At 49.5% G+C, this 69,619-nt stretch overlaps 3 protein-coding genes and 2 long non-coding RNA genes across 5 annotated transcripts; all 5 read left to right on the forward strand.

Annotated features, from left to right (window-relative positions):
- The first annotated feature begins 320 nt into the window (after window positions 1-320).
- Window positions 321-2,171, forward strand: LOC149912337 (uncharacterized). The gene is made up of 4 exons (XR_016462087.1): window positions 321-456; window positions 1,005-1,091; window positions 1,436-1,513; window positions 2,053-2,171. It is a non-coding gene; the product is annotated as an uncharacterized LOC149912337 (long non-coding RNA).
- Window positions 2,172-2,355: 184 nt separating this feature from the next.
- LOC149912338 (rho GTPase-activating protein 32-like) lies at window positions 2,356-4,561 on the forward strand. The gene is made up of 7 exons (XM_090131015.1): window positions 2,356-2,434; window positions 2,753-2,834; window positions 3,314-3,457; window positions 3,734-3,836; window positions 3,932-4,064; window positions 4,230-4,312; window positions 4,450-4,561. The coding sequence occupies exons 1-7, from the start codon at window positions 2,384-2,386 to the stop codon at window positions 4,559-4,561; spliced, it is 708 nt and encodes a 235-aa protein (XP_089987141.1). The 5' UTR covers window positions 2,356-2,383.
- A 19,163-nt stretch (window positions 4,562-23,724) lies between these two features.
- Window positions 23,725-25,966, forward strand: LOC149912339 (rho GTPase-activating protein 32-like). The gene is made up of 7 exons (XM_090130771.1): window positions 23,725-23,792; window positions 24,106-24,187; window positions 24,668-24,811; window positions 25,088-25,190; window positions 25,286-25,418; window positions 25,584-25,666; window positions 25,804-25,966. Exons 1-7 carry the CDS (start codon window positions 23,742-23,744, stop codon window positions 25,913-25,915), a joined length of 708 nt encoding a protein of 235 aa, XP_089986897.1. The 5' UTR covers window positions 23,725-23,741; the 3' UTR covers window positions 25,916-25,966.
- Window positions 25,967-63,291: 37,325 nt separating this feature from the next.
- On the forward strand, window positions 63,292-64,482 carry LOC149912340 (uncharacterized). The gene is made up of 3 exons (XR_016461607.1): window positions 63,292-63,347; window positions 63,691-63,768; window positions 64,420-64,482. It is a non-coding gene; the product is annotated as an uncharacterized LOC149912340 (long non-coding RNA).
- Window positions 64,483-67,467: 2,985 nt separating this feature from the next.
- On the forward strand, window positions 67,468-68,339 carry LOC149912341 (rho GTPase-activating protein 32-like). Its single transcript, XM_090131016.1, has 2 exons — window positions 67,468-67,642; window positions 68,131-68,339. Exons 1-2 carry the CDS (start codon window positions 67,468-67,470, stop codon window positions 68,337-68,339), a joined length of 384 nt encoding a protein of 127 aa, XP_089987142.1.
- Window positions 68,340-69,619: the final 1,280 nt, after the last annotated feature.

Below are 69,619 nucleotides of genomic sequence, written 5' to 3' on the forward strand. Positions count from 1 at the left end.
TTTGACATGGGCCCAGCACTGCAAGGTACGCTGCTGGGAGGAAGCGTCCATCTGGCTGAGGGCAGGAAGGCCCTCCAGAGGGATGCACTGAGGCCAGTTGTGCGAGGCTCAACAAGAGCAAGCGCCAGGTCCTGCGCTTTGGTCATGACGACCCCGTGCCAGCTTCTCCAGGATTTGGCTGGGGTAGAATTCCAAGCAGCCCCTGATTCCAGAACATTGGGCTGGGCTGTTGGAATCTTCTGCCCTTGTGACTGGTCTTGCCTCCCCACCCTGTCCGTGTGGTGGAGCAGCCTGGTGGCCCTCAGTGATGTCATAAGGGCTAGAATGAGGGGAGGAGCAGTGCGTGCTGCGTCCCTTCATTGGAGCGCTGGAGCTCTGACTGAGCAGCTCGCTTGTTGCACTTGTGCACCGACTGCGTCCCTTTGTCTTCACACCGTCCTGTGCAGCACCTTGTAGGTAAGCTGAGACAGTGTGGGAGAGACGGGGGGACAGTGAGTGCTGAGAACTGCTGGCTGGCGGAGCTCATAGGATCACATTATCTCCATCAGCAGAGGGGTGGCCATGAGGGACAGGGAGGTGATCGTCCCCCCCTGCTCTGCTCTTGTGAGGCCCCAGCTGCAGTACAGTGTCCAGAAAGACAGGGAGCTGTTGGAGAGGGTCCAGAGGCGAGCCACAGAGATGATCAGGGGACAGGAGCACCTCCCCTACAAAGACAGGCTGAGGGAGCTGGGCTTGTTCAGCCTGGAGAAATGAAGGCTGTGGGGTGACCTCATGGCAGCCTTCAGTACCTAAAGGGAGCCTAAAAAGAGGAGGGGAATCAACTCTTTGAAAGGGTAGATAACAGCAGGACAAGGGGAAATGGTTTTAAGTTGAAAACTTAAGTTTTTAAGTTGAGGGAGGGCAGATTTTGGATTTTCCCTTGTAATCTTTGCTAAACCGTGGAAGCAAACTGACCTGCTCTTTCTCTCTCCTCTCTCCACCCTCTGCCTGCTTCCCTGGTGCAGCTTTTGCTCGTGGAAGATCAGAGCAAAGTGACAAGGAACGGCTGCGGATTTGTGAGATTTCTCTCCCTCGTTCTGATCTCTTGCCAGGTACCTGCCATGGTTTGTCCCCCCACATGCTTTAGCAGCCCGTGACGCCCCGTGTTTAGTAACACAGCCTCATCCAGCTTTGATGGGACGCTGGTCACGTGTGGGTTTTCTCCACGTGCTCTGCAGCTCAGCCCTCAGAAGGATGCTGTCTTGTGGTGCTGTGACCAGCTGGTCCACAGGAAACCAGTTTCTTAGGCAAAGAGTCCCAGCCCCAGCTTGTGCAGAGCTGCACAGCATCACCAGGGACACCAGCAGGCGTGCTTGGGCTGTGTGAGTGTGCCCGACAGCTGTAGGGAGCACAGCAGAGATGTGAACAGAGAAAATAAAAGTGTGTTTCTTTTCAGTTCCAGCTTGTCACACCTACGCTGATGGCTGTGGCGTGCAGCGAGATCAGCTGTGGGCCTGACCTGGCATGGACAGAGGTAGAGTATGAAGCTCTGATTGGTCTTTGTACCAGAGCCATCTCGGCTGTTGTGTTTGTCCTCTACTGACTTTTCCCTTGAAATGGCTGCAGAAACAACAATCATTCTCTGCTCTGTTTGGCCTCGCTGTTGGTTGGACTGCTCAAGAGAGCTGCTTGGTGCTTGCAATGGCACTGTTTGCACCTTGTAACTGCAGCCGTAGCTTTGGTTTCCCTCTTCCTGGTCTCCTAGCATCTTAAACAGTCAGCCTTCCTGCACAAAGAGCGCAGGAAAGGAGGGGGCAAAATGGACAAGGCCACCTGTCTGCGTCAGTGCCATTGCTGATTAGTCTGGGTGGGGAGAGATGCATCTTTGCTGGCGTGTGCCTGCTGCACACCAGGGAGAGAAACAGCCGTTATTAGACTTGCAGTTCCTTCTGAAGTGCCCATGATAAGGACCGAGTGCATTTCCTGCAGCTTTCTCTGCAGATGTGCTCCTCACCTTGAAGTCCTCCTTGTTGGTTCCCAGCTCCTCACTGTGGCCTGTGCTCTCTGTTTCAGGCTGAGAACAAGGGGAAGCCCCTGCTGGACCATGAGGTGGCACCCGTGAATGTTCCAGCTATTGCTGCTGCCCATGCTATTAAGAGATACGTTGCCCAGGCAGCGGATGAACTCTCCTTTGAGGTAAGCAGTTCAAGGCGTTCCTTGTTGCTCAATTTTACAATGGCAAATGCCTTCAGAGCTGCACTGGTGCAAGTGCTCTCATGCTCGGCCATGTTTGGCAGTGCAGAAGAATGCAGTCATTTGAGCTGTGCTTTCCTCCCAGCCGTGCTGAAGCTGGGATTGACGTTGCAATCTCTTGAAGGTGGGAGACATCGTGTGTGTCATCGACATGCCACCAAAGGAGCTGACCCCCTGGTGGAGAGGCAAGCTCGGCTTCCAGGTAGGCACAAGCTTCAGACTGGAGAGTGCAACTTCAGTAAAGGCAGGAATCTCAGCTTAGAGCTGCTCTGCCTGCACAGGATGCCTAAAGGACATAAACAGTTTCCCTGCGTTGGTGTCAGAGGACCTTGCCTTTGGCTGCAAATGTTGAAAAATTATTACCTTTATGCTGTGAACTATGGTCATTTTCTGCTGGATAGTCTTATGGAACATCAGGCAAGCACGTTCCGAGGGAAATGTTACGTGCCTTTTGGTTTAACAATTCAGATCTGAGAAGTGCTGCATGCAATAGTTGGCCTCTCTTTTCTTCTTGTTACAGGTGGGATTTTTCCCAGGGGAGTGTGTGGAACTCATTAATAAGAACATTCCTGAGGCACTCATCAACTCTGTGCCAAAGCCAGGTACGGATGTTACATTTGATGGTGTGGGGAAGCAAAATGAAGTCTTTTTTGGGGTGCGTTCCATGTTTAGTACCTCCTTAATCCATCCCACATTGTCCTCTGGGTTGATGATTCTTCATGCACACCATGGGGCAGAGATTTGGCCCAATCCTCCTGTGTTTATGATTGGACTTGGCAAAACTATAGAATACTCATGGAATGGCTTGGGATGGATGGGACCTCAGGGATCATCATGCTCCAACCCTCCTGCCTCAGGATGGTCTCCCAGCCCCCACATTTAATGTGAGACTAGATCAGGCTGCCCAGGGCCCCATCCAGCCTGGCCTTGTGCTCCTCCAGAGATGGGGAAAATCCCTTTTTGTATGTACTGGTTGGTAATGTTCTTCCCGTTCTGACGTGCTCTGTAGAATGTGCTGTGCTCGGCCTCGTCCAACGGAGCCAGACCTGAAATGACCTGGTTTCTTCCTTTTGTTGTGCAGTGCCCAAGAAACGCAGCAAGATCCTCACCTTCCTTCGTTCCTTGGTGAAGGCCCGCCCAAAGAAACCGACCGAGCGGGAGGTGGAGAAGGAAAGGGTGTTTGGCGGTGACCTGGGAGAGCATCTTCTCCACTCCGGTCGTGATGGTAAGGAGCTGCCCATTCCTGAGATCTTCCTCTGCTGGGCATCTAAAGAAGATGAAAGGGAGCTCATATCTAGCAGGGGGCAGGCTGATAGCCGTGGAGACACGTGTAATGGGAGTTGATGGCTGAAGGATAAAGTGAGGCGGATGCTCCTAAGAGACAAGCACATCTGTATTTGCTTCAGCCAAGCCTGGCTGGGCTTAGTGGATGGGATGTGAAGCACAGCCTGCAGCACGATTGAATCAGGAGCTCCACTGACGGCTGGCACGTGTTCTTCAGTCCCCCAGGTCCTCCAGAGCTGCGCTGAGTTCATTGAGCAGCACGGCGTGGTGCAGGGGATATACCGCCTGTCCGGCGTCGCGTCCAACATCCAGAGGCTGCGGTAAGAGTGCTGCGACTGACACAGCCTGAGTGCATCTGGTGTGGCTTTGGGCTTGCCTTCCTCTCGCTCAACCGGGTTTGCGTCCCTCTCTCCAGGCAGGAATTTGAGTCGGAGCAGATTCCTGAGCTCACCGTCCGTGACATTCACAGCGTGAGCTCCCTCTGCAAGATGTACTTCAGGGAGCTCCCGAACCCTCTGCTCACCCACCAGCTGTACGGCAAGTTCTCGGTAAGCACAAGGCCACGTCTTTCATTTCCCTCTTCCTGGGCCTCTTGGCAGATGGCTGCAGCAGTGCCCCAGCTCGGAGGCCCTTTTGCTGTCAGCCCCACGAGGTTTACTCGCAGTGGTGTACTAGCCTGATTGGTGTCTCGCTCCCTTTCTGCACTACTCCAGGATGCTGTTGGTGCCGCTACAGAGGAGGAGCGGCTGCTCAGAATGCAGGACGTCATCCAGCAGCTGCCCGCTCCTCACTACAGGTCAGTGCTGCCCTCAGCCTGCTGAGCTCAGCCCTGCTGCATTGCAGAGGGCAACGATGCGGTTCCAGCCTTTGTCTTTCCGAATTGCAGCACGGCATGCTTGTTGGTGCTGAACGTTTGCCTCTCTTGTTTTCCAGGACACTGGAGTTCCTGATGAGACACTTGGCGTGTCTGGCTGGGAGCTCCACGATAACAAACATGCATGCCAAGAACCTAGCCATTATGTGGGCTCCAAACCTCTTAAGGTAAACTTCTGCTTCTGTTTCAACACAACGCTTACATCTGTTCTCCATTAAAAAAAAAACCAGTGCTCCCTTTTTCTCCATCAAATGTGCTCTTCTCCTGTAAAATCTGTGGCTGACAGAAGAGCAGGAGCCTGAGCTGTTCTCCATCCCCACGGGCACAATGTCTAGGTGACAATTTCTGCAGTCTTGTTGAGATGGGACTGACGTGTCCTTGATCATCCAGGGGAATTTCTGCAGTGGCATCACTGATTGCCCACTGCGGAAGTCTCCAGAGCCTCAGCTGACAGCTTTTGGCTGCAACAATTCAGACTCGGGGAAACGGTCTTGGAGAAATGACTTCTAAAATCTGCCTTTTCTACAGATCACAGCAGAACGAGTCTGCCTGCGCCAGCGGAAGAGCTGCCTGCATGGAGCTGCAGACGCAGTCGGATGTGGTGGAATTCATCATCAACCACACAGACGTCCTCTTCGGCTCCAAATCCGGAGCAGACATTGCAGATGCAGCAGGTGAGTGTCTTCCTCCATTAGCTTGATCTTGACCTGACACCTTGACCAAATGCAGGCCTTCTCCAGGATGTTTGAGATACTCTTTTACCATCAAGGGGACAGCAGACCTCTGGACTTCCATTAGGGTATGGCATCCTGTTGCTGGATGCTGAGAATGTCCAAGCCCAAACTTCACAAGGAGGAAACCGTCATTATTATGGTTTGCACGCAGGAAAAGCTTGATGCAAGTGTGGCAGCGAAGCTTTCTCAGTTCCCTGCCCCTTTTATCTAGGGGTGAGCTCTCTTAATGATGACCGTGTCCTTTGCCATAAACAGACCTCTGCCCACATGGTTATTTTGGGCTTCTCTTCTTCCAGTGGCTGGGATAAGCAAGCCTGAGAAAAATACAGCACCTCCCCCAGAACTGTGGTGGCTGTGCTGCTGCTTTCTGATCCTCGCTCTTACCTGTGGTTTTCCCTGACAGGGCACAATTCTCTCCCAGGGCCCAAGTCTGTGGGGGTCTCTTCTGCTGCCACAAAGCTGCTCAGCCTGGAGGAGGCACAGGCACAGAGGCGAGGCCACAGCAGCTCTCCTGTTGTGACAGAGAGCAGCAGGGACATGGAAGTGGAAGAAAGCCCTGCAGCTGGGCAGGGCAAATTCCACACAGTCATCGACTTTCCATCTGACAGGTAAAGAGGACTTTCTTTTCCAGCACCTAGCATCATTGTTTGGGTGGGTTTTTGTGTTTTTCTTTCCATGATTTCTAGTGCCAAAACTTGCTGAAACTAGGTTATGCTACTGGTGTGGTTTTCCTATGTCAGGGCCAAGTACCTGAAACCAATTCCAGTTCTCCTCTAAGCAGAGCTGTTGGTCAGACTTGCTGGCACTAGAAATTAAACATGGCAGTGAGATGAGGCCGATGAGGTGCTAATGTAAGAGTCAGAGATGCTTCTGAACTTCCTTTATGGCTGCACGGTTCCTCAGAAAGCAGTTATGCCTGCCAGCTCCATCAAAGCCATCCCTCAGATGCTGTGCTGTACAGCTGTGGAGCCTTTGCTCACATGCTCTGCATCTTGCTTGACAGAGTTGAGGGGAATTTAGCCAGCAAGACTTCAGGGCTGAGCTATAGGAATGGAGCCATCCTCAACTGTTGGAAACAGAGCGAGTTTCTAAGTTGTTTCTGCAGAAACCAGGCAGTGCTAGGAACAAGCAACTGCTGCCAAGAGCTCAGTGCAGCTCTTCCCTCACCCTGCACCACGCACGACTCACAGCATTGGCTGTTTTCTCTCTCCAGGCAAAATCCACTCAGCAAGAATGAGGAATCGCCAGCTAGCAGTTGGTGTTGCTGCTTCAGCCTCAGGAAGCCATCCTCTGGCAGCAAACGCCAACTGCAGCGCAATGCCAGGCAGCCCTCTGAAACAGCAGTGGTAGTCCTGGCAGGTAAGGGTGCAAATGCAGCTTCCAAATCCCTGCTTTTCAGGAACATACAATTCAAGCTTGCTCTGCACATGTATCTCTTTCTAGCGTTCAATCCCGTGCCTAAATCTTCACCCCTGATCAAGTACCACTGTCGTAATTCAGCTTGTGAAAGTTTGACACTAACCCCTGTGTATCCTTTCTAGGTGAATCGAGCCCTTGCCAAGCCATAAGATCCAGGGCAAGTAGTGAGGATGCTCTCTGTGCTTCTATCAGTGGAGAGCTCTTAGGAAGCACAAATTGCTGCAGTTCTAATAGCAGCCTTCCATCTAACAACATTAATGGAGAGAAGGAGCTCATCGAAGTCCATGCTCTCATTACACCTGGCTCTGCTGAAGTTGCTGACCTGGGCCTGCAAGACACCACAGTCACATGTGTGGATTTTATCCCATAGTCTCTGCAGTGCAGCCCATCCCAAGCACAGTGTGAGTGCCCCGATAGCAGCACCTGCATGCAGGAGCAGGTCAGTGTCAGTGAAGAGGAGCAGAGCCTCTTGCAGGAGGACTTTCAATCAGACCTCCAGTCTCAGGCACCGGAGAGCAGCACTGAGAGCTCTGAGCCACTCTCTCCATGACAAGACAGGATGAGTCCCATCTTCACTGTGGACCTCTCACACCCTCCTGTCCTTTATATAATAATAAAAGCACACTCGTGCTCAACCAACGCCTTGACTGCCTCCAGAGTCTTCATTCACACGGACTGGGATGAATGCAGCACACAGCAAGGCACCCCAGCTTGCAATGCTGTGGCTGTGGGGTGCGTGCAGCACAGCTCCGGGTTTGTTCCTGTTTTGTCTGGCTTTGGGATGTCTGCAGGGGGAGCTCTGCTACCATTTGGCATGGTAGCAAATAATCTCTCGCATCCTGGATGCTGCTCATGATCCTCCCAAGCTTCCTGGCTGTGGCTTTGTGATGCTTTTCAGGGCTTTCTGATGGATTTCCATGCCTTGGCCGCTCCTTAACACCTCTCTCCTCCCATCATGTCCTTTCCTGACTCCCAGATACGAGCTGGTCATGCAGATCATCTCCAGACCTGTCATCATCACAGTGTGGGAGGAGAAGCTCCCCCTGGCCAACATCAGGCAGTACTGCTTGGTCTGCAGCTCAGTGGCCATTTCCCTTTTAGGCGGCTCCTGCAGAAGAATCAAGCAGCAGAACCTTTTGCTCACCCTGCAGCACAAAGAAGCTACGAAAGCAGAAACAACCTGGGAATCTCTGGGTCTGCAAGACTGCACGGACACTCACCGACTGTGTCTGATGGCTCCCTCCCATCCTTGATTTCCTTCTCCCCTTCTCCACGTCGGATCCCACTGCTGAGCCATGATCAAGCTGCCCAGTGTGGCAGAGCATCGTGCAGAGCCGTGCTGGCACCTCCTCCCCTTCCTCTCCTGCAGCTCAGCGTGCAACCTGAGCAAGTTTTCCTGAAAAAGTGACCAGCTCTGTTCCATCCCTTTGCCCCTACAAACAGTTGTCCAGAGGATCTCGTCCAAGAATTCCTGGAACAGCCTGCAGCTGGCTCTCCTGAAGTTCAGGCTCCTGCCTTTGCTTCCTGCCAGGCCCGCATTCCTTGAGATCACCAACTCAAGGAGGGCATGGTCACTGCAGCCCTGACCGCCTCCTGTCGTAACCCCTGGTGTGCACCATGTCCAGCAATGCTTCCCTTCTGCTTGCTGTGCCCAATGCCTGCACCACAGAGTGATTCTCACTGCACTCCAGGAGTCTGTCAGATTGCTTGCAGCCAGCCATGCTGATTTCCCAGACTGACTGGAATCCCCCATCAGGATGAGAGTCAGTGAGTGCGATGCTTCTGCTGGCTGCAGGAAGCAGCTCCCACCAACAGGCTCTCTTTCCAGGCGGCTGTAGCAGACCCTCACCTCCAGAAGCCCTGCACTGCTGCAGTTCCTGATTTTACCCACAAGTTCACAACCTGCTCATGGCTCTTCTTAGTTCTTTCCACTCAACTTCTCATCATAGAGGGCAAATTGCCTTCCAGAATTCCATGGTATCAATTGTGTCTGCTTTATGTCAGGATTTTTTTCTTTTTTTTTCCATTTTCTAGGTAGGAAAATTAATTTCTGAGCCAGGAGAAGCAGAAGTGAAACAGTCTTCCTGGCACTGCTCAGGTTGCAGGAGTTGCCAAGTGCTCCTCAGGTAATGTGTGCTGAAGAGCTGACCTTGGTGGCAGGGGCTGTGGCTGCATTTTGTGCCTGTCATGCGGGAATCCAAGAAAGCCTATTCAGAGCAGGAGCTGCAGGGCGAGATAAACATCACGAGAAGGTAAGGCTGAGAAGCAAGGACACCTCCAGAAAGAAGAGAAAAACTGAGTCAAGTGAGCTGCGTGACGGCCGTGTGATGCTGACCAGGATTGGAGGAAGAGCGCATGGCTGGGAATGACTGATGGCTCTGGTTGGATGGGTGCCTGTGTGCACAGAGTTAAGGAGTGTTTGTGGGATGTTTTGCTGGCATCTAACGGCTGTAAGGGGAAGTCGAGAGAGAAAACTTGTGAATGCATAGAAGGGATGTTAAAATCTGGAACAGACTGTATGGATCATTCACAGCTGAGTCCAGATTGCCACACTGTCAGAACCTGGGGCCTAGGATTTTCCTTTAAGAGTGCCAACTGCTTATTTTAAATGATAAAAAGTAACATTGAAAAAAGCTTCCCTCCTTGCATTAGAATAAGGCATTGATATTTGATGTTTCTGTCTTTCCATTCCTTTAGCAGCCTGGGTGTTGATGCAGCTGCATGCATCTGCTGCCCTCCCCTTCTGTTTTGTGTAAAAGAACAGTAAAATATGCAATCAGTGTGAGATCTTTCTGAAGTATTTTACTTTATTTGCCCCTAGGCTGCAATGGCTGGGAAATGGCAGTGTCACCCAGGAGCCCACATGGCGACCTGATGTCTCATTGTTGGGGTCTATTGGAAACCACCACGATGACAAAAGAATGCCTGGGATTCCTCCGGCCCAAATGCCAAACCTTGCACTTGGCTGTGCTGAACCTCATGAGGTTCACCCAGGCCCACCTCTCAAGTCTGCTGAGCTCAAACAGATGTCATTTTTCTCCTGTCCTTCCATTCCGAGTCCATCTGTTCCCCAAAGCAAAAGAATTTGGAGGGAACCACCGACAGTTATGTGAGCGATTTCGGCGTCTATTTCTGATCATAGCAACAACTTCAGAGGTCACACTTAATTTACGGTGCCCGTTGTAATTCTGACCAAGGCTGCAGTTGCAGCTGACTTCCCAAGGCTGCAAGACGTGGTGGTGACACAGCCTTGTGCTTCTGCATTGGTGCTCATCCCACGTTTCCTTTCTCTGTCTCGCAGGTCAGCTCCTGCTGGAAGCAGATGGTATCCCAGTGTGAATGAAGGTCAGTGCAGGAGCAGCTGCTGATGGGAGGAAGGAAGTCCATGCTGAAGAGCTCTGAAGCATCTGCAGGTATGGTTCTGGAGGAGGCAGCAGTGATGCCGGAGGGCTCCCCAGCAGGAAGCTGTCTCATCCAAATGCTTGCTGAGTGGTTGGAAGGGAGCTTTCTGCATGACAGCAGCACCAGTTGCTTCCTTCAAATGCTGCAAAGACAAGGATTAGCACGATTTCCAGTATCTACAGTATCATCACGAATCACGATAGGATTACAATGTGTCCTCATACAAACGCAGCCATTTCTCTCTGAGTCCAAAGGCTGTCCGGAAAGCATCTTTGAGGTCTCTCACACCAAACCACTGATGTCCATGTGGGATCTGACTCATTAGGGTATAGGGGTTAGGAACCACAGGCTGTCTTTTGAGAACGGGTTCAGTCATTTCCTTACATCTTGCACCAGCCGATACGTGCCGTCTGCCTTCCGTGCCGACAGGATTGGGGTGTTATAAGGCCACAGACAAGGTTCCAGAAGACCATCCTTAACCAGTGTCTGTGTTACAGCTTTTAGACCCACTCTCCCTTCTAAGGCTATGGGATATTGTTGCTGTTTCACAGCTCCACTCCCTCCTTGGGCAGTTCTTTGTAAGGGAAAATTGTGAGTCCACCCCGATTTCCTTCCCCTGCCCACACCTTTGGATTCATTTCTTCTTCATCAGAGCTGTTAACACATTCATTGACACCTGACATCTGTTTCACAGACTTGCAGCTGTAATCCTCATTTAACTGTTAAATCTCTCCCCCATAAATCGGTCCCTGCTTCAGGCACAGAGAACAATTGCCCTGCAACTATTTTATCTTTCCATTTTAGTTCTGCGGTCTCCAAGAGTGGAGCTGTCATTTCTGATCCCTCAGCCCCAGTTATGCACAACAGCCACATCCAGATACACGCCTGGTACCTCTGAACTAGCTAATGCTGTAGGATGGAATGTTGTTTCTGCACTGGCTATCAAATGTGGGATTGGTCAGAAGCAGTACAGCACCATGTGTTTTGTAATTTGCCCTTAGAAACAGTTTGAAAAAGTAGAAAGACTTTATTAGTATTAGTAAAAATAAGTTATTTCATAACATATTTTAGAAATACAGTTGTTCAATCATGTGATCAATTCTCACTTACGGAACTGTAATAGATACAAATTGCATGGGTTTAGTATTAAGGACCAGAAAGCATGTTGTAAGGCCATTCTGTTTGGATAGGAGAAGCTCAGCAAAAGAAAAACAGACTCCAAAGAAGCCAGGGCCTCCACACAAGGCCGAATTGACTCACGCTGTGGGCAGGTTGGGATGCAACAGGCAGGCATCAAGAGACTCCCCTCTGTCCTCCTTCCAAAATTCTCTCTCTTAAGGGATGAGAAGGTGTCCAGAAATAGTGCCCAAGTGTTGATAAGCAGCTGTCAGATGTTCAATAATTAGCAGTATACCTGCTGAGCTAGCAACAATGGGTGTTGAGCCAGTCACACACACACACACAGAGGGCCCGGGTTGGAAGGGACCTCAAACATCAGGAATCGCCAACTTCCTGCCACAGGCAGGGCCACCAACCTCTGTACCACTGCACATATGCACATTGCTGGATAGAAACAGCAGTGTGGGAAAAACTGTATGCTGTGGTGAATCAGAATGGCTTAACAGCTGTCCCACAAGGAAAAGCAATCCCTTACCTGCTGTGCCATGCTCATGGCAGCAGCAATGCAGATGCCAGCAGCTGATGCCCACAAGGACAGCCAGCCTGGACTTATTTTCATTACATATCTTTGTCCTGATGTCCTTCTAGAAGCTGGAACATTTCACCATCTCAGCAGAAGAGGGCAGGAGGGGTTCCAAGTTGCAGGCACACTCTCCTCTTTTGCTGGCACACAAAGAGAAGATGAAAACCAGATGTGTTTCCCAGCCCATGGCAAACACCAGCCTTTCCATCCTTACAGTCCTTCCTGCCATCAGCACTAATTGAAACAACATCCCACTCACCTTTGCCATGTCTGGCAGAGGTTGCAGCTCTTTCTATTGCAGAACTCTAGCTTTCAACTCAAGAGCTCCTGTGTCACACAAGGAAAAGCAATCTTTTACCTGCTTTGCCATGCTCATGGCAGCAGCAATGCAGATGCCAGCAGCTGATGCCCACAAGGACAGCCAGCTTGGACTTATTTTCATTACATATCTTTGTCCTAATGTCCTTCTAGAAGCTGGAACATTTCTCCATCTCAGCAGAAGAGGGCAGGAGGGGTCCAAGGTGAGGGCACACTCTCCCCTGTTTATCTGGCACTCAAAGATAAGGAGAAAATGAAAACCAGATGTGTTTCCCTGCGCATGGCAAACACCAGCCTTTCCATCCTTACAGTCCTTCCTGACATCAGCACTAATTGAAACAACATCCCACTCACCTTTGCCATGTCTGGCAGAGGTTGCAGCTCTCTCTATTGCATCCCTCTAGCTTTCAAGTCAAGAGCTCCTGTGTCACACATGGAAAAGCAATCTTTTACCTGCTGTGCCATGCTCATGGCAGCAGCAATGCAGATGCCAGCAGCTGATGCCCACAAGGACAGCCAGCCTGGACTTATTTTCATTACATATCTTTGTCCTGATGTCCTTCTAGAAGCGTGGACATTTCTCCCTCTGAGCAGCAGAGTGCAGGAGAGTTCCAAGGTGAGGGCACACTCTCCCCTGTTTATCTGGCACTCAAAGAGAAGGAGAAAATGAAAACCAGATGTGTTTCCCTGCCCATGGCAAACACCAGCCTTTCCATCCTTACAGTCCTTCCTGACATCAGCAGCAATGGAAACAACATCCCACTCACCCTTGCCATGTCTGGCAGAGGTTGCAGCTCTTTCTATTGCAGCCCTCTTTCTTTCAAGTCAACAGAGGCTGTGTCACACAAGGAAAAGCAATCTATTACTTGCTGTGCCATGCTCATGGCAGCAGCAATGCAGATGTCTGCAGCTGATGCCCACAAGGACAGCCAGCCTGGACTTATTTTCATTACATATCTTTGTCCTGATGTCCTTCTAGAAGCTGGCACATTTCTCCATCTCAGCAGAGAAGGGCAGGAGGGGTCCAAGTTGAGGGCACACTCTCCTCTATTTCTGGCACACAAAGAGAAGATGAAAACCAGATGTGTTTCCCTGCCCCTGGCAAACACCAGCCTTTCCATCCTTACAGTCCTTCATGCCATCAGCACTAATTGAAACAACATCCCACTCACCTTTGCCTAATCTGGCAGGGAGGTGATGCTCTTTCTTATATACCCGTCTGGCTTTGAATTCACCAGTGCTTGTGTCTCACAAGGAAATGCAACATTCCAGCTGTTCTGCCATTCCCATAGCAACAACTATGCAGATGTCAGCAGCTGATGCCCACAAGGACAGCCAACCTGGACTTATTTTCATTACATAACTTTGTCCTGAAGTCCTTCTAGAAGGTTGAACACTTCTCCATCTCTGCTGCAATGGTCAAAAAGGGTCCAAGTTTAGGGCACACTCTCCTCATGGCCTCTTGCACTCAAAGACAAAGGGAACATGAAAACCAGAAGTGTTTCTTTGCCCATGGCAGACACTAGCCTTTCCATCCTGACAGTCCTTCCTACAATTACCTGGAATTGAAACAACATCCCCCACATCTCTTTTTTGAACTTAATCATGCATGAATAATGAGAATTTTTCTGTAAATCTTATTTCTGCATGGAAACGATCAGATAACCGGAGCTTTTTTCTCTAAAACAATCCTGCAAATTTGCATTGCTTATCTATGTACGCAAAATGTTTTTGCCATTCATCTCAAATATCAATTCATCTAGCAAAATAATATAGAAAAAGTATTTACAGACATTTTTGGACATAGATTACTTCTTCTCAAGTGGGAATTAATCCCTAAGCTGCAATCATGAAATTCTTTTATCACTTTCTCTGATTTAGCCAGTGTTACTAAAAGGGAAATAAGACACAGGCTTTTGATAGCAGCTGCCAATTTAAGAATGATAATAACTTTTATTATTCTTGGCTAAGATCAAAGTCCCGCATTTCAGGATTATCTCCAGCTCATCAAGTATAATTAACAGTTTTGGATTGCCACATTATTGTATAGCAATATTGTCTTCCTGCAAGGAATTTCATTGTTTTGACACGTGCCACAGGTTGTTAATAGATTGCCTGATTACCATTTATTTTTTTTTTTGGCTTATGATGACCACAGAAAATTATACAGCAGCACCATAAAAACTTTAAATCCTATCCCATGTATCTGCATTCATACGAAAATAATATTGGAAAGCACTGGTGAAACTAAGATTACAAATAAAGCAGAGGACAATTTCAGTGAAAGCCTGCAGGTTTCTCAGCTCTGCTTATTTCAAACCCCTGAAGACATCCACGGGTTTCCTGCTGTGGGACACAGGCACTCACCTGCAGCTCAGCACTGCCTGCTCATGCCTGCGCACACCTTCAGGCTGGAACCAAGGAAATCCTCAGCAAAGACATCAGTACACTTTTGTTATGATGACTTTCCTAAAGAAGCATCAAATATTTCTTCACGAGAAATACTGCAAGTCCCTTTGACACTAGCCCTTATTTTAAATGTTTAGATTTGTGCTTCATTCAGGCGTGCTGTCACTCCCAAAAAGATTTTTATTCTTTTGCTTTTCATTCTGAGGAACACAGTGATTTCTGCCTTGTTTACTGACTGTAGGCACAGCAATTCTCCTGCACCTTCAGGGAAACAGCAAATCCATCTCTTTCACACCCTGATTCTATCAAGCTCATTCACCTTACAAGGTATTTATTGCAAGCAGCTCTTCCAAAAATGGAGACTAACAGAACCTGCAACCCAGGACACCTCAGTAAGCCAGTACTTTTCATCTCCTGAAGGTGTAGGTAGACACAGAGCTGGAACATCTTTTCCAGAGCTGTGTGATGCTGTCTCATCTATGTTCCTTTACTTTTGACTCAGTTTCACTTCTTATCTAACCTGGTTGCATCACAGGATTTCTGGTGCCAAAAATAAACTGACAGCTTTCATCACTAGTTAAAAGGAAACTGCAATAGGAAAAGCAATTTTTCTGATTTCTCTGTTGATCAGAGATGCTTCCTGCAAGCCTGATGCGGTAGAAACAATATCAGCTTTAGAATGACAGTCATTAGAGCAGAATCCTTTCACTGATGAAATCCCACAGTCCTGATTCATACAACACTGACACTGGAGGACACAGTAGTTTAGATGAGAGCGCATTAAAAATGACTAAGTTAAGGTCTCAGCAAAGAGTGACAAGTATGAAAAAAAGAGGTTGCAGAAACTGCTTCAGTTTGGCACTCTGGCATAAAGTATGACAACACACAACCTGCCTGTGCAGTTCCAGAAGCAGAAGAAAGCCGTCAACCAAGACTTGTTCTCATCTGCTCTGAAAGTCCACTGGGACAAGGCCACTTTTCTCTGACGTGCTTCCAGAAGTATCACTTCTGAGCACTGTGCCAGGGAGTTACAAGATACTGTTTGTGTGTACAGAGGAGAAAAAGACGTCTGTCTGGAAACAGACATTGACTTGAAGGAGAAGCAGCATTTTCCAGAGTACTTCAGAAAGAACTGAGCACTGCCCCAAGAGCTTCAGAGCGGCAGGCTGTCACAGTGTGCCAACCAGCTCAGCTGTGAGTTGGCACTGAAGCTGCACCACAGGGAGAACAAAGCCCCCTGTGCACCCTTGGAGAGCCAAGGGTTGGAGATTCATGAACCTTGAGCTCCTTTCCAACCCGGGCCATGCTGTGATTCTGGGATTCTCACCTTTGCCTCATCTGGCAGAGGGAGGCAGCTCTTTCTCTTGTCTCCCTATGGCTGTCAGGTCACCAGGGCCAGTGTCACACAGGGAACTGCAAACACTGTGTGTGCTGTGCCCTGCCCATGGCAGCACAGAGGCAGCTGCCAGCAGCTGATGCCCACAAGGACAGCCAGCCTGGACTTCCTTTGATTCCTTCCCTTTGGATCAGCGTCCTTCAGGAAGGCGGAACATCTCTCCAGCTGAGCAGCAGAGGACAGCAGGGCTTCGTTGTCTGGGCATGTTCTCTTCTGGCCCTCTGGCCCTCACAGACACAGGAGGAGGACACAGAGGCTGCTGTAACACAGCCAGCCCTGCCTCTCAGGTCAGCTCTCAGGCCATCCTCTCTCCCCTCAGCAGCAGCTCACTGTTCTGCACTCCTCTGGCCTGGGCTGGCAGAGGTGTGCAGCAGTTCTGCTGATCTCCCAGTGCTGGCCATGTCTGCAGTGCCTGTGTGAAAGACACAGGAAGCTGCCAGCATTGCACTGCTCTGCTGTGCCCCTGCCATCACCGAGTTTGCTGTCAGCAGCTGCTGCTACACGTCCATTCAGGCACAGGCCTTTCCTTCCTGGCCCTCTTTCCCCCCTCTCTCCTCTGCTCTCTCTCGTGCTCCCCTTTGGCCTGGGCTGGCTGAGCAGTGCAGGCCTTGTTGTTGCTCCCTGGGCCAACTACGTCACGGTTCCCCGTGACTCTGCCAGCTGCTCTGACACAGCGACTGCGTCCTCAGTGTGGATTCCAGAATGCGACAGACGTCCAGAGAAGACTTCCAGGGCTGATTGGAACATGCTGCCATCAAGAACTGCCATGGCTCAGGCCCCCTGGGAATCTGCTCACAGCGAAAGCTGCTGTCACTCTGTGTGGGCACAGCCTTGTCTGTGTAGGCCTGCTCACACTGCAGCCCCTGTCTGCACCAGAACCGTGCCGATCCACCTTCTCTTGGCCTCCTTGCCTGCATGGAAAAGGGCAGCTTGGGCTGAAGTCCCTCAACTTTCAGATGGCTGAGTGAAGTCTCTGAGCCCTGGTGACCCACGCAGCTCTTCAGCCTGCTGACCTGCTCTGCTGGGGCTGTCTTAACAGGCAGAGGGCACGTTATCCTAATGTCCCCACATCCATCCCTCTTAGCATACTGTAGGCCAGTTCCTAAAAGGACACCTGCACAATCTCTCTGAATGTTAATCAACATGCTGTTGGTCTGTGCACTGCAGAAATTGCATCTAGGTTTTCAGTGGTGATTAGCTATGTGTTTAGTCAGAGGTGCAATGGTTCTAATGGTGAGAGAAAGACATTCCCAGTTGTCATCAGGTGGAACACACTTCAGACTGGAAAGAAACCAAAATGTCTCTGCTGATGGCAGGAAGGACTGTAAGGATGGAAAGGCTGGGGTTTGCCATGGGCAGGGAAACACGTCTGGTTTTCTTGTTCCCTTTGTCTTTGAGTGCCAGAAAAACAGAGGAGAGTGTGCCCTCACCTTGGACCCCTCCTGCCCTCTGCTGCTGAGATGGAGAAATGTCCCAGCTCCTACAAGGACATCAGGACAAAGGTAAGTATTGGAAATATTTCCAGGCTGGCTGTACTTGTGGACATCTGTTGCTGGAAAATTTAATGGCAGTAAACTGCCTAGATAATGACAGAATGAGGGTGACAATAGAATGGTATGTAATCACAGTAGAATGAAAAAAGGATGCAGGGTGCAGGAAGGGAGGTGTGGACATTCTGAGTTGCAACTCTTTATTTGCTCCAGAAAGCTCAATCAGAATGGAAGACTGAAGGAAATACTTTGAGTGTTTTTTTAATGTGACTGGATAAAAGATCCATGTGGCAAATTGAATAACTGAGTGGTAAAGGGACATAGATACCTCACTGTTTCATGGAACCTTTCAATTAAGCACCTGAGCACTGCGTACAGGACTTGGGAATATAAGTATTAGAGGATCATGGAATATCTGTATTTGGAAGGGACCTCGAGGATCATGTATTCCACCTCCTGGTTCCACACCGGACCTCCTATGGGTCAAGCCCTGTGTCTGAGAGCATTGTGCAAATGCTCTTTGGCCTTTGTCAGCTCAGTGCCAAACCACTGCCCTGGGGAGCCAGTGCCACATTCCATGTATCTAGTTCATCCTACAGAATGATGCCAAGAACAGTTATAGAGATCGACTTACAAACAAAATTCTTGTCTTGAATTAATGGTACACTCACCATTTAAAAAAAAAAAAAAAAGGAAAAAAAAATCAAAGCCACATTCTTACGCTGGCATTTTACAGTATTGTCAGATTTTTGAAATTCTGTTCTGTCATATAAGATTCTCTCATCATGAAATAATGACCAAGTTCTCATTTCAGATGTAAACATACAAATGTTAAAGGCAGCAGTGCTGTTCAAGAGTACATTACCAGCTCAAACACTGCTTTGGCTGTAAAACTGAAGGTAGTGAGGAATTTTATCAAGGACTTAGAAGAAAACATGTAAGTGTAGATTTAAAAGCAACCTGTATTGTTACTTAGAGTTTGATATAGTGTAATCCAATGCACAGTACTTGTAACGTGTGTTTTACAAAATGCTTTGCAATGTAGGCATCTATTAAGATAAATGCTGCAAGTTCTAATATGTCCATGACCTTTTCAAGCTGTTCCTTACTCCTACACATCACTACGAGTAGTTCTTCTGTCAGGAAGGATCACCTGAGTAATTAACCTGTGACCTTAAGTTTGGAATTAACTGCATACAGTGGAAGGAAGAGCTGTGGGTTATTTTGCTCTTTCAGTGTTGAACAGCCGAGGTGTTTTGTTTTGGAGGGTGGATGGTGATGGGACAAGTGGGGAATGGCTTTAAACTGAGATGGGGGGTGTTGAGGTTTAGGTTGGATGTGAGGAGGAAGTTTTTCAGGGTGGTGAGGCACTGGAACAGGTTTCCCAAGGATGCTGTGGATGCCCCATCCCTGCAGGCATCCAAGGCCAGGCTGGATGTGGCTCTGGGCAGCCTGGGCTGCTGGTTGGCAGGCTAGAAAGCCCACAGGACTTTATTGCAGCCCTGGGTGCAGGGGGATCACTGCTCCTAGCATGCACACAGAAGAGCTGGAGCACACAGGTGATGTACATTCCACTTGTGAGCATTCCTGCAATTGCAGAGAGCGTGCGCCTGTTCCAATCACTGCTGCACAGATTAAAAACTGATTGCAGATGAGCTGTTTTGGTATGGGGTTCTTGCCAACGGTCTGCAGTGGCTGTGTGATTCCTCGGGGAGTTGCTCTCCAGCCCAAAGGTCATGTCCTAAGTCGACCAGATCCCGTTTGTGTCCAGAAATGGCTGACAACAGATCAGCTGCTGGTCAAGTTTCTAACAGCACACTGGCCTTGCTCCAGTGTCTGTGTCATCAGCCCCAGCACATACGGTGCACCTCTTCAAGGCTTTGCAACACTGAGACTCTGCACTTGGGCTCCAGACATCCTGCTGCACCAAGAGGTTATTCTAGCTTTGGTATCTTGCAACTTTGTATATAACTACATCACTGTAATCATAAATGTCTAGGAGCATGGAGATGGAGAAATTAATCTTCCTGTAATTCTCTGTACTGCAGCCCCGTGGTTGTCAACACCTAATGCAATATTGAAATTTCAGTTGAGAAATTGAAAGCTGTCCCTAACAAAAAAACATCTGCATTTGTAATTGAAATCACACTAAGGATCAAGAAATCCAAATGCTTCTAGCATAACCACGATTATAGGCAGTGTTTAGACAAGCTCTTACAGGAAAACCATGAACACAAGGCTAAAGAGAGACTAAGTGATGCACTCTGCAGGAATACTCATGGAAGTCTTCACAATGCAGGAGTCTGATCTGATTACAGATGCTGTGCTTTAAGTACCCCTTATCGTATCTTTTTTTGTCACTATTCTTAGGAAAATATCCTGAACTCGGGGTATCAGATACCACTAAGAAAGAACTCTTACATCATTCTTATACGTCTAAAGATCTCAAATGTTTGGAGGGTTGTTGTTCGGAGATTTCTGTGACCTCCCTCCCAACAGGTGTCCTATTTTCCTTCTTTGTAAGAGCAGGAACTTCTTCACGGTGAGCATGGAACAGGCTGCCCAGGGAGGCTGTGGGTTCTCCTTCTCTGGAGATGTTCCAGAGCCGCCTGGACACCCAGCTGTGCAGCCTGCTGTAGGGAGCCCGTTGTGCAGGGGTTGGACTCAGTGATCTCTGGAGGTCCCTTCCAAGCCCAGTTCTTGATTTTGTGGTTTAATCCTTGCTTCTTGCAGCAGTGCAGTGTTTAAAAGAGAGAAAAAGTAAGCTGGATTTCTGTGGTTGGTAAAGCTGTGCTGAGAACTGGGCTGACTGCTGCACCTGGAAATGTGTGCAAAGTCTGCAGACACAGAGGAATCACTTTTCCCTGCAGGCTGAGGTGTCTAAGGTAGCTCCTTGCTTGGTGAGCTTGTGCTTTAAAGGATCAAGCTGCATAAGTAAGGTAGTTTAAAAAGCAAGTCTGCCAGTTCTTTTTTAACTAAGTGATTTTTTTTTTAGCAAGGAAAGGTTTGAGATGCTGTTTTTGATGGAAGATGGAAGATGGAGAGAGGAAAAGCAAGTCCAAGGCATGCTGTGCATAGCCACCACATGGCATCTGCACCATTTCCCCCTACACAAAGGAGGAGCAGCTGACAAGCTTGGCCTGGGCCAGGGAAGGGAGCAGACAAACATCTGGACCGACCCCAAACGAGCTGGTTCTGCAGGTTGGGTGTCTTCTGCTGCTTGTCTCACATCCTGCTGCTCAGCGGTAGATTTGTTCCTGCTCAGTGCTAACAGGAAACTCACACAGCATTTCTGTTTCAGCTGTGCCAACGCTTTGATCCCTTGCTGCTTGGATGGGGCGTTTGAAGAAGGATGCCTGTGCTGATGTCCAGCCAGACTTTGGGGATGAGTCTCCACACCAGGGTCCGTCTGACAGGACTGAGGGTTGGGGATCCAGCCAGATCGAGTCCAGTGCGCTTTGCTCTTGTTCTTAGTGCTTGTTTTTGCTCAGGAGGGCAGGAGGTGAACCTCGTGAACCAATGCCTGCAGACGGGGTTTGCAGAGAAAGAGGTCCTGCAGGCCTTGTGTGACAGCCACGGAGCTGCAGCGAGGCTGCATCAGTGTAAAACACCAGAGATCCACGGAGGTGTGAAGGGGAGCTGTGGGCTGCAGTCACGCAGGAAGGGATGTGCATGCTCGGGGTTTGGTTGTTGTGTGTGTGTTAAGTGACTGTGATACCACTGCTGGGTCAGTGTGAGTGTACGGAACAAGTGTGACAGCCTTTTTGATGGAGCCCTGTGAAAGGAGTCCTATGGACTTGAGATCCAACTATCAGCCTGTGGGCATCATCCAGGAGTTCCGGTAGGGGATGAGGCAAGGGAAGTTGTTGTAAGAAGGTGATAAAGCAGTCTGGCAGCAGTTCTGTGTTTCTCCCATCTCCTCTTTATTTCCTTCCAGGTGAAATAGATGGGTGCTGCAACATGCCCTTGAATGTAACAAAACCCACTCTAGTGTGGATTTGACATGGGCCCAGCACTGCAAGGTACGCTGCTGGGAGGAAGCGTCCATCTGGCTGAGGGCAGGAAGGCCCTCCAGAGGGATGCACTGAGGCCAGTTGTGCGAGGCTCAACAAGAGCAAGCGCCAGGTCCTGCGCTTTGGTCATGACGACCCCGTGCCAGCTTCTCCAGGATTTGGCTGGGGTAGAATTCCAAGCAGCCCCTGATTCCAGAACGTTGGGCTGGGCTGTTGGAATCTTCTGCCCTTGTGACTGGTCTTGCCTCCCCACCCTGTCCGTCGTGGTGGAGCAGCCTGGTGGCCCTCAGTGATGTCATAAGGGCTAGAATGAGGGGAGGAGCAGTGCGTGCTGCGTCCCTTCATTGGAGCGCTGGAGCTCTGACTGAGCAGCTCGCTTGTTGCACTTGTGCACCGACTGCGTCCCTTTGTCTTCACACCGTGCTGTGCAGCACCTTGTAGGTAAGCTGAGACAGTGTGGGAGAGACGGGGGGACAGTGAGTGCTGAGAACTGCTGGCTGGCGGAGCTCATAGGATCACATTATCTCCATCAGCAGAGGGGTGGCCATGAGGGACAGGGAGGTGATCGTCCCCCCCTGCTCTGCTCTTGTGAGGCCCCAGCTGCAGTACAGTGTCCAGAAAGACAGGGAGCTGTTGGAGAGGGTCCAGAGGCGAGCCACAGAGATGATCAGGGGACAGGAGCACCTCCCCTGCCAAGACAGGCTGAGGGAGCTGGGCTTGTTCAGCCTGGAGAAATGAAGCCTGTGGGGTGACCTCATGGCAGCCTTCAGTACCTAAAGGGAGCCTAAAAAGAGGAGGGGAATCAACTCTTTGAAAGGGTAGATAACAGCAGAACAAGGGGAAATGGTTTTAAGTTGAAAACTTAAGTTTTTAAGTTGAGGGAGGGCAGATTTTGGTTTTTCCCTCGTAGTCTTTGCTAAACCGTGGAAGCAAACTGACCTGCTCTTTCTCCTCTCTCCACCCTCTGCCTACTACCCTGGTGCAGCTTTTGCTCGTGGAAGATCAGAGCAAAGTGACAAGGAACGGCTGCGGATTCGTGAGATTTGTCTCCCTCGTTCTGATCTCTTGCCAGGTACCTGCCATGCTTTGTCCCCCACATGCTTTAGCAGCCTGTGACGCCCCGTGTTTAGTAACACAGCCTCATCCAGCTTTGATGGGACGCTGGTCACGTGTGGGTTTTCTCCACGTGCTCTGCAGCTCAGCCCTCAGAAGGATGCTGTCTGTGGTGCTGTGACCAGCTGGTTTTATGGAAAGCAATCCCTTAGGCAAAGAGTCCCAGCCCCAGCTTGTGCAGAGCTGCCCAGCATCACCAGGGACACCAGCAGGCGTGCTTGGGCTGTGTGAGTGTGCCCGACAGCTGTAGGGAGCACAGCAGAGATGTGAACAGAGAAAATAAAAGTGTGTTTCTTTTCAGTTCCAGCTTGTCACACCTACGCTGATGGCTGTGGCGTGCAGCGAGATCAGCTGTGGGCCTGACCTGGCATGGACAGAGGTAGAGTATGAAGCTCTGATTGGTCTTTGTTCCCTGACTGCAGCCAGCAGAGTGAGCCGCAGATGTGCTCTCCTGCTTTCCAAGAGAGCTCCTCTGTGGCAAGACAGTAGTGCAAGAGTGGCAAGTTTATAAAAGTACCAGAGCCATCTCGGCTGTTGTGTTTGTCCTCTACTGACTTTTCCCTTCAAATGGCTGCAGAAACAACAATCATTCTCTGCTCTGTTTGGCCTCGCTGTTGGTTGGACTGCTCAAGAGAGCTGCTTGGTGCTTGCAGTGGCACTGTTTGCACCTTGTAACTGCAGCCGTAGCTTTGGTTTCCCTCTTCACGGTCTCCTAGCATCTTAAACAGTCAGCCTTCCTGCACAAAGAGCGCAGGAAAGGTGGGGGCAAAATGCACAAGGCCACCTGTCTGCGTCAGTGCCATTGCTGATTAGTCTGGATGGGGAGAGATGCATCTTTGCTGGCGTGTGCCTGCTGCACACCAGGGAGAGAAACAGCCGTTATTAGACTTGCAGTTCCTTCTGAAGTGCCCATGATAAGGACCGAGTGCATTTCCTGCAGCTTTCTCTGCAGATGTGCTCCTCACCTTGAAATCCTCCTTGTTGGTTCCCAGCTCCTCACCGTGGCCTGTGCTCTCTGTTTCAGGCTGAGAACAAGGGGAAGCCCCTGCTAGACCATGAGGTGGCACCTGTGAATGTTCCAGCTATTGCTGCTGCCCATGCTATTAAGAGATACGTTGCCCAGGCAGCGGATGAACTCTCCTTTGAGGTAAGCAGTTCAAGGCGTTCCTTGTTGCTCAATTTTACAATGGCAAATGTCTTCAGAGCTGCACTGGTGCAAGTGCTTTAATGCTCGGCGATGTTTGGCAGTGCAGAAGAATGCAGACATTTGAGCTGAGCTTTCCTCCCAGCTGTGCTGAAGCTGGGATTGACGTTGCAATCTCTTGCAGGTGGGAGACATCGTGTGTGTCATCGACATGCCACCAAAGGAGCTGACCCCCTGGTGGAGAGGCAAGCTCGGCTTCCAGGTAGGCACAAGCTTCAGACTGGAGAGTGCAACTTCAGTAAAGGCAGGAATCTCAGCTTAGAGCTGCTCTGCCTGCACAGGATGCCTAGTGGACATAAACAGTTTCCCTGTGTCGGTGTCAGGGGACCTTGCCGTTGGCTGCAAATGTTGAAAAATTATTACCTTTATGCTTTGAACTATGGCCATTTTCTGCTGGATAGTCTTATGGAACGTCAGGCAAGCACGTTCCGAGGGAAATGTTATGTGGCTTTTGGTTTAACAGTTCAGACCTGAGAAGTGCTGCATGCAATAGTTGGCTTCTCTTCTTGTTACAGGTTGGATTTTTCCCAGGGGAGTGTGTGGAACTCATTAATAAGAACATTCCTGAGGCACTCATCAACTCAGTGCCAAAGCCAGGTAGGGATGTTACATTTGATGGTGTGGGGAAGCAAAATGAAGTCTTTTTGGGGGTGCGTTCCATGTTTAGTACCTCCTTTATCCATCCCACATTGTCTTCTGGGTTGATGATTCTTCATGCACACCATGGGGCAGAGATTTGGCCCAATCCTCCTGTGTTTATGATTGGACTTGGCAAAACTATAGAATCTTCATAGAATGGCTTGGGATGGAAAGGAACCTCAGGGATCATCATGCTCCAACCTTCCTGCCTCAGGATGGTCTCCCAGCCCCCACATTTAATGTGAGACTAGATCAGGCTGCCGAGGGCCCCATCCAACCCGGCCTTGGGCTCCTCCAGAGATGGGGAAAATCCCTTTTTGTATGTACTGGTTGGTAATGTTCTTCCCGTTCTGACGTGCTCTGTAGAATGTGCTGTGCTCGGCCTCGTCCAACGGAGCCAGACCTGAAATGACCTGGTTTCTTCCTTTTGTTGTGCAGTGCCCAAGAAACGCAGCAAGATCCTCACCTTCCTTCGTTCCTTGGTGAAGGCCCGCCCAAAGAAACCGACCGAGCGGGAGGTGGAGAAGGAAAGGGTGTTTGGCGGTGACCTGGGAGACCATCTTCTCCACTCTGGTCGTGATGGTAAGGAGCAGCCCATTCCTGAGATCTTCCTCTGCTGGGCATCTAAAGAAGATGAAAGGGAGCTCATATCTAGCAGGGGGCAGGCTGATAGCAGTGGAGACACGTGTAATGGGAGTTGATGGCTGAAGGATAAAGTGAGGCGGATGCTCGTAAGAGACAAGAACATCTGTATTTGCTTCAGCCAAGCCTGGCTGGGCTTAGTGGATGGGATGTGAAGCACAGCCTGCAGCACGATTGAATCAGGAGCTCCACTGACGGCTGGCACGTGTTCTTCAGTCCCCCAGGTCCTCCAGAGCTGCGCTGAGTTCATTGAGCAGCACGGCGTGGTGCAGGGGATATACCGCCTGTCCGGCGTCGCGTCCAACATCCAGAGGCTGCGGTAAGAGTGCTGCGACTGACACAGCCTGAGTGCATCTGGTGTGGCTTTGGGCTTGCCTTCCTCTCGCTCAACCGGGTTTGCGTCCCTCTCTCCAGGCAGGCATTTGAGTCGGAGCAGATTCCTGAGCTCACCGTCCGGGACATTCACAGCGTGAGCTCCCTCTGCAAGATGTACTTCAGGGAGCTCCCGAACCCTCTGCTCACCCACCAGCTGTACGGCAAGTTCTCGGTAAGCACAAGGCCACGTCTTTCATTTCCCTCTTCCTGGGCCTCTTGGCAGATGGCTGCAGCAGTGCCCCAGCTCGGAGGCCCTTTTGCTGTCAGCCCCACGAGGTTTACTCGCAGTGGTGTACTAGCCTGATTGGTGTCTCGCTCCCTTTCTGCACTACTCCAGGATGCTGTTGGTGCCGCTACAGAGGAGGAGCGGCTGCTCAGAATGCAGGACGTCATCCAGCAGCTGCCCGCTCCTCACTACAGGTCAGTGCTGCCCTCAGCCTGCTGAGCTCAGCCCTGCTGCATTGCAGAGGGCAACGATGCGGTTCCAGCCTTTGTGTTTCTGAATTGCAGCACGGCATGCTCGTTGGTGCTGAACGTTTGCCTCTCTTGTTTTCCAGGACTCTGGAGTATCTGATGAGACACTTGGCGTGTCTGGCTGGGAGCTCCAGTATAACAAACATGCATGCCAAGAACCTAGCCATTGTGTGGGCTCCAAACCTCTTAAGGTAAACTTCTGGTTCTGTTTCAACACAACGCTTACATCTGTTCTCCATTAAAAAAAAAAAAACAGTCCTCCCTTTTTCTCCATCAAATGTGCTCTTCTCCTGTAAAATCTGTGGCTGACAGAAGAGCAGGAGCCTGAGCTGTCCTCCATCCGCACGGGCACAATGTCTAGGTGACAATTTCTGCAGTCTTGTTGAGATGGGACTGACGTGTCCTTGATCATCCAGGGGAATTTCTGCAGTGGCATCACTGATTGCCCACTGCGGAAGTCTCCAGAGCCTCAGCTGACAGCTTTTGGCTGCAACAATTCAGACTCGGGGAAACGGTCTTGGAGAAATGACTTCTAAAATCTGCCTTTTCTACAGATCACAGCAGAACGAGTCTGCCTGCGCCAGCGGAAGAGCTGCCTGCATGGAGCTGCAGACGCAGTCGGATGTGGTGGAATTCATCATCAACCACACAGACGTCCTCTTCGGCTCCAAATCCGGAGCAGACATTGCAGATGCAGCAGGTGAGTGTCTTTCTCCATTAGCTTGATCTTGACCTGACACCTTGACCAAATGCAGGTCTTCTCCAGGATGTTTGAGATACTCTTTTACCATCAAGGGGACAGCAGACCTCTTGGCTTCCATTAGGGTATGGCATCCTGTTGCTGGATGCTGAGAATGTCCAAGCCCAAATTTCACAAGGAGGAAACCGTCATTATTATGGTTTGCACGCAGGAAAAGCTTGATGCAAGCGTGGCAGCGAAGCTTTCTCAGTTCCCTGCCCCTTTTATCTAGGGGTGAGCTCTCTTAATGATGACCGTGTCCTTTGCCATAAACAGACTTCTGCCCACATGGTTATTTTGAGCTCCTCTTCTTCCAGTGGCTCGGATAAGCAAGCCTGAGAAAAATACAGCACCTCCCCCAGAACTGTGGTGGCTGTGCTGCTGCTTTCTGATCCTCGCTCTTAGCTGTGGTTTTCCCTGACAGGGCACAATTCTCTCCCAGGGCCCAAGTCTGTGGGGGTCTCTTCTGCTGCCACAAAGCTGCTCAGCCTGGAGGAGGCACAGGCACAGAGGCGAGGCCACAGCACCTCTTCTGTGGTAACAGAGAGCAGCAGGGACATTGAAGTGGAAGAAAGCCCTGCAGCTGGGCAGGGCAAATTCCACACCGTCGTTGACTTTCCATCTGACAGGTAAAGAGGACTTTCTTTTCCAGCACCCAGCATCATTGTTTGGGTGGGTTTTTGTGTTTTCCTGCAGAAACCAGGCAGTGCTAGGAACAAGCAACTGCTGCCAAGAGCTCAGTGCTGCTCTTCCCTCACCCTGCACCACGCACGACTCACAGCATTGGCTGTTTTCTCTCTCCAGACAAAATCCACCCAGCAAGAAGGAGGAATCACCAGCTAGCAGTTGGTGTTGCTGCTTCAGCCTCAGGAAGCCATCCTCTGGCAGCAAACGCCAACTGCAGCGCAATGCCAGGCAGCCCTCAGAAACAGCAGTGGTAGTCCTGGCAGGTAAGGGTGCAAATGCAGCTTCCAAATCCCTGCTTTTCAGGAACATACAATTCAAGCTTGCTCTGCACATGTATCTCTTTCTAGCGTTCAATCCCGTGCCTAAATCTTCACCCCTGATCAAGTACCACTGTCGTAATTCAGCTTGTGAAAGTTTGACACTAACCCCTGTGTATCCTTTCTAGGTGAATCGAGCCCTTGCCAAGCCATAAGATCCAGGGCAAGTAGCAAGGATGCTCTCTGTGCTTCCATCAGTGGAGAGCTCATAGGAAGCACAAATTGCTGCAGTTCTAATAGCAGCCTTCCATCTAACAACATTAATGGAGAGAAGGAGCTCATCGAAGTCCATGCTCTCATTACACCTGGCTCTGCTGAAGTTGCTGACCTGAGCCTCCCAGACACCACAGTCACAAGTGTGGATTTTAACCCAGAGTCTCTGCAGTGCAGCCCATCTGAAGCACAGTGTGAGTGCCCCGACAGCAGCACCTCCATGCAGGAGCAGGTCAGCATCAGTGAAGAGGAGCAGAGCCTCTTGCAGGGGGACTTTCAATCAGGCCTCCAGTCCCAGGCACCGGACAGCAGCACTGAGAGCTCTGAGCCACTCTCTCCATGACAAGACAGGATGAGTCCCATCTTCACCGTGGACCTCTCACACCCTCCTGTCCTTTATATAATAATAAAAGCACACTCGTGCTCAATCAACGCCTTGACTGCCTCCAGAGTCTTCATTCACACGGACTGGGATGAATGCAGCACACAGCAAGGCACCCCAGCTTGCAATGCTGTGGCCGTGGGGTGCGTGCAGCACAGCTCCGGGTTTGTTCCTGTTTTGTCTGGCTTTGGGATGTCTGCAGGGGGAGCTCTGCTACCATTTGGCATGGTAGCAAATAATCTCTCGCATCCTGGATGCTGCTCATGATACTCCCAAGCTTCCTGGCTGTGGCTTTGTGATGCTTTTCAGGGCCTTCTGATGCATTTTGATGCCTTGGATGTTGCTTAACACCTCCCTCCTCCCATCGTGTCCTTTCCTGGCTCCCACCTACGAGCTGGCCGTGCAGATCATCTCCAGACCTGTCATCAGCACACTGCGGCAGGAGAAGCTCCCCCTGGCCAACATCAGGCAGTACTGCTTGGTCTGCAGCTCAGTGGCCATTTCCCTTTCAATCGGCTCCTGCAGAAGAATCAAGCAGCAGAAACTTTTGCTCACCCTGCAGCACACAAATGCTACGAAAGCAGAAACAACCTGGGAATCTCTGGTTTGCAAGACTTCACAGACACTTATTGACTGTGTCTGATGGTTCCCTCCCATCCTTGATTTCCTTCTCCCCTTCTCCTCGTCTGATCCCACTGCTGAGCCATGATCAAGCTGCCCAGTGTGGCAGAGCATCGTGCAGAGCCGTGCTGGCACCTCCTCCCCTTCCTCTCCTGCAGCTCAGCGTGCAACCTGAGCAAGTTTTCCTGAAAAAGTGACCAGCTCTGTTCCATCCCTTTGCCCCTACAAACAGTTGTCCAGAGGATCTCGTCCAAGAATTCCTGGAACAGCCTGCAGCTGGCTCTCCTGAAGTTCAGGCTCCTGCCTTTGCTTCCTGCCAGGCCCGCATTCCTTGAGATCACCAACTCAAGGAGGGCATGGTCACTGCAGCCCTGACCGCCTCCTGTCGTAACCCCTGGTGTGCACCATGTCCAGCAATGCTTCCCTTCTGCTTGCTGTGCCCAATGCCTGCACCACAGAGTGATTCTCACTGCACTCCAGGAGTCTGTCAGATTGCTTGCAGCCAGCCATGCTGATTTCCCAGACTGACTGGAATCCCCCATCAGGATGAGAGTCAGTGAGTGTGATGCTTCTGCTGGCTGCAGTAAGCAGCTCCCACCAACAGGCTCTCTTTCCAGGCGGCTGTAGCAGACCCTCACCTCCAGAAGCCCTGCACTGCTGCACTTCCTAATTTTACCCACAAGTTCACAACCTGCTCATGGCTCTTCTGAGTTCTTTGCAGTCAACTTCTCATCACAGAGGGCAAATCCCTTGCCTTCCAGAATTCCATAGTATCAATTGTGTCTGCTTTATGTCAGGATTTTTTTTCTTTCCTTTCTTTTTCCATTTTCTAGGTAGGAAAATGAATTTCTGAGCCAGGAGAAGCAGAAGTGAAACAGTCTTCCTGGCACTGCTCAGGTTGCAGGAGTTGCCAAGTGCTCCTCAGGTAATGTGTGCTGAAGAGCTGACCTTGGTGGCAGGGGCTGTGGCTGCATTTTGTGCCTGTCATGCGGGAATCCAAGAAAGCCTATTCAGAGCAGGAGCTGCAGAGCGAGATAAACATCACGAGAAGGTAAGGCTGAGAAGCAAGGCCACCTCCAGAAAGAAGAGAAAAACTGAGTCAAGTGAGCTGCGTGACGGCCGTGTGATGCTGACCATGATTGGAGGAAGAGCGCATGGCTGGGAATGACTGATGGCTCTGGTTGGATGGGTGCCTGTGTGCACAGAGGTAAGGAGTGTTTGTGGGATGTTTTGCTGGCATCTAACGGCTGTAAGGGGAAGTCAAGAGAGAAAACTTGTGAATGCATAGAAGGGATGTTAAAATCTGGAACAGACTGTTTGGATCAGTCACAGCTGAGTCCGTGCCAGATTGCCACACTGCCAGAACCTGGGGCCTAGGATTTTCCTTTAAGAGTGCCAACTGCTTATTTTAAATGATAAAAAGTAACATTGAAAAAAGCTTCCCTCCTTGCATTAGAATAAGGCATTGATATTTGATGTTTCTGTCTTTCCATTCCTTTAGCAGCCTGGGTGTTGATGCAGCTGCATGCATCTGCTTGCCCTCCCCTTCTGTTTTGTGTAAAAGAACAGTAAAATATGCAATCAGTGTGAGATCTTTCTGAAGTATTTTACTTTATTTGCCCCTAGGCTGCAATGGCTGGGAAATGGCAGTGTCACCCAGGAGCCCACACGGCGACCTGATGTCTCATTGTTGGGGTCTATTGGAAACCACCACGATGACAAAAGAATGCCTGGGATTCCTCCGGCCCAAATGCCAAACCTTGCACTTGGCTGTGCTGAACCTCATGAGGTTCACCCAGGCCCACCTCTCAAGTCTGCTGAGCTCAAACAGATGTCTTTTTTCTCGTGTCCTTCCATTCCGAGTCCATCTGTTCCCCAAAGCAAAAGAATTTGGAGGGAACCACCGACAGTTATGTGAGCGATTTCAGCGTCTATTTCTGATCATGGCAACAACTTCAGAGGTCACACTTAATTTACGGTGCCCGTTGTAATTCTGACCAAGGCTGCAGTTGCAGCTGACTTCCCAAGGCTGCAAGACGTGGTGGTGACACAGCCTTGTGCTTCTGCATTGGTGCTCATCCCACGTTTCCTTTCTCTGTCTCGCAGGTCAGCTCCTGCTGGAAGCAGATGGTATCCCAGTGTGAATGAAGGTCAGTGCAGGAGCAGCTGCTGATGGGAGGAAGGAAGTCCATGCTGAAGAGCTCTGAAGCATCTGCAGGTATGGTTCTGGAGGAGGCAGCAGTGATGTCGGAGGGCTCCCCAGCAGGAAGCTGTCTCATCCAAATGCTTGCTGAGTGGTTGGAAGGGAGCTTTCTGCATGACAGCAGCACCAGCTGCTTGCTTCAAATGCTGCAAAGACAAAGATTAGCACGAGTTCCAGTATCTACAGTATCATCACGAATCACGATAGGATTACAATGTGTCCTCATACAAACGCAGCCATTTCTCTCTGAGTCCAGAGGCTGTCCGGAAAGCATCTTTGAGGTCTCTCACACCAAACCACTGCTGTCCGTGTGGGATCTGACTCATTAGGGTATAGGGGTTAGGAACCACAGGCTGTCTTTTGAGAACGGGTTCAGTCATTTCCTTACATCTTGCACCAGCCGATACGTGCCGTCTGCCTTCCGTGCCGACAGGATTGGGGTGTTATAAGGCCACAGACAAGGTTCCAGAAGACCATCCTTAACCAGTGTCTGTGTTACAGCTTTTAGACCCACTCTCCCTTCTAAGGCTATGGGATATTGTTGCTGTTTCACAGCTCCACTCCCTCCTTGGGCAGTTCTTTGTAAGGGAAAATTGTGAGTCCACCCCGATTTCCTTCCCCTGCCCACACCTTTGGATTCATTTCTTCTTCATCACAGCTGTTAACACATTCATTGACCCCTGATATCTGTTTCACAGACTTACAGCAGTAATACTCATTTAACTGTTAAATCTCTCCCCCATAAATCGGTCCCTGCTTCAGGCACAGAGAACAATTGCCCTGCAACTATTTTATCTTTCCATTTTAGTTCTGTGGTCTCCAAGAGTGGAGCTGTCACTTCTGATCCCTCAGCCCCAGTTATGCACAACAGCCACATCCAGATACACGTCTGGTACCTCTGAAGTAGCTAATGCTGTAGGATGGAATGTTGTTTCTGCACTGGCTATCAAATGTGGGATTGCTCTGAAGCAGTACAGCATGATGTGTTTTGTAATTTGCCCTTAGAAACAGTTTGAAAAAGTAGAAAGACTTTATTAGTATTAGTATTAGTAAAAAGAAGTTATTTCATAACATATTTTAGAAATACAGTTGTTCAATCATGTGATCAATTCTCACTTACAGAACTGTAATAGTTACAAATTGCATGGGTTTAGTATTAAGGACCAGAAAGCATGTTGTAAGGCCATTCTGTTTGGATAGGAGAAGCTCAGCAAAAGAAAAACAGACTCCAAAGAAGCCAGGGCCTCCACACAAGGCCGAAGTGACTCACTCTGTGGGCAGGTTCGGATGCAACAGGCAGGCATCAAGAGACTCCCCTCTGTCCTCCTTCAATAATTTTCTCTCTCTTCAGGGATGAGCAGGTGTCCAGAAATAGTGGCCAAGTGTTGATAAGCAGCTGTCAGACGTTCAATAATTAGCAGTATACCTGCTGAGCTAGCAACAATTGGTGTTTAGCCAGTCACACACACACAGAATGGCCCGGGTTGGAAGGGACCTCAAGGATCAGGAATCTCCAACCCCCTGCCACAGGCAGGACCACCAACATCTGTAGCACTGCACATATGCATACTGCTGGATAGAAACAGCAGTGTGGGAAAAAACTGTATGCTGTGGATGCAAAGGGTGAATCAGAATGGCTTAACAGCTGTCCCACAAGGAAAAGCAATCCCTTACCTGCTGTGACATGCTCATGGCAACACCCATGCAGAAGCCAGCAGCTGATGCCCACAAGGACAGCCAGCCTGGACTTATTTTCACTACATATCTTTGTCCTGATGTCCTTGTAGAACCTGGGACATTTCTCCATCTCAGCAGAAGAGGGCAAGAGGGGTAGAAAGCACGCACACTCTCCTCTATTTTTCTGGCACTCAAAGAGAAAGAGAAGATGAAAACCAGCATTGTTTCCCTGCCCATGGCAAACACCAGCCTTTCCATCCTTACAGTCCTTCCTGACATCAGCACTAATTGAAACAACATCCCACTCACTCACCTTTGTCATGTCTGGCAAATGTTGCAGCTCTTTCTATTACATCCCTCTAGCTGTCAAGTCAAGAGCTCCTGTGTCACACAAGGAAAAGCAATCCTTTACCTGCTGTGCCATGCTCATGGCAGCAGCAATGCAGATGCCAGCAACTGATGCCCACAAGGACAGCCAGCCTGGACTTATTTTCATTACATATCTTTGTCCTGATGTCCTTCTACAGGCTGGAACATTTCTCCATCTCAGCAGCAGAGGGCAGGAGGGGTCCAAGCTGAGGGCACACTCTCCTCTTTTTCTGGCACACAAAGAAAAAGAGAAGATAAAAACCAGATGTGTTTCTCTGTCCATGGCAAACAACAGCCTTTCCATCCTTACAGTCCTTCCTGACATCAGCAGCAACTGAAACAACATCCCACTCACCTTTGCCATGGCTGGCAGAGGTTGCAGCTCTTTCTATTGCATCCTTCTTGCTTTCAAGTCAACAGAGTCTATGTCACTCAAGGAAAAGCAATCTTTTACCTGCTGTGCAATGCTCATGGCAGCAGCAATGCAGATGCCAGCAGCTGATGCCCACAAGGACAGCCAGCCTGGACTTATTTTCAATACATATCTTTGTCCTGATGTCCTTCTACAAGCTGGAACATTTCTCCATCTCAGCAGAAGAGGGCAGGAGGGGTCCAAGATGAGGGCACACTCTCCTATTTTTCTGGCAAAAAAAGACAAAGAGAAGATGAAAACCAGATGTCTTTCCCTGCCCATGGCAAACAACAGCCTTTCCATCCTTACAGTCCTTCCTGACATCTGCACTAATTGAAACAACATCCCACTCACCTTTGCCATGTCTGGCAGAGGTTGCAGCTCTGTCTATTGCATCCCTCTAGCTTTCAAGTCAAGAGCTCCTGTGTCACACAAGGAAAAGCAATCTGTTACCTGCTGTGTCATGCTCATGGCAGCAGCAATGCAGATGCCAGCAGCTGATGCCCACAAGGACAGCCAGCCTGGACTTATTTTCATTACATATCTTTCTCCTGATGTCCTTCTAGAAGCTGGCACATTTCTCCATCTCAGCAGAAGAGGGCAGGAGGGGTCCAAGGTTAGGGCACACTCTCCACTTTTTCTGGCACACAAAGACAAAGAGAAGATGAAATCCAGATGTGTTTCCCTGCCCGATGGCAAACACCAGACTTTCCATTCTTACAGTCCTTCCTGACATCAGCACTAATTGAAACAACATCCCACTCACTTTTGCCATGTCTGGCAGAGGTTGCAGCTCTTTCTATTACATCCCTCTAGCTTTCAAGTCAAGAGCTCCTGTGTCAGTCAAGGAAAAGCAATCTTTTACCTGTTTTGCCATGCTCATAGCAACACCAATGCAGATGTCAGCAGCTGATGCCCACAAGGACAGCCAGCCTGGACTTATTTTCATTACATATCTTTCTCCTGATGTCCTTCTAGAAGCTGGAACATTTCTTCATCTCAGCAGAATAGGGCAGGAGAGTTCCACGGTGAGGGCACAATCTACCCTGTTTATCTGGCACACAAAGACAAAGAGAAGATGAAATCCAGATGCCACGCCCACAAGGACAGCCAGACTGGACTTATTTTCATTACATATCCTTGTCCTGATGTCCTTCTAGAAGCTGGAACTTTTCTCCATCTCAGCAGAAGAGGGCAGGAGGCGTCCAAGGTTAGGGCACACTCTCCTCTTTTTCTGGCACACAAAGAGAAAGAGAAAGAGAAGATGAAATCCAGATGTATTTCCCTGCACATGGCAAACACCAGCCTTTCCATCCTTACAGTCCTTCCTGACATCAGCACTAATTGAAACAACATCCCACTCACCTTTGCCATGTCTGGCAGAGGTTGCAGCTCTGTCTATTGCATCCCTAGAGCTTTCAACTCAAGAGCTCCTGTGTCACACAAGGAAAAGCAATCCATTACCTGCTTTGCCATGCTAATGGCAGCAGCAATGCAGATGCCAGCAGCTGATGCCCACAAGGACAGCCAGCCTGGACTTATTTTCATTACATATCTTTGTCCTGATGTCCTTCTAGAAGCTGGGACATTTCTCCCTCTCAGCAGAAGAGGGCAGGAGAATTCCAAGTTGCAGGCACTCTCTCCTGTTTTTCTTGCACACAAAGAGAAAATGAAAACCAGATGTGTTTCCCTGCCCATGGCAAACACCAGCCTTTCCATCCTTACAGTCCTTCCTGACATCAGCACTAATTGAAACAACATACCACTCACCTTTGCCATGTCTGGCAGAGGTTGCAGCTCTCTCTATTGCATCCCTCTATCTTTCAACTCAAGAGCTCCTGTGTCACACAAGGAAAAGCAATCTGATACCTGCTGTGCCATGCTCATGTCAGCAGTAATGCAGATGCCAGCAGCTGATGCCCACAAGGACAGCCAGCCTGGACTTATTTTCATTACATACCTTTGTCCTGATGTCCTTCCAGAAGCTGGGACATTTCTCCCTCTCAGCAGCAGAGGGCAGGAGAGTTGCAAGGTGAGGGCACACTCTCCCCTGTTTATCTGGCACTCAAAGAGAAAGAGAAAATGAAAACCAGATGTCTTACCCTGCCCATGGCAAACACCAGCCTTTCCATCCTTACAGTCCTTCCTGACATCAGCACTAATTGAAACAACATCCCACTCACCTTTGCTATGTCTGGCAGAGGTTGCAGCTCCGTCTATTGCATCCCTCTAGCTGTCAAGTCAAGAGCTCCTGTGTCACACAAGGAAAAGCAATCTGTTACCTGCTTTGCCATGCTCATGGCAGCAGCAATGCAGATGCCAGCAGCTGATGCCCACAAGGACAGCCAGCCTGGACTTATTTTCATTACATATCTTTGTCCTGATGTCCTTCTAGAAGCTGGGACATTTCTCCCTCTCAGCAGAAGAGGGCAGGAGAATTGCAAGGTGAGGGCACACTCTTCCCTGTTTATCTGGCACTCAAAGAGAAAGAGAAAATGAAAACCAGATGTGTTTCCCTGCCCATGGCAAACACCAGCCTTTCCATCCTTACAGTCCTTCCTGACATCAGCACTAATTGAAACAACATCCCACTCACCTTTGCCATGTCTGGCAGAGGTTGCAGCTCTGTCTATTGCATCCCTCTAGCTGTCAAGTCAAGAGCTCCTGTGTCACACAAGGAAAAGCAATCTGTTACCTGCTGTGCCATGCTCATGGCAGCAGCAATGCAGATGCCAGCAGCTGATGCCCACAAGGACAGCCAGCCTGGACTTATTTTCATTACATATCTTTGTCCTGATGTCCTTCCAGTAGCTGGGACATTTCTCCCTCTCAGCAGCAGAGGGCAGGAGAGTTGCAAGGTGAGGGCACACTCTCCCCTGTTTATCTGGCACTCAAAGAGAAAGAGAAAATGAAAACCAGATGTGTTTCCCTGCCCATGGCAAACACCAGCCTTTCCATCCTTACAGTCCTTCCTGACATCAGCACTAATTGAAAAAACGTCCCACTCACCTTTGCCATGTCTGGCAGAGGCTGCATCTCTTTCTATTGCATCCCTCTAGCTTTCAAGTCAAGAGCTCCTGTGTCACACAAGGAAAAGCAACCTTTTACCTGCTTTGCCATGCTCATGGCAGCAGCAATGCAGATGCCAGCAGCTGATGCCCACAAGGACTGCCAGCCTGGACTTATTTTCATTACATATCTTTGTCCTGATGTCCTTCCAGAAGCTGGGACATTTCACCATCTCAGCAGAAGAGGGCAGGGGAGTTGCAAGGTGAGGGCACACTCTCCCCTGTTTATCTGGCACTCAAAGAGAAAGAGAAAATGAAAACCAGATGTGTTTCCCTGCCCATGGCAAACACCAGCCTTTCCATCCTTACAGTCCTTCCTGACATCAGCACTAATTGAAACAACATCCCACTCACCTTTGCTATGTCTGGCAGAGGTTGCAGCTCCGTCTATTGCATCCCTCTAGCTGTCAAGTCAAGAGCTCCTGTGTCACACAAGGAAAAGCAATCTGTTACCTGCTTTGCCATGCTCATGGCAGCAGCAATGCAGATGCCAGCAGCTGATGCCCACAAGGACAGCCAGCCTGGACTTATTTTCATTACATATCTTTGTCCTGATGTCCTTCTAGAAGCTGGGACATTTCACCATCTCAGCAGAAGGGGGCAGGGGAGTTAAAAGGTGAGGGCACACTCTCCCCTGTTTATCTGGCACTCAAAGAGAAAGAGAAAATGAAAACCAGATGTGTTTCCCTGCCCATGGCAAACACCAGCCTTTCCATCCTTACAGTCCTTCCTGACATCAGCACTAATTGAAACAACATCCCACTCACCTTTGCCATGTCTGGCAGAGGTTGCAGCTCTGTCTATTGCATCCCTAGAGGTTTCAACTCAAGAGCTCCTGTGTCACACAAGGAAAAGCAATCTGTTACCTGCTGTGCCATGCTCATGTCAGCAGCAATGCAGATGCCAGCAGCTGATGCCCACAAGGACAGCCAGCCTGGACTTATTTTCATTACATACCTTTGTCCTGATGTCCTTCCAGAAGCTGGGACATTTCTCCCTCTCAGCAGCAGAGGGCAGGAGAGTTGCAAGGTGAGGGCACACTCTCACCTGTTTATCTGGCACTCAAAGAGAAAGAGAAAATGAAAACCAGATGTGTTTCCCTGCCCATGGCAAACACCAGCCTTTCCATCCTTACAGTCCTTCCTGACATCAGCACTAATTGAAACAACATCCCACTCACCTTTGCCATGTCTGGCAGAGGTTGCAGCTCTCTCTATTGCATCCCTCTAGCTGTCAAGTCAAGAGCTCCTGTGTCACACAAGGAAAAGCAACCTTTTACCTGCTTTGCCATGCTAATGGCAGCAGCAATGCAGATGCCAGCAGCAGATGCCCACAAGGACTGCCAGCCTGGACTTATTTTCATTACATACCTTTGTCCTGATGTCCTTCTAGAAGCTGGGACATTTCTCCCTCTCAGCAGCAGAGGGCAGGAGAATTGCAAGGTGAGGGCACACTCTTCCCTGTTTATCTGGCACTCAAAGAGAAAGAGAAAATGAAAACCAGATGTGTTTCCCTGCCCATGGCAAACACCAGCCTTTCCATCCTTACAGTCCTTCCTGACATCAGCACTAATTGAAACAACATCCCACTCACCTTTGCCATGTCTGGCAGAGGTTGCAGCTCTGTCTATTGCATCCCTCTAGCTGTCAAGTCAAGAGCTCCTGTGTCACACAAGGAAAAGCAATCTGTTACCTGCTGTGCCATGCTCATGGCAGCAGCAATGCAGATGCCAGCAGCTGATGCCCACAAGGACAGCCAGCCTGGACTTATTTTCATTACATATCTTTGTCCTGATGTCCTTCCAGTAGCTGGGACATTTCTCCCTCTCAGCAGCAGAGGGCAGGAGAGTTGCAAGGTGAGGGCACACTCTCCCCTGTTTATCTGGCACTCAAAGAGAAAGAGAAAATGAAAACCAGATGTGTTTCCCTGCCCATGGCAAACACCAGCCTTTCCATCCTTACAGTCCTTCCTGACATCAGCACTAATTGAAAAAACGTCCCACTCACCTTTGCCATGTCTGGCAGAGGCTGCATCTCTTTCTATTGCATCCCTCTAGCTTTCAAGTCAAGAGCTCCTGTGTCACACAAGGAAAAGCAACCTTTTACCTGCTTTGCCATGCTCATGGCAGCAGCAATGCAGATGCCAGCAGCTGATGCCCACAAGTACTGCCAGCCTGGACTTATTTTCATTACATATCTTTGTCCTGATGTCCTTCCAGAAGCTGGGACATTTCACCATCTCAGCAGAAGAGGGCAGGGGAGTTGCAAGGTGAGGGCACACTCTCCCCTGTTTATCTGGCACTCAAAGAGAAAGAGAAAATGAAAACCAGATGTGTTTCCCTGCCCATGGCAAACACCAGCCTTTCCATCCTTACAGTCCTTCCTGACATCAGCACTAATTGAAACAACATCCCACTCACCTTTGCTATGTCTGGCAGAGGTTGCAGCTCCGTCTATTGCATCCCTCTAGCTGTCAAGTCAAGAGCTCCTGTGTCACACAAGGAAAAGCAATCTGTTACCTGCTTTGCCATGCTCATGGCAGCAGCAATGCAGATGCCAGCAGCTGATGCCCACAAGGACAGCCAGCCTGGACTTATTTTCATTACATATCTTTGTCCTGATGTCCTTCTAGAAGCTGGGACATTTCACCATCTCAGCAGAAGGGGGCAGGGGAGTTAAAAGGTGAGGGCACACTCTCCCCTGTTTATCTGGCACTCAAAGAGAAAGAGAAAATGAAAACCAGATGTGTTTCCCTGCCCATGGCAAACACCAGCCTTTCCATCCTTACAGTCCTTCCTGACATCAGCACTAATTGAAACAACATCCCACTCACCTTTGCCATGTCTGGCAGAGGTTGCAGCTCTGTCTATTGCATCCCTAGAGGTTTCAACTCAAGAGCTCCTGTGTCACACAAGGAAAAGCAATCTGTTACCTGCTGTGCCATGCTCATGTCAGCAGCAATGCAGATGCCAGCAGCTGATGCCCACAAGGACAGCCAGCCTGGACTTATTTTCATTACATACCTTTGTCCTGATGTCCTTCCAGAAGCTGGGACATTTCTCCCTCTCAGCAGCAGAGGGCAGGAGAGTTGCAAGGTGAGGGCACACTCTCACCTGTTTATCTGGCACTCAAAGAGAAAGAGAAAATGAAAACCAGATGTGTTTCCCTGCCCATGGCAAACACCAGCCTTTCCATCCTTACAGTCCTTCCTGACATCAGCACTAATTGAAACAACATCCCACTCACCTTTGCCATGTCTGGCAGAGGTTGCAGCTCTCTCTATTGCATCCCTCTAGCTGTCAAGTCAAGAGCTCCTGTGTCACACAAGGAAAAACAACCTTTTACCTGCTTTGCCATGCTAATGGCAGCAGCAATGCAGATGCCAGCAGCAGATGCCCACAAGGACTGCCAGCCTGGACTTATTTTCATTACATACCTTTGTCCTGATGTCCTTCCAGAAGCTGGGACATTTCTCCCTCTCAGCAGCAGAGGGCAGGAGAGTTGTAAGGTGAGGGCACACTCTCCCCTGTTTATCTGGCACTCAAAGAGAAAGAGAAAATGAAAACCAGATGTGTTTCCCTGCCCATGGCAAACACCAGCCTTTCCATCCTTACAGTCCTTCCTGACATCAGCACTAATTGAAACAACATCCCACTCACCTTTGCTATGTCTGGCAGAGGTTGCAGCTCTTTCTATTGCATCCCTCTAGCTGTCAAGTCAAGAGCTCCTGTGTCACACAAGGAAAAGCAATCTGTTACCTGCTTTGCCATGCTCATGGCAGCAGCAATGCAGATGCCAGCAGCTGATGCCCACAAGGACAGCCAGCCTGGACTTATTTTCATTACATATCTTTGTCCTGATGTCCTTCTAGAAGCTGGGACATTTCACCATCTCAGCAGAAGGGGGCAGGGGAGTTAAAAGGTGAGGGCACACTCTACCCTGTTTATCTGGCACTCAAAGAGAAAGAGAAAATGAAAACCAGATGTGTTTCCCTGCCCATGGCAAACACCAGCCTTTCCATCCTTACAGTCCTTCCTGACATCAGCACTAATTGAAACAACATCCCACTCACCTTTGCCATGTCTGGCAGAGGTTGCAGCTCTGTATATTGCATCCCTCTATCTTTCAACTCAAGAGCTCCTGTGTCACACAAGGAAAAGCAATCTGATACCTGCTGTGCCATGCTCATGTCAGCAGTAATGCAGATGCCAGCAGCTGATGCCCACAAGGACAGCCAGCCTGGACTTATTTTCATTACATACCTTTGTCCTGATGTCCTTCCAGAAGCTGGGACATTTCTCCCTCTCAGCAGCAGAGGGCAGGAGAGTTGCAAGGTGAGGGCACACTCTCCCCTGTTTATCTGGCACTCAAAGAGAAAGAGAAAATGAAAACCAGATGTCTTACCCTGCCCATGGCAAACACCAGCCTTTCCATCCTTACAGTCCTTCCTGACATCAGCACTAATTGAAACAACATCCCACTCACCTTTGCTATGTCTGGCAGAGGTTGCAGCTCCGTCTATTGCATCCCTCTAGCTGTCAAGTCAAGAGCTCCTGTGTCACACAAGGAAAAGCAATCTGTTACCTGCTTTGCCATGCTCATGGCAGCAGCAATGCAGATGCCAGCAGCTGATGCCCACAAGGACAGCCAGCCTGGACTTATTTTCATTACATATCTTTGTCCTGATGTCCTTCTAGAAGCTGGGACATTTCACCATCTCAGCAGAAGGGGGCAGGGGAGTTAAAAGGTGAGGGCACACTCTCCCCTGTTTATCTGGCACTCAAAGAGAAAGAGAAAATGAAAACCAGATGTGTTTCCCTGCCCATGGCAAACACCAGCCTTTCCATCCTTACAGTCCTTCCTGACATCAGCACTAATTGAAACAACATCCCACTCACCTTTGCCATGTCTGGCAGAGGTTGCAGCTCTGTCTATTGCATCCCTAGAGCTTTCAACTCAAGAGCTCCTGTGTCACACAAGGAAAAGCAATCTGTTACCTGCTTTGCCATGCTCATGGCAGCAGCAATGCAGATGCCAGCAGCTGATGCCCACAAGGACAGCCAGCCTGGACTTATTTTCATTACATATCTTTGTCCTGATGTCCTTCCAGAAGCTGGGACATTTCTCCCTCTCAGCAGCAGAGGGCAGGAGAGTTGCAAGGTGAGGGCACACTCTCCCCTGTTTATCTGGCACTCAAAGAGAAAGAGAAAATGAAAACCAGATGTGTTTCCCTGCCCATGGCAAACACCAGCCTTTCCATCCTTACAGTCCTTCCTGACATCAGCACTAATTGAAACAACATCCCACTCACCTTTGCCATGTCTGGCAGAGGTTGCAGCTCTGTATATTGCATCCCTCTATCTTTCAACTCAAGAGCTCCTGTGTCACACAAGGAAAAGCAATCTGATACCTGCTGTGCCATGCTCATGTCAGCAGCAATGCAGATGCCAGCAGCTGATGCCCACAAGGACAGCCAGCCTGGACTTATTTTCATTACATACCTTTGTCCTGATGTCCTTCCAGAAGCTGGGACATTTCTCCCTCTCAGCAGCAGAGGGCAGGAGAGTTGCAAGGTGAGGGCACACTCTCCCCTGTTTATCTGGCACTCAAAGAGAAAGAGAAAATGAAAACCAGATGTGTTTCCCTGCCCATGGCAAACACCAGCCTTTCCATCCTTACAGTCCTTCCTGACATCAGCACTAATTGAAAAAACGTCCCACTCACCTTTGCCATGTCTGGCAGAGGTTGCATCTCTTTCTATTGCATCCCTCTAGCTTTCAAGTCAAGAGCTCCTGTGTCACACAAGGAAAAGCAACCTTTTACCTGCTTTGCCATGCTCATGGCAGCAGCAATGCAGATGCCAGCAGCTGATGCCCACAAGGACTGCCAGCCTGGACTTATTTTCATTACATATCTTTGTCCTGATGTCCTTCCAGAAGCTGGGACATTTCACCATCTCAGCAGAAGAGGGCAGGGGAGTTGCAAGGTGAGGGCACACTCCCCCCGGTTTATCTGGCACTCAAAGAGAAAGAGAAAATGAAAACCAGATGTGTTTCCCTGCCCATGGCAAACACCAGCCTTTCCATCCTTACAGTCCTTCCTGACATCAGCACTAATTGAAACAACATCCCACTCACCTTTGCCATGTCTGGCAGAGGTTGCAACTCTGTCTATTGCATCCCTCTAGCTGTCAAGTCAAGAGCTCCTGTGTCACACAAGGAAAAACCTCCTTTTACCTGCTTTGCCATGCTCATGGCAGCAGCAATGCAGATGCCAGCAGCTGATGCCCACAAGGACTGCCAACCTGGACTTATTTTCATTACATATCTTTGTCCTGATGTCCTTCTAGAAGCTGGGACATTTCACCATCTCAGCAGAAGGGGGCAGGGGAGTTAAAAGGTGAGGGCACACTCTCCCCTGTTTATCTGGCACTCAAAGAGAAAGAGAAAATGAAAACCAGATGTGTTTCCCTGCCCATGGCAAACACCAGCCTTTCCATCCTTACAGTCCTTCCTGACATCAGCACTAATTGAAACAACATCCCACTCACCTTTGCCATGTCTGGCAGAGGTTGCAGCTCTCTCTATTGCATCCCTCTAGCTGTCAAGTCAAGAGCTCCTGTGTCACACAAGGAAAAACAACCTTTTACCTGCTTTGCCATACTAATGGCAGCAGCAATGCAGATGCCAGCAGCAGATGCCCACAAGGACTGCCAGCCTGGACTTATTTTCATTACATACCTTTGTCCTGATGTCCTTCCAGAAGCTGGGACATTTCTCCCTCTCAGCAGCAGAGGGCAGGAGAGTTGCAAGGTGAGGGCACACTCTCCCCTGTTTATCTGGCACTCAAAGAGAAAGAGAAAATGAAAACCAGATGTCTTACCCTGCCCATGGCAAACACCAGCCTTTCCATCCTTACAGTCCTTCCTGACATCAGCACTAATTGAAACAACATCCCACTCACCTTTGCTATGTCTGGCAGAGGTTGCAGCTCCGTCTATTGCATCCCTCTAGCTGTCAAGTCAAGAGCTCCTGTGTCACACAAGGAAAAGCAATCTGTTACCTGCTTTGCCATGCTCATGGCAGCAGCAATGCAGATGCCAGCAGCTGATGCCCACAAGGACAGCCAGCCTGGACTTATTTTCATTACATATCTTTGTCCTGATGTCCTTCTAGAAGCTGGGACATTTCACCATCTCAGCAGAAGGGGGCAGGGGAGTTAAAAGGTGAGGGCACACTCTCCCCTGTTTATCTGGCACTCAAAGAGAAAGAGAAAATGAAAACCAGATGTGTTTCCCTGCCCATGGCAAACACCAGCCTTTCCATCCTTACAGTCCTTCCTGACATCAGCACTAATTGAAACAACATCCCACTCACCTTTGCCATGTCTGGCAGAGGTTGCAGCTCTGTCTATTGCATCCCTAGAGGTTTCAACTCAAGAGCTCCTGTGTCACACAAGGAAAAGCAATCTGTTACCTGCTGTGCCATGCTCATGTCAGCAGCAATGCAGATGCCAGCAGCTGATGCCCACAAGGACAGCCAGCCTGGACTTATTTTCATTACATACCTTTGTCCTGATGTCCTTCCAGAAGCTGGGACATTTCTCCCTCTCAGCAGCAGAGGGCAGGAGAGTTGCAAGGTGAGGGCACACTCTCCCCTGTTTATCTGGCACTCAAAGAGAAAGAGAAAATGAAAACCAGATGTGTTTCCCTGCCCATGGCAAACACCAGCCTTTCCATCCTTACAGTCCTTCCTGACATCAGCACTAATTGAAACAACATCCCACTCACCTTTGCCATGTCTGGCAGAGGTTGCAGCTCTCTCTATTGCATCCCTCTAGCTGTCAAGTCAAGAGCTCCTGTGTCACACAAGGAAAAACAACCTTTTACCTGCTTTGCCATGCTAATGGCAGCAGCAATGCAGATGCCAGCAGCAGATGCCCACAAGGACTGCCAGCCTGGACTTATTTTCATTACATACCTTTGTCCTGATGTCCTTCCAGAAGCTGGGACATTTCTCCCTCTCAGCAGCAGAGGGCAGGAGAGTTGTAAGGTGAGGGCACACTCTCCCCTGTTTATCTGGCACTCAAAGAGAAAGAGAAAATGAAAACCAGATGTGTTTCCCTGCCCATGGCAAACACCAGCCTTTCCATCCTTACAGTCCTTCCTGACATCAGCACTAATTGAAACAACATCCCACTCACCTTTGCCATGTCTGGCAGAGGTTGCAGCTCTGTATATTGCATCCCTCTATCTTTCAACTCAAGAGCTCCTGTGTCACACAAGGAAAAGCAATCTGATACCTGCTGTGCCATGCTCATGTCAGCAGTAATGCAGATGCCAGCAGCTGATGCCCACAAGGACAGCCAGCCTGGACTTATTTTCATTACATACCTTTGTCCTGATGTCCTTCCAGAAGCTGGGACATTTCTCCCTCTCAGCAGCAGAGGGCAGGAGAGTTGCAAGGTGAGGGCACACTCTCCCCTGTTTATCTGGCACTCAAAGAGAAAGAGAAAATGAAAACCAGATGTCTTACCCTGCCCATGGCAAACACCAGCCTTTCCATCCTTACAGTCCTTCCTGACATCAGCACTAATTGAAACAACATCCCACTCACCTTTGCTATGTCTGGCAGAGGTTGCAGCTCTGTCTATTGCATCCCTAGAGCTTTCAACTCAAGAGCTCCTGTGTCACACAAGGAAAAGCAATCTGTTACCTGCTTTGCCATGCTCATGGCAGCAGCAATGCAGATGCCAGCAGCTGATGCCCACAAGGACAGCCAGCCTGGACTTATTTTCATTACATATCTTTGTCCTGATGTCCTTCCAGAAGCTGGGACATTTCTCCCTCTCAGCAGCAGAGGGCAGGAGAGTTGCAAGGTGAGGGCACACTCTCCCCTGTTTATCTGGCACTCAAAGAGAAAGAGAAAATGAAAACCAGATGTGTTTCCCTGCCCATGGCAAACACCAGCCTTTCCATCCTTACAGTCCTTCCTGACATCAGCACTAATTGAAACAACATCCCACTCACCTTTGCCATGTCTGGCAGAGGTTGCAGCTCTGTCTATTGCATCCCTAGAGCTTTCAACTCAAGAGCTCCTGTGTCACACAAGGAAAAGCAATCTGATACCTGCTGTGCCATGCTCATGTCAGCAGCAATGCAGATGCCAGCAGCTGATGCCCACAAGGACAGCCAGCCTGGACTTATTTTCATTACATACCTTTGTCCTGATGTCCTTCCAGAAGCTGGGACATTTCTCCCTCTCAGCAGCAGAGGGCAGGAGAGTTGCAAGGTGAGGGCACACTCTCCCCTGTTTATCTGGCACTCAAAGAGAAAGAGAAAATGAAAACCAGATGTGTTTCCCTGCCCATGGCAAACACCAGCCTTTCCATCCTTACAGTCCTTCCTGACATCAGCACTAATTGAAACAACATCCCACTCACCTTTGCCATGTCTGGCAGAGGTTGCAGCTCCGTCTATTGCATCCCTCTAGCTGTCAAGTCAAGAGCTCCTGTGTCACACAAGGAAAAGCAATCTGTTACCTGCTTTGCCATGCTCATGGCAGCAGCAATGCAGATGCCAGCAGCTGATGCCCACAAGGACAGCCAGCCTGGACTTATTTTCATTACATATCTTTGTCCTGATGTCCTTCTAGAAGCTGGGACATTTCACCATCTCAGCAGAAGAGGGCAGGGGAGTTAAAAGGTGAGGGCACACTCTCCCCTGTTTATCTGGCACTCAAAGAGAAAGAGAAAATGAAAACCAGATGTGTTTCCCTGCCCATGGCAAACACCAGCCTTTCCATCCTTACAGTCCTTCCTGACATCAGCACTAATTGAAACAACATCCCACTCACCTTTGCCATGTCTGGCAGAGGTTGCAGCTCTGTATATTGCATCCCTCTATCTTTCAACTCAAGAGCTCCTGTGTCACACAAGGAAAAGCAATCTGATACCTGCTGTGCCATGCTCATGTCAGCAGTAATGCAGATGCCAGCAGCTGATGCCCACAAGGACAGCCAGCCTGGACTTATTTTCATTACATACCTTTGTCCTGATGTCCTTCCAGAAGCTGGGACATTTCTCCCTCTCAGCAGCAGAGGGCAGGAGAGTTGCAAGGTGAGGGCACACTCTCCCCTGTTTATCTGGCACTCAAAGAGAAAGAGAAAATGAAAACCAGATGTCTTACCCTGCCCATGGCAAACACCAGCCTTTCCATCCTTACAGTCCTTCCTGACATCAGCACTAATTGAAACAACATCCCACTCACCTTTGCTATGTCTGGCAGAGGTTGCAGCTCTGTCTATTGCATCCCTAGAGCTTTCAACTCAAGAGCTCCTGTGTCACACAAGGAAAAGCAATCTGTTACCTGCTTTGCCATGCTCATGGCAGCAGCAATGCAGATGCCAGCAGCTGATGCCCACAAGGACAGCCAGCCTGGACTTATTTTCATTACATATCTTTGTCCTGATGTCCTTCCAGAAGCTGGGACATTTCTCCCTCTCAGCAGCAGAGGGCAGGAGAGTTGCAAGGTGAGGGCACACTCTCCCCTGTTTATCTGGCACTCAAAGAGAAAGAGAAAATGAAAACCAGATGTGTTTCCCTGCCCATGGCAAACACCAGCCTTTCCATCCTTACAGTCCTTCCTGACATCAGCACTAATTGAAACAACATCCCACTCACCTTTGCCATGTCTGGCAGAGGTTGCAGCTCTGTCTATTGCATCCCTAGAGCTTTCAACTCAAGAGCTCCTGTGTCACACAAGGAAAAGCAATCTGATACCTGCTGTGCCATGCTCATGTCAGCAGCAATGCAGATGCCAGCAGCTGATGCCCACAAGGACAGCCAGCCTGGACTTATTTTCATTACATACCTTTGTCCTGATGTCCTTCCAGAAGCTGGGACATTTCTCCCTCTCAGCAGCAGAGGGCAGGAGAGTTGCAAGGTGAGGGCACACTCTCCCCTGTTTATCTGGCACTCAAAGAGAAAGAGAAAATGAAAACCAGATGTGTTTCCCTGCCCATGGCAAACACCAGCCTTTCCATCCTTACAGTCCTTCCTGACATCAGCACTAATTGAAACAACATCCCACTCACCTTTGCCATGTCTGGCAGAGGTTGCAGCTCCGTCTATTGCATCCCTCTAGCTGTCAAGTCAAGAGCTCCTGTGTCACACAAGGAAAAGCAATCTGTTACCTGCTTTGCCATGCTCATGGCAGCAGCAATGCAGATGCCAGCAGCTGATGCCCACAAGGACAGCCAGCCTGGACTTATTTTCATTACATATCTTTGTCCTGATGTCCTTCTAGAAGCTGGGACATTTCACCATCTCAGCAGAAGAGGGCAGGGGAGTTAAAAGGTGAGGGCACACTCTCCCCTGTTTATCTGGCACTCAAAGAGAAAGAGAAAATGAAAACCAGATGTGTTTCCCTGCCCATGGCAAACACCAGCCTTTCCATCCTTACAGTCCTTCCTGACATCAGCACTAATTGAAACAACATCCCACTCACCTTTGCCATGTCTGGCAGAGGTTGCAGCTCTGTCTATTGCATCCCTAGAGCTTTCAACTCAAGAGCTCCTGTGTCACACAAGGAAAAGCAATCTGATACCTGCTGTGCCATGCTCATGTCAGCAGTAATGCAGATGCCAGCAGCTGATGCCCACAAGGACAGCCAGCCTGGACTTATTTTCATTACATACCTTTGTCCTGATGTCCTTCCAGAAGCTGGGACATTTCTCCCTCTCAGCAGCAGAGGGCAGGAGAGTTGCAAGGTGAGGGCACACTCTCCCCTGTTTATCTGGCACTCAAAGAGAAAGAGAAAATGAAAACCAGATGTGTTTCCCTGCCCATGGCAAACACCAGCCTTTCCATCCTTACAGTCCTTCCTGACATCAGCACTAATTGAAACAACATCCCACTCACCTTTGCCATGTCTGGCAGAGGTTGCAGCTCTGTATATTGCATCCCTCTATCTTTCAACTCAAGAGCTCCTGTGTCACACAAGGAAAAGCAATCTGATACCTGCTGTGCCATGCTCATGTCAGCAGTAATGCAGATGCCAGCAGCTGATGCCCACAAGGACAGCCAGCCTGGACTTATTTTCATTACATACCTTTGTCCTGATGTCCTTCCAGAAGCTGGGACATTTCTCCCTCTCAGCAGCAGAGGGCAGGAGAGTTGCAAGGTGAGGGCACACTCTCCCCTGTTTATCTGGCACTCAAAGAGAAAGAGAAAATGAAAACCAGATGTCTTACCCTGCCCATGGCAAACACCAGCCTTTCCATCCTTACAGTCCTTCCTGACATCAGCACTAATTGAAACAACATCCCACTCACCTTTGCTATGTCTGGCAGAGGTTGCAGCTCTGTCTATTGCATCCCTAGAGCTTTCAACTCAAGAGCTCCTGTGTCACACAAGGAAAAGCAATCTGTTACCTGCTTTGCCATGCTCATGGCAGCAGCAATGCAGATGCCAGCAGCTGATGCCCACAAGGACAGCCAGCCTGGACTTATTTTCATTACATATCTTTGTCCTGATGTCCTTCCAGAAGCTGGGACATTTCTCCCTCTCAGCAGCAGAGGGCAGGAGAGTTGCAAGGTGAGGGCACACTCTCCCCTGTTTATCTGGCACTCAAAGAGAAAGAGAAAATGAAAACCAGATGTGTTTCCCTGCCCATGGCAAACACCAGCCTTTCCATCCTTACAGTCCTTCCTGACATCAGCACTAATTGAAACAACATCCCACTCACCTTTGCCATGTCTGGCAGAGGTTGCAGCTCTGTCTATTGCATCCCTAGAGCTTTCAACTCAAGAGCTCCTGTGTCACACAAGGAAAAGCAATCTGATACCTGCTGTGCCATGCTCATGTCAGCAGCAATGCAGATGCCAGCAGCTGATGCCCACAAGGACAGCCAGCCTGGACTTATTTTCATTACATACCTTTGTCCTGATGTCCTTCCAGAAGCTGGGACATTTCTCCCTCTCAGCAGCAGAGGGCAGGAGAGTTGCAAGGTGAGGGCACACTCTCCCCTGTTTATCTGGCACTCAAAGAGAAAGAGAAAATGAAAACCAGATGTGTTTCCCTGCCCATGGCAAACACCAGCCTTTCCATCCTTACAGTCCTTCCTGACATCAGCACTAATTGAAACAACATCCCACTCACCTTTGCCATGTCTGGCAGAGGTTGCAGCTCCGTCTATTGCATCCCTCTAGCTGTCAAGTCAAGAGCTCCTGTGTCACACAAGGAAAAGCAATCTGTTACCTGCTTTGCCATGCTCATGGCAGCAGCAATGCAGATGCCAGCAGCTGATGCCCACAAGGACAGCCAGCCTGGACTTATTTTCATTACATACCTTTGTCCTGATGTCCTTCCAGAAGCTGGGACATTTCTCCCTCTCAGCAGCAGAGGGCAGGAGAGTTGCAAGGTGAGGGCACACTCTCCCCTGTTTATCTGGCACTCAAAGAGAAAGAGAAAATGAAAACCAGATGTCTTACCCTGCCCATGGCAAACACCAGCCTTTCCATCCTTACAGTCCTTCCTGACATCAGCACTAATTGAAACAACATCCCACTCACCTTTGCTATGTCTGGCAGAGGTTGCAGCTCCGTCTATTGCATCCCTCTAGCTGTCAAGTCAAGAGCTCCTGTGTCACACAAGGAAAAGCAATCTGTTACCTGCTTTGCCATGCTCATGGCAGCAGCAATGCAGATGCCAGCAGCTGATGCCCACAAGGACAGCCAGCCTGGACTTATTTTCATTACATATCTTTGTCCTGATGTCCTTCTAGAAGCTGGGACATTTCACCATCTCAGCAGAAGGGGGCAGGGGAGTTAAAAGGTGAGGGCACACTCTCCCCTGTTTATCTGGCACTCAAAGAGAAAGAGAAAATGAAAACCAGATGTGTTTCCCTGCCCATGGCAAACACCAGCCTTTCCATCCTTACAGTCCTTCCTGACATCAGCACTAATTGAAACAACATCCCACTCACCTTTGCCATGTCTGGCAGAGGTTGCAGCTCTGTCTATTGCATCCCTCTAGCTGTCAAGTCAAGAGCTCCTGTGTCACACAAGGAAAAGAAATCTGTTACCTGCTTTGCCATGCTCATGGCAGCAGCAATGCAGATGCCAGCAGCTGATGCCCACAAGGACTGCCAGCCTGGACTTATTTTCATTACATATCTTTGTCCTGATGTCCTTCTAGAAGCTGGGACATTTCACCATCTCAGCAGAAGAGGGCAGGGGAGTTACAAGGTGAGGGCACACTCTCCCCTGTTTATCTGGCACTCAAAGAGAAAGAGAAAATGAAAACCAGATGTGTTTCCCTGCCCATGGCAAACACCAGCCTTTCCATCCTTACAGTCCTTCCTGACATCAGCACTAATTGAAACAACATCCCACTCACCTTTGCTATGTCTGGCAGAGGTTGCAGCTCCGTCTATTGCATCCCTCTAGCTGTCAAGTCAAGAGCTCCTGTGTCACACAAGGAAAAGCAATCTGTTACCTGCTTTGCCATGCTCATGGCAGCAGCAATGCAGATGCCAGCAGCTGATGCCCACAAGGACAGCCAGCCTGGACTTATTTTCATTACATATCTTTGTCCTGATGTCCTTCTAGAAGCTGGGATATTTCTCCCTCTCAGCAGCAGAGGGCAGGAGAGTTGCAAGGTGAGGGCACACTCTCCCCTGTTTATCTGGCACTCAAAGAGAAAGAGAAAATGAAAACCAGATGTGTTTCCCTGCCCATGGCAAACACCAGCCTTTCCATCCTTACAGTCCTTCCTGACATCAGCACTAATTGAAACAACATCCCACTCACCTTTGCCATGTCTGGCAGAGGTTGCAGCTCTGTCTATTGCATCCCTCTAGCTGTCAAGTCAAGAGCTCCTGTGTCACACAAGGAAAAGCAATCTTTTACCTGCTGTGCCATGCTCATGGCAGCAGCAATGCAGATGCCAGCAGCAGATGCCCACAAGGACTGCCAGCCTGGACTTATTTTCATTACATACCTTTGTCCTGATGTCCTTCTAGAAGCTGGGACATTTCACCATCTCAGCAGAAGAGGGCAGGGGAGTTACAAGGTGAGGGCACACTCTCCCCTGTTTATCTGGCACTCAAAGAGAAAGAGAAAATGAAAACCAGATGTGTTTCCCTGCCCATGGCAAACACCAGCCTTTCCATCCTTACAGTCCTTCCTGACATCAGCACTAATTGAAACAACATCCCACTCACCTTTGCCATGTCTGGCAGAGGTTGCAGCTCTGTCTATTGCATCCCTAGAGCTTTCAACTCAAGAGCTCCTGTGTCACACAAGGAAAAGCAATCTGATACCTGCTGTGCCATGCTCATGTCAGCAGCAATGCAGATGCCAGCAGCTGATGCCCACAAGGACAGCCAGCCTGGACTTATTTTCATTACATACCTTTGTCCTGATGTCCTTCCAGAAGCTGGGACATTTCTCCCTCTCAGCAGCAGAGGGCAGGAGAGTTGCAAGGTGAGGGCACACTCTCCCCTGTTTATCCGGCACTCAAAGAGAAAGAGAAAATGAAAACCAGATGTGTTTCCCTGCCCATGGCAAACACCAGCCTTTCCATCCTTACAGTCCTTCCTGACATCAGCAGCACTAATTGAAACAACATCCCACTCACCTTTGCCTAATCTGGCAGGGAGGTGATGCTCTTTCTATTATACCCCTCTGGCTTTGAATTCACCAGTGCTTGTGTCACACAAGGATATGCAAGATTCCACCTGTTCTGCCATTCCCATAGCAACAACTATGCAGATGCGAGCAGCTGATGCCCACAAGGACAGCCAGCCTGGACTTATTTTCATTACATATCTTTGTCCTGATGTCCTTCTAGAAGCTGGGACATTTCACCATCTCAGCAGAAGAGGGCAGGGGAGTTAAAAGGTGAGGGCACACTCTCCCCTGTTTATCTGGCACTCAAAGAGAAAGAGAAAATGAAAACCAGATGTGTTTCCCTGCCCATGGCAAACACCAGCCTTTCCATCCTTACAGTCCTTCCTGACATCAGCACTAATTGAAACAACATCCCACTCACCTTTGCCATGTCTGGCAGAGGTTGCAGCTCCGTCTATTGCATCCCTCTAGCTGTCAAGTCAAGAGCTCCTGTGTCACACAAGGAAAAGCAATCTGTTACCTGCTTTGCCATGCTCATGGCAGCAGCAATGCAGATGCCAGCAGCTGATGCCCACAAGGACAGCCAGCCTGGACTTATTTTCATTACATACCTTTGTCCTGATGTCCTTCCAGAAGCTGGGACATTTCTCCCTCTCAGCAGCAGAGGGCAGGAGAGTTGCAAGGTGAGGGCACACTCTCCCCTGTTTATCTGGCACTCAAAGAGAAAGAGAAAATGAAAACCAGATGTCTTACCCTGCCCATGGCAAACACCAGCCTTTCCATCCTTACAGTCCTTCCTGACATCAGCACTAATTGAAACAACATCCCACTCACCTTTGCTATGTCTGGCAGAGGTTGCAGCTCCGTCTATTGCATCCCTCTAGCTGTCAAGTCAAGAGCTCCTGTGTCACACAAGGAAAAGCAATCTGTTACCTGCTTTGCCATGCTCATGGCAGCAGCAATGCAGATGCCAGCAGCTGATGCCCACAAGGACAGCCAGCCTGGACTTATTTTCATTACATATCTTTGTCCTGATGTCCTTCTAGAAGCTGGGACATTTCACCATCTCAGCAGAAGGGGGCAGGGGAGTTAAAAGGTGAGGGCACACTCTCCCCTGTTTATCTGGCACTCAAAGAGAAAGAGAAAATGAAAACCAGATGTGTTTCCCTGCCCATGGCAAACACCAGCCTTTCCATCCTTACAGTCCTTCCTGACATCAGCACTAATTGAAACAACATCCCACTCACCTTTGCCATGTCTGGCAGAGGTTGCAGCTCTGTCTATTGCATCCCTAGAGCTTTCAACTCAAGAGCTCCTGTGTCACACAAGGAAAAGCAATCTGATACCTGCTGTGCCATGCTCATGTCAGCAGTAATGCAGATGCCAGCAGCTGATGCCCACAAGGACTGCCAGCCTGGACTTATTTTCATTACATACCTTTGTCCTCATGTCCTTCCAGAAGCTGGGACATTTCTCCCTCTCAGCAGCAGAGGGCAGGAGAGTTGCAAGGTGAGGGCACACTCTCCCCTGTTTATCTGGCACTCAAAGAGAAAGAGAAAATGAAAACCAGATGTCTTACCCTGCCCATGGCAAACACCAGCCTTTCCATCCTTACAGTCCTTCCTGACATCAGCACTAATTGAAACAACATCCCACTCACCTTTGCCATGTCTGGCAGAGGTTGCAGCTCTGTCTATTGCATCCCTCTAGCTGTCAAGTCAAGAGCTCCTGTGTCACACAAGGAAAAGCAATCTTTTACCTGCTGTGCCATGCTCATGGCAGCAGCAATGCAGATGCCAGCAGCAGATGCCCACAAGGACTGCCAGCCTGGACTTATTTTCATTACATACCTTTGTCCTGATGTCCTTCTAGATGCTGGGACATTTCACCATCTCAGCAGAAGAGGGCAGGGGAGTTACAAGGTGAGGGCACACTCTCCCCTGTTTATCTGGCACTCAAAGAGAAAGAGAAAATGAAAACCAGATGTGTTTCCCTGCCCATGGCAAACACCAGCCTTTCCATCCTTACAGTCCTTCCTGACATCAGCACTAATTGAAACAACATCCCACTCACCTTTGCCATGTCTGGCAGAGGTTGCAGCTCTGTCTATTGCATCCCTAGAGCTTTCAACTCAAGAGCTCCTGTGTCACACAAGGAAAAGCAATCTGATACCTGCTGTGCCATGCTCATGTCAGCAGCAATGCAGATGCCAGCAGCTGATGCCCACAAGGACAGCCAGCCTGGACTTATTTTCATTACATACCTTTGTCCTGATGTCCTTCCAGAAGCTGGGACATTTCTCCCTCTCAGCAGCAGAGGGCAGGAGAGTTGCAAGGTGAGGGCACACTCTCCCCTGTTTATCCGGCACTCAAAGAGAAAGAGAAAATGAAAACCAGATTTGTTTCCCTGCCCATGGCAAACACCAGCCTTTCCATCCTTACAGTCCTTCCTGACATCAGCAGCACTAATTGAAACAACATCCCACTCACCTTTGCCTAATCTGGCAGGGAGGTGATGCTCTTTCTATTATACCCCTCTGGCTTTGAATTCACCAGTGCTTGTGTCACACAAGGATATGCAAGATTCCACCTGTTCTGCCATTCCCATAGCAACAACTATGCAGATGCGAGCAGCTGATGCCCACAAGGACTGCCAACCTGGACTTATTTTCATTACATATCTTTGTCCTGAAGTCCTTCTAGAAGGTTGAACACTTCTCCATCTCTGCTGCAATGGTCAAAAAGGGTCCAAGTTTAGGGCACACTCTCCTCATGGCCTCTTGCTCTCAAAGACAAAGGGAACATGAAAACCAGAAGTGTTTCTTTGCCCATGCAGACACTAGCCTTTCCATCCTGACAGTCCTTCCTACAATCACCTGGAATTGAAACAACATCCCCCACATCTCTTTTTTGAACTTATTCATGCATGAATAATAATAATGAGAATTTTTCTGTAAATCTTATTTCTGCATGGAAACGATCTGATAACCGGAGCTTTTTTCTCTAAAACAATCCAGCAAATTTGCATTGCTTATCTATGTACGCAAAATGTTTTTGCCATTCATCTCAAATATCAATACATCTGGCAAAATAAGATAGAAAAAGTATTTACAGACATTTTTGGACATTGATTACTTCTGGTCAAGTGGGAAAGAATCCCTAAGCTGCAATCATGAAATTCTTTTATCACTTTCTCTGATTTAGCCAGTGTTACTAAAAGGGAAATAAGACACAGGCTTTTGATAGCAGCTGCCAATTTAAGAATGATAATAACTTTTATTATTCTTGGCTAAGATCAAAGTCCTGCATTTGAGGATTATCTCCAGCTCATCAAGTATAATTAACAGTTTTGGATAGCCACATTATTATATGGCAATATTGTCTTCCTGCAAGGAATTTCATTGTTTTGACACGTGCCACAGGTTGTTAATAGATTGCCTGATTACCATTTATTTTTTTTATTGGCTTATGATGACTACAGAAAATTATACAGCAGCACCATAAAAACTTTAAATCCTATCCCATGTATCTGCACTCATACGAAAATAATATTGGAAAGCACTGGTGAAACTAAGATTACAAAATAAAGCAGAGGACAATTTCAGTGAAAGCCTGCAGGTTTTACAGCTCTGCCCATTTCAAACCCCTGAAGACATCCACGGGTTTCCTGCTGTGGGACACAGGCACTCACCTGCAGCTCAGCACTGCCTGCTCATGCCTGCGCACACCTTCAGGCTGGAACCAAGGAAATCCTCAGCAAAGACATCAGTACACTTTTGTTATGATGACTTTCATAAAGAAGCATCAAATATTTCTTCACGAGAAATACTGCAAGTCCCTTTGACACTAGCCCTTATTTTAAATGTTTAGATTTGTGCTTCATTCAGGCGTGCTGTCACTCACAAAAAGATTTTTATTCGTTTGTTTTTCATTCTGAGGAACACAGTGATTTCTGCCTTGTTTACTGACTGTAGGCACAGCAATACTCCTGCACCTTCAGGGAAACAGCAAATCCATCTCTTTCACACCCTACTTCTATCAAGCTCATTCACCTTACAAGGTATTTATTGCAAGCAGCTCTTCCAGAAATGGAGATTAACAGAGCCTGCAACCCAGGACACCTCAGTAAGCCAGTACTTTTCATCTCCTGAAGGTGTAGGTAGACACAGAGCTGGAACCTCTTTTCCAGAGCTGTGTGATGCTATCTCATCTATGTTCCTTTACTGTTGACTCAGTTTCACTTCTTATCTAACCTGGTTGCATCCCAGGATTTCTGGTGCCAAAAATAAACTGACAGCTTTCATCACTAGTTAAAAGGAAACTGCAATAGGAAAAGCAATTTTTCTGATTTCCCTGTTGATCAGAGATGCTTCCTGCAAGCCTGATGCGGCAGAAACAATATCAGCTTTAGAATGACAGTCATTAGAGCAGAATCCTTTCACTGATGAAATCCCACAGTCCTGATTCATACAACACTGACACTGGAGGACACAGGAGTTTAGATGAGAGCGCATTAAAAATGACTAAGTTAAGGTCTCAGAAATAGCAAAGAGTGACAAGTATGAAAAAAAGAAGTTGCAGAAACTGCTTCAGTTTGGCACTTTGGCATAAAGTATGACAACACACAAGCTGGCTGTGCAGTTCCAGAAGCAGAAGAAAGCCGTCAACCAAGACTTGTTCTCATCTGCTCTGAAAGTCCACTGGGACAAGGCCACTTTTCTCTGACGTGCTTCCAGAAGTATCACTTCTGAGCACTGTGCCAGGGAGTTACAAGATACTGTTTGTGTGTACAGAGGAGAAAAAGACGTCTGTCTGGAAACAGACATTGACTTGAAGGAGAAGCAGCATTTTCCAGAGTACTTCAGAAAGAACTGAGCACTGCCCCAAGAGCTTCAGAGCGGCAGGCTGTCACAGTGTGCCAACCAGCTCAGCTGTGAGTTGGCACTGAAGCTGCACCACAGGGAGAACAAAGCCCCCTGTGCACCCTTGGAGAGCCAAGGGTTGGAGATTCATGAACCTTGAGCTCCTTTCCAACCCGGGCCATGCTGTGATTCTGGGATTCTCACCTTTGCCTCATCTGGCAGAGGGAGGCAGCTCTTTCTCTTGTCTCCCTATGGCTGTCAGGTCACCAGGGCCAGTGTCACACAGGGAACTGCAAACACTGTGTGTGCTGTGCCCTGCCCATGGCAGCACAGAGGCAGCTGCCAGCAGCTGATGCCCACAAGGACAGCCAGCCTGGACTTCCTTTGATTCCTTCCCTTTGGATCAGCGTCCTTCAGGAAGGCGGAACATCTCTCCAGCTGAGCAGCAGAGGACAGCAGGGCTTCGTTGTCTGGGCATGTTCTCTTCTGGCCCTCTGGCCCTCACAGACACAGGAGGAGGACACAGAGGCTGCTGTAACACAGCCAGCCCTGCCTCTCAGGTCAGCTCTCAGGCCATCCTCTCTCCCCTCAGCAGCAGCTCACTGTTCTGCACTCCTCTGGCCTGGGCTGGCAGAGGTGTGCAGCAGTTCTGCTGATCTCCCAGTGCTGGCCATGTCTGCAGTGCCTGTGTGAAAGACACAGGAAGCTGCCAGCATTGCACTGCTCTGCTGTGCCCCTGCCATCACCGAGTTTGCTGTCAGCAGCTGCTGCTACACGTCCATTCAGGCACAGGCCTTTCCTTCCTGGCCCTCTTTCCCCCCCTCTCTCCTCTGCTCTCTCTCGTGCTCCCCTTTGGCCTGGGCTGGCTGAGCAGTGCAGGCCTTGTTGTTGCTCCCTGGGCCAACTACGTCACGGTTCCCCGTGACTCTGCCAGCTGCTCTGACACAGCGACTGCGTCCTCAGTGTGGATTCCAGAATGCGACAGACGTCCAGAGAAGACTTCCAGGGCTGATTGGAACATGCTGCCATCAAGAACTGCCATGGCTCAGGCCCCCTGGGAATCTGCTCACAGCGAAAGCTGCTGTCACTCTGTGTGGGCACAGCCTTGTCTGTGTAGGCCTGCTCACACTGCAGCCCCTGTCTGCACCAGAACCGTGCCGATCCACCTTCTCTTGGCCTCCTTGCCTGCATGGAAAAGGGCAGCTTGGGCTGAAGTCCCTCAACTTTCAGATGGCCGAGTGAAGTCTCTGAGCCCTGGTGACCCACTCAGCTCTTCAGCCTGCTGACCTGCTCTGCTGGGGCTGTCTTAACAGGCAGAGGGCACGTTATCCTCATGTCCCCACATCCATCCCTCTTAGCATACTGTAGGCCAGTTCCTAAAAGGACACCTGCACAATCTCTCTGAATGTTAATCAACACGTAGTTGGTCTGTGCACTGCAGAAATTGCACCTAGGTTTTCAGTGGTGATTAGCTATGTGTTTAGTCAGAGGTGCAATGGTTCTAATGGTGAGAGAAAGACATTCCCAGTTGTCATCAGGTGGAACACACTTCAGACTGGAATCCTCAAGCAGACTGCAGTCAAGCTTTCTTAATTACTCGTTGTTGTTATCAATTCAGACACATCTCTTAATTCCTGCTTGAATGAACATTCTGTAATAATCTGCTGAGACAGTGCAAGGCTTGACAATGAGACTATAGTTTATGAAAGCAGCACTTTTTACTTCCTTTACAAGTTCTTATCTGAATGCTAAATGCAACATCAATTCACTTCTCACTGGGTTGAACGTTTTAAATATTTGGTAAACATAATGGTTCTAATTCTGACATTTAATATGAAAATATTAAAATTCCTTGTAAGTACTTTTTTGTTAGAATGCCAGATGCTAAAGGGATGAAGTGGCACAAGAAAGCAAAATGTCTCTGCTGATGGCAGGAAGGACTGTAAGGATGGAAAGGCTGGTGTTTGCCATGGGCAGGGAAACACATCTGGTTTTCTTGTTCCCTTTGTCTTTGAGTGCCAGAAAAATAGAGGAGAGCGTGCCCTCACCTTGGACCCCTCCTGCCCTCTGCTGCTGAGATGGAGAAACGTCCCACCTCCTACAAGGACATCAGGACAAAGGTAAGTATTGGAAATAAGTCCAGGCTGGCTGTACTTGTGGGCATCTGTTGCTGGAAAATTTAATGGCAGTAAACTGCCTAGATAATGACAGAATGAGGGTGACAATGGAATGGTACGTAATCACAGTGCAGTGAAAAAAGTATGCAGGGTGCAGGAAGGGAGGTGTGGACATTCTGAGTTGCAACTCTGTATTTGCTCCAGAAAGCTCTATCAGAATGGAAGACTGAAGGAAATACTTTGAGTGTTTTTTTAATGTGACTGGACAAAAGATCCATGTGGCAAATTGAATAACTGAGTGGTAAAGGGACATAGATACCTCACTGTTTCATGGAACCCTTCAATTAAGCACCTGAGCACTGTGTACAGGACTTGGGAATAACAGTATTAGAGGATCATGGAATATCTTTATTTGGAAGGGACCTCGAGGATCATGTATTCCACCTCCTGGTTCCACACCGGACCTCCTATGGGTCAAGCCCTGTGTCTGAGAGCATTGTGCAAATGCTCTTTGGCCTTTGTCAGCTCAGTGCCAAACCACTGCCCTGGGGAGCCAGTGCCAAATTCCATGTATCTAGTTCATCCTACAGAATGATGCCAAGAACAGTTGTAGAGATCGACTTACAAACAAAATTCTTGTCTTGAATTAATGGTACACTCAGCATTTAAAAAAAAAAAAAAAAAAAAAAAAAAAAAAAAAAGAAAGAAAAAGAAAAAGAAAAAAGAAGAAAAAAAAAGAAAAAAAAACCAAAGCCACATTCTTACGCTGGCATTTTACAGTATTGTCAGATTTTTGTAATTCTGTTTTGTCATATAAGATTCTCTCATCGTGAAATAATGACCAAGTTCTCTTTTCAGATCTAAACATACAAATGCTGAAGGCAGCAGTGCTGTTCAAGAGTACATTACCAGCTCAAACACTGCTTTGGCTGTAAAACTGAAGGCAGTCAGGAATTTTATCAAGGAGTTAGCATAGTAGTTCTTCTGTCAGGAAGGATCACATGAGTAATTAACCTGTGACCTTAAGTTTGGAATTAAATGCATACAGTGGAAGTAAGAGCTGTGGGTTATTTTGCTCTTTCAGTGTTGAACAGCCGAGGTGTTTTGTTTTGGAGGGTGGACAGTGATGGGACACGTGGGGAATGGCTTTAAACTGAGACGAGGGGTGTTGAGGTTTAGGTTGGATGTGAGGAGGAAGTTTTTCAGCCAGAGGGTGGTGAGGCACTGGAACAGGTTGCCCAGGGAGGCTGTGGATGCCCCATCCCTGCAGGCATCCACGGCCAGGCTGGATGTGGCTCTGGGCAGCCTGGGCTGCTGGTGGGCAGGTTAGAAAGCCCACAGGACCTTATTGCAGCCCTGGGTGCAGGGGGATCAGTGCTCCTAGCATGCACACAGAAGAGCTGGAGCACACAGGTGATGTACATTCCACTTGTGAACATTCCTGCAATTGCAGAGAGCGTGCGCCTGTTCCAATCACTGCTGCACAGATTAAAAACTGATTGCAGATGAGCTGTTTTGGTATGGGGTTCTTGCCAACGGTCTGCAGTGGCTGTGTGATTCCTCGGGGAGTTGCTCTCCAGCCCAAAGGTCATGTCCTAAGTCGACCAGATCCCGTTTGTGTCCAGAAATGGCTGACAACAGATCAGCTGCTGGTCAAGTTTCTAACAGCACACTGGCCTTGCTCCAGTGTCTGTGTCATCAGCCCCAGCACATACGGTGCACCTCTTCAAGGCTTTGCAACACTGAGACTCTGCACTTGGGCTCCAGACATCCTGCTGCACCCAGAGGTTATTCTAGCTTTGGTATCTTGCAACTTTGCATATAACTACATCACTGTAATCATAAATGTCTAGGAGCATGGAGATGGAGAAATTAATCTTCCTGTAATTCTCTGTACTGCAGCCCCGTGGTTGTCAACACCTAATGCAATATTGAAATTTCAGTTGAGAAATTGAAAGCTGTCCCTAACAAAAAAACATCTGGATTTGTTATTGAAATTACACTGAGGATCAAGAAATCCAAATGCTTCTAGCATAACCACGATTACAGGCAGTGTTTAGACAAGCTCTTACAGGAAAACCATGAACACAACGCTTAGGAGAGACTAAGTGATGCACTCTGCAGGAATACTCATGGAAGTCTTCACAGTGCAGGAGTCTGATCTGATTACAGATGCTGTGCTTTAAGTACCCCTTATCATATCTTTTTTTTTCACTGTTGTGCAGGGGTTGGACTCAGTGATCTCTGGAGGCTGGAGATGCTGTTTGCTAATGGCAGATGGAGAGAGGAAAAGCAAGTGCAAGGCATGCTGTGCATAGCCACCACATGGCATCTGCACCATTTCCCCCTGCACAAAGGAGGAGCAGCTCACAAGCTTGGCCTGGGCCAGGGAAGGGAGCAGACAAACATCTGGACCGACCCCAAACGAGCTGGTTCTGCAGGTTGGGTGTCTTCTGCTGCTTGTCTCACATCCTGCTGCTCAGCGGTAGATTTGTTCCTGCTCAGTGCTAACAGGAAACTCACACAGCATTTCTGTTTCAGCTGTGCCAACGCTTTGATCCCTTGCTGCTTGGATGGGGTATTTGAAGAATGATGCCTGTGCTGATGTCCAGCCAGGCTTTGGGGATGAGTCTCCACACCAGGGTCCGTCTGACAGGACTGAGGGTTGGGGATCCAGCCAGGTCGAGTCCAGTGTGCTTTGCTCTTGTTCTTAGTGCTTGTTTTTGCTCAGGAGGGCAGGAGGTGAACCTCGTGAACCAATGCCTGCAGACGGGGTTTGCAGAGAAAGAGGTCCTGCAGGCCTTGTGTGACAGCCACGGAGCTGCAGCGAGGCTGCATCCGTGTAAAACACCAGAGATCCACGGAGGTGTGAAGGGGAGCTGTGGGCTGCAGTCACGCAGGAAGGGATGTGCATGCTCGGGGTTTGGTTGTTGTGTGTGTGTTAAGTGACTGTGATACCACTGCTGGGTCAGTGTGAGTGTACGGAACAAGTGTGACAGCCTTTTTGATGGAGCCCTGTGAATGGAGTCCTATGGACTTGAGATCCAACTATCAGCCCGTGGGCATCATCCAGGAGTTGGGGTAGGGGATGAGGCAAGGGAAGTTGGTGTAAGAAGGTGATAAAGCAGTCTGGCAGTAGTTCTGTGTTTCTCCCATCTCCTGCTTTATTTCCTTCCAGGTGAAATAGATGGGTGCTGCAACATGCCCTTGAATGTAACAAAACCCACTCTAGTGTGGATTTGACATGGGCCCAGCACTGCAAGGTACGCTGCTGGGAGGAAGCGTCCATCTGGCTGAGGGCAGGAAGGCCCTCCAGAGGGATGCACTGAGGCCAGTTGTGCGAGGCTCAACAAGAGCAAGCGCCAGGTCCTGCGCTTTGGTCATGACGACCCCGTGCCAGCTTCTCCAGGATTTGGCTGGGCTAGAATTCCAAGCAGCCCCTGATTCCAGAACGTTGGGCTGGGCTGTTGGAATCTTCTGCCCTTGTGACTGGTCTTGCCTCCCCACCCTGTCCGTCGTGGTGGAGCAGCCTGGTGGCCCTCAGTGATGTCATAAGGGCTAGAATGAGGGGAGGAGCAGTGCGTGCTGCGTCCCTTCATTGGAGCGCTGGAGCTCTGACTGAGCAGCTCGCTTGTTGCACTTGTGCACCGACTGCGTCCCTTTGTCTTCACACCGTCCTGTGCAGCACCTTGTAGGTAAGCTGAGACAGTGTGGGAGAGACGGGGGGACAGTGAGTGCTGAGAACTGCTGGCTGGCGGAGCTCATAGGATCACATTATCTCCATCAGCAGAGGGGTGGCCATGAGGGACAGGGAGGTGATCGTCCCCCCCTGCTCTGCTCTTGTGAGGCCCCAGCTGCAGTACAGTGTCCAGAAAGACAGGGAGCTGTTGGAGAGGGTCCAGAGGCGAGCCACAGAGATGATCAGGGGACAGGAGCACCTCCCCTGCAAAGACAGGCTGAGGGAGCTGGGCTTGTTCAGCCTGGAGAAATGAAGGCTGTGCGGTGACCTCATGGCAGCCTTCAGTACCTAAAGGGAGCCTAAAAAGAGGAGGGGAATCAACTCTTTGAAAGGGTAGATAACAGCAGGACAAGGGGAAATGGTTTTAAGTTGAAAACTTAAGTTTTTAAGTTGAGGGAGGGCAGATTTTGGTTTTTCCCTCGTAGTCTTTGCTAAACCGTGGAAGCAAACTGACCTGCTCTTTCTCTCTCCTCTCTCCACCCTCTGCCTGCTTCCCTGGTGCAGCTTTTGCTCGTGGAAGATCAGAGCATAGTGACAAGGAACGGCTGCGGATTCGTGAGATTTCTCTCCCTCGTTCTGATCTCTTGCCAGGTATCTGCCATGGTTTGTCCCCCCACATGCTTTAGCAGCCCGTGACGCCCCGTGTTTAGTAACACAGCCTCATCCAGCTTTGATGGGACGCTGGTCACGTGTGGGTTTTCTCCACGTGCTCTGCAGCTCAGCCCTCAGAAGGATGCTGTCTGTGGTGCTGTGACCAGCTGGTCTACAGGAAGCCAATCCCTTAGGCAAAGAGTCCCAGCCCCAGCTTGTGCAGAGCTGCACAGCATCACCAGGGACACCAGCAGGCGTGCTTGGGCTGTGTGAGTGTGCCCGACAGCTGTAGGGAGCACAGCAGAGATGTGAACAGAGAAAATAAAAGTGTGTTTCTTTTCAGTTCCAGCTTGTCACACCTACGCTGATGGCTGTGGCGTGCAGCGAGATCAGCTGTGGGCCTGACCTGGCATGGACAGAGGTAGAGTATGAAGCTCTGATTGGTCTTTGTTCCCTGACTGCAGCCAGCAGAGTGAGCCGCAGATGTGCTCTCCTGCTTTCCAAGAGAGCTCTTCTGTGGCAAGACAGCAGTGCAAGTGTGGCAAGTTTATAAAAGTACGAGAGCCATCTCGGCTGTTGTGTTTGTCCTCTACTGACTTTTCCCTTGAAATGGCTGCAGAAACAACAATCATTCTCTGCTCTGTTTGGCCTTGCTGTTGGTTGGACTGCTCAAGAGAGCTGCTTGGTGCTTGCAATGGCACTGTTTGCACCTTGTAACTGCAGCCGTAGCTTTGGTTTCCCTCTTCACGGTCTCCTAGCATCTGAAACAGTCAGCCTTCCTGCACAAAGAGCGCAGGAAAGGAGGGGGCAAAATGGACAAGGCCACCTGTCTGCGTCAGTGCCATTGCTGATTAGTCTGGGTGGGGAGAGATGCATCTTTGCATTGCCTGGCGTGTGCCTGCTGCACACCAGGGAGAGAAACAGCCGTTATTAGACTTGCAGTTCCTTCTGAAGTGGCCATGATAAGGACCGAGTGCATTTCCTGCAGCTTTCTCTGCAGATGTGCTCCTCACCTTGAAGTCCTCCTTGTTGGTTCCCAGCTCCTCACTGTGGCCTGTGCTCTCTGTTTCAGGCTGAGAACAAGGGGAAGCCCCTGCTGGACCATGAGGTGGCACCTGTGAATGTTCCAGCTATTGCTGCTGCCCATGTCGTTAAGAGACACGTTGCCCAGGCAGCGGATGAACTCTCCTTTGAGGTAAGCAGTTCAAGGCGTTCCTTGTTGTTCAATTTTACAGTGGCAAATGCCTTCAGAGCTGCACTGGTGCAAGTGCTCTCAAGCTCGGCGATGTTGGGCAGTGCAGAAGAATGCAGTCATTTGAGCTGTGCTTTCCTCCCAGCCGTGCTGAAGCTGGGACTGACACTGCAATCTCTTGCAGGTGGGAGACATCGTGTGTGTCATCGACATGCCACCAAAGGAGCTGACCCCCTGGTGGAGAGGCAAGCTCGGCTTCCAGGTAGGCACAAGCTTCAGACTGGAGAGTGCAACTGCAGTAAAGGCAGGAATCTCAGCTTAGAGCTGCTCTGCCTGCACAGGATGCCTAGTGGACATAAACAGTTTCCCTGTGTCGGTGTCAGGGGACCTTGTCTTTGGCTGCAAATGTTGAAAAATTGTTACCTTTATGCTGTGAACTATGGCCATTTTCTGCTGGATAGTCTTATGGAACGTCAGGCAAGCACGTTCCGAGGGAAATGTTACGTGGCTTTTGGTTTAACAGTTCAGATCTGAGAATTGCTGCATGCAATAGTTGGCCTCTCTTTTCTTCTTGTTACAGGTTGGATTTTTCCCAGGGGAGTGTGTGGAACTCATTAATAAGAACATTCCTGAGGCACTCATCAATTCTGTGCCAAAGCCAGGTAGGGATGTTACATTTGATGGTGTGGGGAAGCAAAATGAAGTCTTTTTTGGGGTGCGTTCCATGTTTAGTACCTCCTTTATCGATGCCACATTGTCCTCTGGGTTGATGATTCTTCATGCACACCATGGGGCAGAGATTTGGCCCAATCCTCCTGATTTTATGATTGGACTTGGCAAAACTATAGAATCTTCATAGAATGGCTTGGGATGGAAGGGACCTCAGGGATCATCATGCTCCAACCCTCCTGCCTCAGGATGGTCTCCCAGCCCCCACATTTAATGTCAGATTAGACCAGGCTGCCCAGGGCCCCATCCAACCTGGCCTTGGGCTCCTCCAGAGATGGGGAAAATCCCTTTTTGTATGTACTGGTTGGTAATGTTCTTCCCGTTCTGACGTGCTCTGTAGAATGTGCTGTGCTCGGCCTCGTCCAACGGAGCCAGACCTGAAATGACCTGGTTTCTTCCTTTTGTTGTGCAGTGCCCAAGAAACGCAGCAAGATCCTCACCTTCCTTCGTTCCTTGGTGAAGTCCCGCCCAAAGAAACCGACCGAGCGGGAGGTGGAGAAGGAAAGGGTGTTTGGCGGTGACCTGGGAGAGCATCTTCTCCACTCCGGTCGTGATGGTAAGGAGCTGCCCATTCCTGAGATCTTCCTCTGCTGGGCATCTAAAGAAGATGAAAGGGAGCTCGTATCTAGCAGGGGGCAGGCTGACAGCAGTGGAGACACGTGTAATGGGAGTTGATGGCTGAAGGATCAAGTGAGGCGGATGCTCGTAAGAGACAAGCACATCTGTATTTGCTTCAGCCAAGCCTGGCTGGGCTTAGTGGATGGGATGTGAAGCACAGCCTGCAGCACGACTGAATCAGGAGCTCCACTGACGGCTGGCACGTGTTCTTCAGTCCCCCAGGTCCTCCAGAGCTGCGCTGAGTTCATTGAGCAGCACGGCGTGGTGCAGGGGATATACCGCCTGTCCGGCGTCGCGTCCAACATCCAGAGACTGCGGTAAGAGTGCTGCGACTGACACAGCCTGAGTGCATCTGGTGTGGCTTTGGGCTTGCCTTCCTCTCGCTCAACCGGGTTTGCGTCCCTCTCTCCAGGCAGGCATTTGAGTCGGAGCAGATTCCTGAGCTCACCGTCCGTGACATTCACAGCGTGAGCTCCCTCTGCAAGATGTACTTCAGGGAGCTCCCGAACCCTCTGCTCACTCACCAGCTGTACGGCAAGTTCTCGGTAAGCACAAGGCCACGTCTTTCATTTCCCTCTTCCTGGGCCTCTTGGCAGATGGCTGCAGCAGTGCCCCAGCTCGGAGGCCCTTTTGCTGTCAGCCCCACGAGGTTTACTCGCAGTGGTGTACTAGCCTGATTGGTGTCTCGCTCCCTTTCTGCACTACTCCAGGATGCTGTTGGTGCCGCTACAGAGGAGGAGCGGCTGCTCAGAATGCAGGACGTCATCCAGCAGCTGCCCGCTCCTCACTACAGGTCAGTGCTGCCCTCAGCCTGCTGAGCTCAGCCCTGCTGCATTGCAGAGGGCAACGATGCGGTTCCAGGCTCTGTCTCACGCCGGCAACACGATGCCTGTGTATGCTGAAGGGTTGAAGGCTCCATGGGCTTACTTTATGGGGTCAGTTCCTGGGCACGGGGGCACGCTTGGTGCAGCTGATGGCTGCGGCTGTGCTGTGCTGGGGCTTGGTGCTGCAGCGTGGCAAGTTGGATCTACTTCATCTTCGGTGACAGTAGCAATCACAAGAAGTAGCATGAATGGAGGTTTGCTTTCTGAATTGCAGCACGGCATGCTCGTTGGTGCTGAACATTTGCCTCTCTTGTTTTCCAGGACACTGGAGTTCCTGATGAGACACTTGGCGTGTCTGGCTGGGAGCTCCACCACCACAAACATGCATGCCAAGAACCTAGCCATTGTGTGGGCTCCAAACCTCTTAAGGTAAACTTCTGGTTCTGTTTCAACACAACGCTTCATCTGTTCTGCAGAAAAAAAAACAACTCTCCCTTTTTCTCCATCAAATGTGCTCTTCTCCTGTAAAATCTGTGGCTGACAGCAGAGCTGGAGCCTGGGCTGTTCTCCATCCCCACGGGCACAATGTCTAGGTGACAGTTTCTGTAGTCTTGTTGAGATGGGACTGACGTGTCCTTGATCATCCATGGGAATTTCTGCAGTGGCATCACTGATTGCCCACTGCGGAAGTCTCCAGAGCCTCAGCTGACAGCTTTTGGCTGCAACAATTCAGACTCTGGGAAACGGTCTTGGAGAAATGACTTCTAAAATCTGCCTTTTCTACAGATCACAGCAGAACGAGTCTGCCTGCGCCAGTGGAAGAGCTGCCTGCATGGAGCTGCAGACGCAGTCGGATGTGGTGGAATTCATCATCAACCACACCGACGTCCTCTTCTGCTCCAAATCCAGAGCAGGCATCGCAGATGCAGAAGGTGAGTGTCTTCCTCCATTAGCTTGATCTTGACCTGACACCTTGATCAAATGCAGGCCTTCTCCAGGACCTTTGAAAAATGCTTTTGCTTTCGAGGGGACAGCAGACCTCTGGGCTTCCATTAGAATCTGGCATCCTGTTGCTGGATGCTGAGAATGTCCAAAGCCCAAACTTCACAAGGAGGAAACCATCATTATTATGTTTGCACGCAGGAGAAGCTTGATGCAAGCGTGGCAGCGAAGCTTTCTCAGTTCCCTGCCCCCATTTCCTTGGGTTTTTCCTTGCCTATTTTGATAGAGTAAGCTGCTCTTAATGATGACCGTGTCCTTTGCCATAAACACACCTCTGCCCACATGGTTATTTTGAGCTCCTCTTCTTCCAGTTGCTGGGATAAGCAAGCCTGAGAAAAATACAGCACCTCCCCCAGAACTCTGGTGGCTCTGCTGCTGCTTTCTGATCCTCGCTCTTACCTGTGGTTTTCCCTGACAGGGCACAATTCTCTCCCAGGGCCCAAGTCTGTGGGGGTCTCTTCTGCTGCCACAAAGCTGCTCAGCCTGGAGGAGGCACAGGCACAGAGGCGAGGCCACAGCAGCTCTCCTGTTGTGACAGAGAGCAGCCACGACATTGAAGTGGAAGAAAGCCCTGCAGCTGGGCAGGGCAAATTCCACACCGTCGTTGACTTTCCATCTGACAGGTAAAGAGGACTTTCTTTTCCAGCACCTAGCATCATTGTTTGGGTGGGTTTTTGTGTTTTCCTGCAGAAACCAGGCAGTGCTAGGAACAAGCAACTGCTGCCAAGAGCTCAGTGCAGCTCTTCCCTCACCCTGAACCACGCACGACTCACAGCATTGGCTGTTTTCTCTCTCCAGACAAAATCCACCCAGCAAGAATGAGGAATCACCAGCTAGCAGTTGGTGTTGCTGCTTCAGCCTCAGGAAGCCATCCTCTGGCAGCAAACGCCAACTGCAGCGCAATGCCAGGCAGCCCTCAGAAACAGCAGTGGTAGTCCTGGCAGGTAAGGGTGCAAATGCAGCTTCCAAATCCCTGCTATTCAGGAACATAGAATTCAAGCTTGCTCTGCACTTCTATCTCCTTCTGGCATTCCAGCCCCTGCCTAGCATTTTCAGTTCACCCCTGATCAAGAACCACTGTCGTAATTCAGCTTGTGAAAGTTTGACACTAACCCCTGTGTATCCTTTCTAGGTGAATCGAGCCCTTGCCAAGCCATAAGATCCAGGGCAAGTAGCAATGATGCTCTCTCTGCTTCCATCAGTGGAGAGCTCATAGGAAGCACGAATCGCTGCAGTTCCAAAAGCAGCCTTACACACGACAACAGTGATGGAGAGAAGGAGCTCATCGAAGTTCATGCTATCATTACACCTGGCTCTGCTGAAAATGCTGACCTGGGCCTGCCAGACACCACAGTCACAAGTGTGGTCTGTCACCCAGTGTCTCTGCAGTGCAGCCCATCCCAAGAGCAGTGTGAGTGCCCCGACAGCAGCACCTCCATGCAGGAGCAGGTCAGTGTCAGTGAGGAGGAGCAGAGCCTCTTGCAGGGGGACTGTCAATCAGGCCTCCAGTCCCAGGCACCAGACAGCAGCACTGAGAGCTCTGAGCCACTCTCTCCATGACAAGACAGGATGAGTCCCTAAGTCACCGTGGACCTCTCCCACCCTCCTGTCTTTTATACAATAATAAAAGCACACTCGTGCTCAATCAACGCCTTGACTGCCTCCAGAGTCTTCATTCACACGGACTGGGATGAATGCAGCACACAGCAAGGCACCCCAGCTTGCAATGCTGCAGAAGTGCGGTGCGTGCAGCACAGCTCCAGGTTTGTTCCTGTTTTGTCTGGCTTTGGGATGTCTGCAGGGGCAGCTCTGCTACCATTTGGCATGGTAGCAAATAATCCCTCGCATCCTGGATGCTGCTCATGATACTCCCAAGCTTCCTGGCTGTGGCTTTGTGATGATTTTCA

Source organism: Phasianus colchicus, chromosome Z (assembly GCF_987193195.1).
Source record: "Phasianus colchicus chromosome Z, bPhaCol1.hap1.1, whole genome shotgun sequence".
NCBI classification, from domain to species: domain Eukaryota; kingdom Metazoa; phylum Chordata; class Aves; order Galliformes; family Phasianidae; genus Phasianus; species Phasianus colchicus.

What these genes read in the sequence shown, in the direction of transcription:
- LOC149912338 (XM_090131015.1), top strand. Translation starts at nt 2,384, where the DNA reads ATGCCACCAAAGGAGCTGACCCCCTGGTGGAGAGGCAAGCTCGGCTTC. An exon ending in TCTCCACTCCGGTCGTGATG is followed by an intron (nt 3,458 to 3,733) that starts GTAAGGAGCTGC and finishes CGTGTTCTTCAG; the next exon opens with TCCCCCAGGTCCTCCAGAGC. An exon ending in CTGCCCGCTCCTCACTACAG is followed by an intron (nt 4,313 to 4,449) that starts GTCAGTGCTGCC and finishes CTTGTTTTCCAG; the next exon opens with GACACTGGAGTTCCTGATGA.
- LOC149912339 (XM_090130771.1), top strand. Translation starts at nt 23,742, where the DNA reads ATGCCACCAAAGGAGCTGACCCCCTGGTGGAGAGGCAAGCTCGGCTTC. An exon ending in TCCAACATCCAGAGGCTGCG is followed by an intron (nt 25,191 to 25,285) that starts GTAAGAGTGCTG and finishes CCCTCTCTCCAG; the next exon opens with GCAGGCATTTGAGTCGGAGC. An exon ending in AGCTGTACGGCAAGTTCTCG is followed by an intron (nt 25,419 to 25,583) that starts GTAAGCACAAGG and finishes GCACTACTCCAG; the next exon opens with GATGCTGTTGGTGCCGCTAC.
- LOC149912341 (XM_090131016.1), top strand. Translation starts at nt 67,468, where the DNA reads ATGACTTCTAAAATCTGCCTTTTCTACAGATCACAGCAGAACGAGTCT. An exon ending in AGGCATCGCAGATGCAGAAG is followed by an intron (nt 67,643 to 68,130) that starts GTGAGTGTCTTC and finishes TTTCCCTGACAG; the next exon opens with GGCACAATTCTCTCCCAGGG.